This window comes from Aquarana catesbeiana, linkage group LG09 (genome assembly GCF_042186555.1).
Source record: "Aquarana catesbeiana isolate 2022-GZ linkage group LG09, ASM4218655v1, whole genome shotgun sequence".
Lineage (NCBI taxonomy): Eukaryota > Metazoa > Chordata > Amphibia > Anura > Ranidae > Aquarana > Aquarana catesbeiana.
The window spans coordinates 142,675,430-142,747,518 of NC_133332.1; positions in this window are offsets into that span (position 1 = coordinate 142,675,430).

Sequence of the window (72,089 nt, forward strand, 5' to 3'; positions counted from 1 at the left end):
TTCCTTCTCCTTGATACCACGAATACGAGGATCCTTCCGCAGGCTTTGCAGGATCAGGGAGGCCATGCAGCATAGGTTTGCTGAGGCATTCGGTCCGGAGTCCTCTGGGTCACTAAGAACGACATGATCCGCAGCCACCTTCTCCCAGCCACGTACAAGTCCATGTGTTTCTTGGGACTGTAAATGATCCCTTAAATACTGCTGCTGATGCTGATTGCCAGGCTCCACCTCCATACTGACACAAACCTCCTCCTCCTCCTCCTCCTCCTCGTCCTCTTCCTGTGTGATCGGCGGGCACGCAGGAACACTGTCTGAAAAAATGGGCCTTGAGAGCTAAGGAAGTCCTCCTCTTCCTGCCTCTGTTCTGCCTCAAGTGCCCTGTCCATTATTCCACACAGCGTGTGCTCCAACAGGTGGACAAGGGGGACAGTGTCACTGATGCATGCACTGTCACTGCTCACAATCCTCGTGGCCTCCTCAAATGGTGACAGGACAGTGCATGCATCCCTGATCATGGCCCACTGGCGTGGGGAAAAAAAAACAAGCTCCCCTGACCCTGTCCTGGTGCCAAAGTCGCACAGGTACTCATTGATGGCCCTCTGCTGCATGTGCAGCCACTGCAGCATGGCCAACGTTGAGTTCCAATTGGTGGGCATGTCACAGATTAGGTGGTTCTTGGGCAGGTTAAATTTCTTTTGGAGGTCTGCCAGCCGAGCACTGGCATTATATGACCGGCGGAAATGCACACAGACTTTCCTGGCCTGCCTCAGGACATCCTGTAAGCCCGGGTACCTGCCCAAGAACTGCTGCACCACCAAGTTAAGGATGTGAGCCAAACAGGGCACATGGGTCAGTTGTCCCTGTTGCAGGGCGGAGAGGAGGTTGGTGCCATTGTCACAAACCACCATTCCTGTCTTAAGTTGGCGTGGTGTCAACTACCTCTGACCCTGCCCCTGCAGAGCTGACAGAACCTCTGCCCCAGTGTGGCTCCTGTCCCCCAAGCACACCAGCTCAAGCACCGCATGGGATCTTTTGGCCTGCATACTTGCGTAGCCCCTTGAATGCCTACGGAGCACCGCTGGTTCTGAGGACAAAGCACAGGAAGAGGCCATGGAGTAAGAAGAAGAGGAGGGGGTGGAGGAAAGAGGTTGTGTCAGAATCACTAGTAGTGGCATTTTGGAGGCGTGGTGGCGGAATAACCTCCAACACTACTGAACCTTGTCCTGCATCCTTCCCAGCTGCCAGAAGAGTCACCCAATGTGCCGTGAAACTTAGGTAATGTCTCTGTCCATGCCTGCTGGACCATGAGTCAGCGGTAATATGCACCTTACGGCTGACCACCCTGTCCAGTGAGGCCAAGACATTGCCTTCCACATGCCGGTAGAGAGCAGGAATCGCCTTCCATGAGAAAAAGTTGCCTTTGGGAACCTGCCACTGAGGAACCGCACATTCTACAAACTCACGGACGGGGGCAGAGTCTACCAACTGAAAAGGTAGCAGTTGAAGTGCTAGAAATTTTTCCAAGCTAGCATTCAACCGCTGGGCATGTGGATGGCTGGGAGCGAACTTCTTTTTGTGGTGCAGAGGCTGGGGCAGGGAAATTTGCCTGGTACAATCTGATGTCGGTGTACCGATAGCAGATTGCCCGCAAGTACTTGGCTGTGACACACCTAATTCTAAACCTTCATTCCTCTCAGTGCAGGTCTCAGAGAGGACTGAAGGTATAGTGGGGTTGGAGATCCCAGCTGATGAGGAGTAAGGAGAGGTCCTCTTTGTTTTTTATTGTGGGTCTTTTAGGTACGCTTGCCAACGAACTGCATGACAGGTCAACATAAATCTGGTCAAGCATGTGGTGCCCAAGCAGGAGATGTTTTGGCTACGTGAGATACACTTGAGACATATGTTGCAAATAGCAGTGGTGTGATCTGATGCACTCGTCTCAAAAAAGGCCCACACCAAAGAACTTTTGGAATAACTCACAGAGACAGAAGCACCCTGCACATGCGGAGCTCTGAGGTGTGATGCAGTCAGTGTGCTGCCCTTAGGCTGGCTCCTGGAGGGTATCCTGCCTTATTGGTGATGTGCCTCCTCCTCCTCTCTCCTATTAGGCACCCACGTTGAGTCAGTGACCTAATCATCCCCTCCCTCCTCATCACTGGAGCAAACCTGGCAGTATGCTGCAGCAGGGGGGAACATGACTGCCAGATTGCTGTCCTTCTTGGGCACCACCTCTGTCCGTGCTCACATTACTGGCTTCATCTAGCTCAGTATCATCATCAGAGCCTTCTAAACGCTGGGCATCCTCCTGGAGCATGTACCCAACACTGTGGTCAAACAGTTCGAGGGATTCCTCAGGAGGACATGGTGGGGCTAGGGAATGAGTCACTGATGCCATTGAGTCGAGGGAAGAGGCCGCTTTGGCAGCTGCTTTGCCAGACAAAGTACCCTGAGCATGGGTGAGAGAGGATGAGGACGGCTTGGTCATCCACTCGACCAAGTCTTCCACATGTTGCGGCTCAACACGGCCAGCTGCCAAAAAAAAGGCCAAGCGTGTCCCACGGTCATGTGCTAATGAGGATGCACCGTGTCCATGACCAGCACTGTTGCCTCTAGACACAGAGCCTGCTTGCCCTCTTTTATTGGCTTGTGACTGTCTGCCTCTCCTTGTTAGCCTTCCAGACATACTAATGGCCTGCAGTGAGATGTAGCTGCACTAAGCTGGGATATATATATATATACACACACTGAAGCTAGCAAAATCAACTGCCTGCCTGTAGTATTATTAGTATGAGAACACCACCAAATCTACAGGTAGCTTTAGCTGAACACTGTGCTGAGGTCTCACTACACTAACTTGTAGTTTTAGCTGAACACTGTGCAGAGGTCGCACTACACTAACGTGTAAATAATGTAGCTGCCTGCGGTAGTGATAGGATCAGGAAAACAACACAAACCTTCTACAGGTAGCTTTAGCTGAACACTGTGCAGAGGTCGCACTACACTAACTTGTAGCTTTAGCTGAACACTGTGCAGAGGTCGCACTACACTAACTTGTAGTTTTAGCTGAACACTGTGCAGAGGTCGCACTACACTAACGTGTAAATAATGTAGCTGCCTGTGGTAGTGATAGGATCAGGAAAACACCACCAACCTTCTACAGGTAGCTTTAGCTGAACTCTGTGCAGAGGTCACACTACACCAATGTGTAAATAATGTAGATGCCTGTGGTAGTGATAGGATCAGGAAAACACCACCAACCTTTTACAGGTAGCTTTAGCTGAACACTGTGCAGGGGTTGCACTACACTAACGTGTAAATAATGTAGCTGCCTGCACTAGTGATAGGATCAGGAAAACAACACCAACCTTCTACAGGTAGCTAACACTGTGCAGAGGTCGCACTACAGTAACTTGTAGCTTTAGCTGAACACTGTGCAGAGGTCGCACTACAGTAACCTGTAGCTTTAGCTGAACACTGTGGAGAGGTCGCACTACAGTAACTTGTAGCTTTAGCTGAACACTGTGCAGAGGTCGCACTACACTAACTTGTAGCTTTAGCTGAACACTGTGCAGAGGTCGCACTACACTAACTTGTAGCTTTAGCTGAACACTGTGCAGAGGTCGCACTACACTAACTTGTAGCTTTAGCTGAACACTGTGCAGAGGTCGCACTGCACTAACTTGTAGCTTCAGTTGAATACTGTGCAGAGGTTGCACTACACTAACGTGTAAATAATGTAGCTGCCTGCGGTAGTGATAGGATCAGGAAAACAACACCAACCTTCTACAGGTAGCTTTAGCTGAACACTGTGCAGAGGTTGCACTACACTAACGTGTAAATAATGTTTTCCTGATCCTATCACTACCGCAGGCAGCTACATTATTTACACGTTAGTGTACTGCGACCTCTGCACAGTGTTCAGCTAAAGCTACCTGTAGAAGGTTGGTGTTGTTTTCCTGATCCTATCACTACCGCAGGCAGCTACAACACCAACCTTCTACAGGTAGCTTTAGCTGAACACTGTGCAGAGGTCGCACTATACTAACTTGTAGCTTTAGCTGAACACTGTACAGAGGTCGCACTACACTAACTTGTAGCTTTAGCTGAACACTGTGCAGAGGTCGCACTACACTAACTTGTAGCTTTAGCTGAACAATGTGCAGAGATCGCACTACACTAACTTGTAGCTTTAGCTGAACAATGTGCAGAGATCGCACTACACTAACTTGTAGCTTTAGCTGAACACTGTGCAGAGGTCGCACTACACTAACTTGTAGGTTTAGTTGAACACTGTGCAGAGGTTGCACTACACTAACTTGTAGGTTTAGTTGAACACTGTGCAGAGGTCGCACTACACTAACGTGTAAATAATGTAGCTGCCTGCGGTAGTGATAGGATCAGGAAAACAACACCAACCTTCTACAGGTAGCTTTAGCTGAACACTGTGCAGAGGTCGCACAACAGTAACTTGTAGCTTTAGCTGAACACTGTGCAGAGGTCGCACTACACTAACTTGTAGCTTTAGCTGAACACTGTGCAGAGGTCGCACTACACTAACGTGTAAATAATGTAGCTGCCTGCGGTAGTGATAGGATCAGGAAAACAACACCAACCTTCTACAGGTAGCTTTAGCTGAACACTGTGCAGAGGTTGCACTACACTAACTTGTAGCTTTAGCTGAACACTGTGAAGAGGTCGCACTACACTAACTTGTAGCTTTAGCTGAACACTGTGCAGAGGTCGCACTATACTAACTTGTAGCTTTAGCTGAACACTGTACAGAGGTCGCACTACACTAAATTGTAGCTTTAGCTGAACACTGTGCAGAGGTCACACTATACTAACTTGTAGCTTTAGCTGAACACTGTGCACAAGTCGCACTGCACTAACTTGTAGCTTTAGCTGAACACTGTGCAGAGGTCGCACTACTGTGCAGAGGTCGCACTACAGTAACTTGTAGCTTTAGCTGAACACTGTGCAGAGGTCTCACTACACTAACTTGGATCTTTAGCTGAACACTGTGCAGAGGTTGCACTACATCAAAAAATAATGTAGCTGCCTGCGGTAGTGATAGGATCAGAAAAACAACACCAATCTTCTACAAGTAGCTTTAGCTGAACACTGTGCAGAGGTCGCACTACACTAACTGTAAATACTGTAGCTAATAGGATAAATAGGATCAGAAGAACGCCAGCAATTTTCTTCAAATACTGTAACAACACCTGCCTGCCTGTCAGTAGGAAGATAATAACAGGAACGGATCTAGCTAAACTGAATACAGTGTATATGTGTATATATATATATATATATATATATATATATATATATATATATACACACACACACACACACACACAACACTTGGGATGCATATATATATATACACAATACACTGTAAGTGCAACTAACTGACTGACTGTCCTGCCTAATCTATCTAACTTAAATCAAATGACACTGTCTCTCTGTCTCTGAATGCCGGAACACACTACACAGGGCCGACGTGCAGGCGGCCTTATATAGTGTGGGGTGTGTACTAAACCCCCTGAGCCATAATTGCCCAAAGCCACCCTGGCTTTGGCCAGTTACAGCTCTCTGTACAGACAGCACTGTGGTTGGCCAAGCGTGCGGGTCATAGTGCATGCTTGGCCAATCATCAGCCAGCAATGCACTGCGATGCCGCAGTGAATTATGGGCTGTGACGCGCCACACGAATTTGGCGCAAACAGCCCATATCGTTCGCAATTCGGCGAACGGTCGAACAGAAGATGTTCGAGTCGAACATGGGTTCGACTCGAACACAAAGCTCATCCATACTGCCCTCCAAGATCCATCAAAATTCTTGTTTAATAGATGAACATCCCAAGTGTTAAAAACTGTTTAAATGGTAGATGCATTTCACAGACTAACAGGTGCGCTTATTCATTCATTCATTAGGTAATGAATAAGTGCACCTGTTATGCCCTGTACACACGATAGGATTTTCCGACGACAAAATCCATGTTTTTTTTTCCGACGGATGTTGGCTCAAACTTGTCTTGCATACACACAGTCACACAAAGTTGGTCGGAAATTCCAAACGTCAAAAACGCGGTGACATACAATACGTACGACGAGCCGAGAAAAATGAAGTTCAATAGCCAATGCTGCTCTTCTGCTTGATTCCGAGCAGGTGTGTAACTTTGTGCGATGGAATTGTGTACACATGATCGGAATTTACTACAATGGATTTTGTTGTTGGAAAATTTGAGAACCAGCTCTCAAATTTTGTGTGATGGAAATTCCGATGGAAAATGTCCGATGAATCCTACACACGGTCGGAATTTCCGACAACAAGCTCCTATCAAACATTTTCCATCGGAAAATCCTATCGTGTGTACGGGGCATTAGTTTGTGAAACACGTCTACCATTTAAACTGTTTGTAACGCTTGGGATGTTTGTCTATTAAGCAAGAATTTTGATGGATCTTGGAGTGCATCCATTTCTTCAGTGTTAACCACAGGCTATGTTACACCCTCCATCCTGCGTCTATTGTGTGTATGTTCTTAGAATAACAGGGAGGTGAAGCCTCCATCAATTGACATGTACTATCCCACTATGTGTTTAGCTGGTTAGTGGGTATGACGGAGGAGGAAGGGAGTGGCTTTCATTTACTACTGTGTATACGCCCATATGTGTGATTCTATATTGACACAAAAAAGAAAAAAGTGCACCAAAAATAAGCCACGTCCATAAATCATTGAGGATACAAAATAAGGTATTACTGAGTATTACCAGGGAGGCAGACTTTTTAGGCTAAGAAACAGTGGAGAAGATATAGCAGTATAAAAAATATATATTTATTGAACATTACAAATATCTAAAAAACATAATCACAATTGTAACATATATGCATCTATGATTATTGTGCAGTGAGCCCTTGTATGTCTACGCGTTTCACCGTTAGGCTTCCTCAGGACACGGCCAAGATTCACAGATGTACAGAGAAGGGAATAAGTCTCTCTATCTAAAATGAGATATAATGTCATTAGACACACACAACTAACACATAAGATTATATAGAAAATTGCGCCAACTCCTAAGAAAACTAAGTAGTGAAGCAGCCAACACAACAATCTGACTATTGTAAATGTATGAAGTGAAATAAGGTGTGGCGCTAATAAAGGAAATGATGTTGATCAAACAGCAGTGATATCTAAAGGGAAGGTACAAGGCCCTGGAATATGTGCCAAATAAACTAGTGATTGTCTAGTAGAGTGTGTAGAGGGATATCTCTCTAAAAAACACCACGAAACAAGTAAACAAAAGTAAAAAATTGAATAAAAAAATGTGGGAACAAATACATACGATTAGGAACATATCTGTATCCAATGTATCAATTGTGGATGGAATAACATATTTTAAGAATGGCTCAAAGATCGATCACAAAGGATATATAATGAAAAAAGCAACAATGTGATGTGCATTAACCCAAAAATGGCATGTTCATCAAGACAAGACCATGGTATGAAACCACGGGTCAATTAAAGTAGTGGATATGTGCAAATATTTAAAGTCCATCACTATGCAGTGGGGTAATCACAAATATCCCAGTGACACCCTGGGTGCATACAGTCCTCATATATGGTAAATGGGTACTATTGGAGGTGTCTCTGCATGTAGATGGATTCTTCTCTTGATATGGTGGTATTATCCCAAAGAAATAAGCATAAAGTGCCCTTACCAGATAAGGTGGACTCACAGGCCCTTGGCGGTGAGTCAAAAGAGCTTGTACCGTCAAATGGTGTAGTGCAGCGAATCGTATGATGATCTAGATCGGGATCCCATCAGAGATCAGATGGCGAGTCCCTGAAGAGGTTGGACCAGACTCAGGTGTCTTCAATGTTCAGCCTTCAATGTCTTCAATGTCTTCAGTTTATCAGCGACCATCCATATGGTTAGGCAAATAAAAGAGAAAACTTCCACATAGTGTGAATCCTTTTTAAAACGTTGTAACGTTTATTGGTATCAAAAATGTAAAGGATATTTTCCAATAAGTATATAAAAATATATGGGCAGTAAAAACTGGGCTCAAAAGATAAAAAGATAAAAAGATAAAAAGATAAAAAAGAGTAGCACAGTAGGTGATGGTGGGGGTAAAAACACAAGAACCCTAAAAACATAAACAAACTGTTAACGATAAAAATCATGCGCTAAGCAACTGCGAGCTCAGGAAAGAACACCGAGCCAGTACCTTAAATTGAGGTGCAAAATCATGCAAGTCACGGTAGGATGAGAAAGTTCAATCAGAAGTAAGTAAGCTGAAATTAGAGCAAATGCAACCAGCGTCAGCACCAGGAATATGTATTTAGGCAGAGAAAACGTTGTAGGTTTATTAAAGAATGAGACATACTATATTAGATATAGCCAAGTATCTCGGCAGGGGCGTGTAAACAATGTTCCTAATTATGGGAGCAGCCATTAAAGGGAAAAGGGCCAACATCGGATGTACCAATTAGATCCTGGATTTAGTGTTAGCATTGCTAAAGGCTCAATCCAATCCCATTGCTGCATCTATAAGCATACAATAGATTCAGCTAAATATAGAAACAGTGATAGCATGTTGCAATTTTAGTGCAGCAATGGTAATAGCATATAAAAGGTTTAGTGCAGCAAAGGCCAAATGATAGCATATAGCTCAGTACTTACATTCAGGATACAAATAATCCAGCGTGCCCCTGGGAGACAGCCTTACACTGCACACAGAACGAGCAGGAGCTGACAGATATTTATATCCTTGATCAGTCACAGCTGATCGTAAGACACAGCATCATGTGATACCAGGGAAGCAGGTTGGATTATGGGGATTGTAGGCCAGGGTAACAGAGATCTCTGCGCATATGCAGGAAGGTATACCGAAGAGGAAAACATCCTCTCTGTAAGGGGAGCTGAACGGGTACAGCGTCAAAGCGAGAAAACCTCGCGCATGCGCCGGCTCTCATAGTGCATTATGGGAATTGTAGGAACTAGTGTCTCTGTCCATTGCTAGACTCACGGTCTGTCCAGAAGCAAACCGACTGCCAGTGTTACAATGCCGCCGCTGTATAGAGAACGTTTAGTTCTACAAAACTCTACGTAATCACTGTTGTCTCCGCTATAATTAGCAAAGGTCATCAGGTGCTAAACGAAGAAAAATCTCTTTAAAAATACCGTGATAAGTCTGCTACCTCAAACAAGCATATCCGAGGAGCTGCATACTAGAAAGTGGATGAATAGCAGGCACTCAGCATCAGATATTCCATCGATATTGCTCACAGGTGTATAGCACACGATACATCATAAAAACAGAACAAAGATGCATATAACAGTATATGAGCAATATGATACATACATATATTAGATCAATCTGTAAATCATGCTTGATTTCTCCAAGACACATTCAATTTATGATTGATGCTCATTATGCATACAAAATATTATCTAGGTATATGTATCAATATCTCCATTTAGATCAAATACCAAATCTTACATATAATACAAATAAAAACTAGGTATGTTTACATATGTTGCCTTATCTAAAGGGACAGAAAGGGGAAAAGGGGATAAGGGAAACAACTGAGGAGGGATACAAAGGAGCTGCAAGTAAAGCACCTCGCATGCAGGATAACCGTATTAAAGGAAGGGTTTAAAACTGATCATATCGTTCATGCCTGGATAGATCATGGCTCGTTAATTATGTATCCATTGCGTTTCACGCTGGAGTACTTTTTTATCAAAATCACCCCCACGGGGTTGGCATAAACCATGTCGAGAGCTGCAAATTTAAACACCACAGGGTCATACATGTGCTTGAAGGCTATGTGATAACCCATTGTGGTGTTTAAAAGACCATTTGTAGCATAGTATACGTGGTCTTTAATTCTTCTCCAGAAGGGCCTGATAGTTTTGCCCACATAGAAAGCTCCACATGGACAAAAGATGATGTAGATAACTTCTTGGGTTTGACATGTGATGTGGTGCCGTAAGACGTGTGTATGACCATTTGGGTGAGGAACCGAAGGTCCTGTCAGTAGCAAATCACAAAAATCGCATTTGCAATATTTAAAGAGACCTACAAGGGATTCCTTTGCATTAGTGGTTTTACAATAGTGACTTCGTACTAGATGGTCTTTTATGGATCTAGCTCACTGAAAAGTAATCTCGGGACGGAAATCTATGTATTTACTGATGGTGGGATCAGTGGTTAGAATGTGCCAATGTTTTGGATAGTTGAGCGTATGGTTTGATGTTGGTCAGAATAGGTTGTGATAAACCTAACTACCTCTGAATTAGTTTGTTTCGGTTCCGGGAAAAGCAGGGCGTTTCTCGGTTTGGTTATAGCTTTTTTAAAAGCTTTTTTGAGAGTGGTTTTGGTGTAGCCTCTCGCTAGGAGACACTGATAAAGAAGATCTGCTTCATATTTGAAGTCAGCATCCATTGAGCAGTTGCGTTTTAAGCATATGTACTGACTAAACAGGATACTCTGGACTAGAGGGCGTGGGTGCGCACTCCGCGCATGTAGTATTGTGTTGCCTGTGGGTTTTCGAAACAGTGATGTATTGATTTGGCCCTCCTGGTTAATTTTGATAGTAATGTCTAGATATGTAATTGTAGTAGGGCTAAACTGCATGGTGAATTTCAGGTTGTAGTCATTCTGACTTAGGACGATCATAAATTCCTCTAGTGCTGCTGGTGGTCCCGCCCATAGTAACAAAATGTCATCTATGTAGTGGAACCACCGCAGCACATAGACAAAAAGACTTGAGTGTCTCTCATTGGCAAATAGGTCCTGCTCCCACCCCCCCAGGTACAGGTTCGCATATGAGGGTGCACAACATGTGCCCATAGCGACCCCCTGTACCTGGAGGAAGTGGGAGCCATCAAAAGAAAAGACATTTTTAGAAAGAATATGTGACAAAAGTCGCAAAACAAAGTCGTTGAGGTCCAAAAACATGGGTCCTCTTTCATTAAAAAATCTGGCACCTGTGTTTAGACCCAATTCATGTGGGAGAGATGAATACAAGGTTTCCACATCAATACTTACCAAAAGGCATCCGTAGGGAACAGTTAAACCCTCCAGATTTTTTAACAAATCTGGGGTATCTTTTATGTAGGAGGGTAAAGTAGTGACATAGGGCCGTAGGTATTGATGCTCATTCTTTCCGTTTTTGAGCCTATACTTGAGATGATTGGACGTCCGGGTGGTTTTGTAGGGTGTTTGTGGATTTTGGCCAGAGAGTAAAAAGTGGGTACTCTCGGATGAGCAACTTGAATATCTTTAAAAATCTCTTGTGTAATCAGGCTGTTGGCAAGGGCATATTGTAGAAGTTCATCATATTGCTGATCAAATTTGGTTAAGATACTGGCAGTAATTGGTTTGTACCAGAGCCTGTTTTTTAAGATGTCCCAACACATGTTTATGTATGCTAATGTATCCATTAGAACCACATTACCGCCCTTATCTGACAGCTTGATCACCACATCAGGATTGTTGCTTAAGTTAATTAGTGCTACTTGATGAGCCTCATTTAGATTGGGGTTTGATATCCTTCTTAATGGCATACATTCAATGTCTTTAATGGTTTGGACCAAGAACGTCCATATATTAGAGTTAATATGTAAAGACGGGAAATTGGTATATTTTTTCTTTATTGCCTCTCCTAATGACTTGATATCTTTTAAAAATAGAGTCGTTTGTATTCATTGGCCACGAATTACATCCGATTCAAGAGTATCTTGGGTGGTTGGAACAGATTCATTTTCCTCCAGGAGTAAGACCAAATTTTTTAGGGCTCTGAATTCAGCCACTGAGAAATCTTTCCAGATTTCCTGGTGGGCGATTTGCGCTTGTTTACCCCGTCTGTCACTGTCATACATACATTTTTGAGTCAACTTTCTTGCAAACAAATACAGGTCTTTAATGATGTCAAACTTATTTGGTAGTGAGTTGGGACAGAAACTGAGGCCAAGCTGCAAGAGCTCCCGTTCAGCAGTATTAAGGGGATATGATGATAAATTGATCACTTCTAATTTATCTTTCCTGGTAGGAAAATTCTGTTCAATTACTAAAGGTGTATTCGTTATAGGGTCAGAGGATGGTCTGTTGTCATAGTTAGTGCTTACCTGTTTGGTGGTAATCGGGAAAAATTGGTCTATGCGTCATTTTTTGTATCTTTCTGGATTGCTCCAGCTGTCGCAGTACTCGTTGGTCTGGATGCCATCAAGGTTTTGGTGCCGTCTATAATGTGTATTAGTCGAGTACTCTGTTCTCTATTAGAGGTTGGAAATGTAGTAATAGAAGAGACATCAGAGGAGACACCCAGTGCTTGATTCGGAAACATGGTTAACCCCGTATTTGCCACTAAAGTATCAGTCTTTACAGTGTTTTTATCGGTATTGGGGGGATTTCGTTCACCCAGTGCTCTTTTCTTATCTGTACCTGTTTGGTGCCCACCACCTGTTTGATTTCTCTTCCTTGAATTTCGGCCTCTCTGTCGTCCCCAGTTAGATGTCCTAGAGCCTTGTGATAGATAAGAGTTAGCAGAGGAATCAGAGTCATTTGCTTTTTCATTAGGTTTACGTCTATTTCTTTGTACATTGGGGAACTTACGGTTCCCTCGTTGGCCATTAGTTGGCCTGCCTGCTAAGGCTAGTTTGTCACGTGTGAGTTTGTCCTCTTTCTTGACCAACAAGTCTTCTGTGAACGTTTGGATGTGTTCTTTTAAGCGGGTATCAAAGGTTGAAAAGTTAGAGTTGTTTAATACAGTAGTATTTTCATCATAGATTTGTTTTATCTCTCCATCTACTAGTTTTAGTTCTTGCATGTAATAATCCTGGAGGTTCTGCTCCCATCGAGCCCTAAAGTCATGGTCAATGGCCCAAATATTGGGGAAGACCTGGACTCTCAGGCCTTTTGGGTTAAGATTCTCCCGAATATATTGTTCAAAATACTTAGTGTGCCAAAACATAATTTCTTTTTCGCTCAAAGACTTGTAATAGTTTGTGATAAACAATCTCCATTTCAACATTATTGTTGTTTAAAGAGGAACATGTTTGTTTAATGTCCAGCATAAAACCCTCCCAATTGCTTCCTGCCAGTTTCGCCATCCTGGTAAACACTAGCAAAAAATAACTGGGATAATAGGATTTGAGAAGGAGAGAAGAAAACAAGGCTAAATTCAAAAAAGAAAAAACAGCTATGTGCACTAATAGATTAAATGGTGTTTGCCACCTTCATATAGACACAAAAAAGAAAAAAGTGCACCAAAAATAAGCCACGTCCATGAATCATTGAGGATACAAAATAAGGTAGTACTGAGTATTACCAGGGAGGTGGACTTTTTAGGCTAAGAAACAGTGGAGAAGATATAGAAGTATAAAAAATATATATTTATTGAAAATTACAAATATCTAAAAAACATAATCACAATTGTAACATATATGCATCTATGATTATTGTTCAGTGATCCCTCGTATGTCTTCTATGACATTCTATATTCACATGGGCTGTTCAGATGTGATCAGGGAAGGAATACTCAGCGCAGAAGCATACTGAAAACTGAGCATGTGCACTTGCTGCCAACGTTGTGCTGAAGAATCCCCAGCTTCAGTAGGGTCATAGACCAGAGAGAAGGATAGAGAACAGCAGGTTCAACCAGGCAGGACACAAAAAATGAGTGAGTATGGTCAGCATGTAATACAACTTTTTTGCTAAGTATTAATAGTGTGGGGTTAATGACACTTTAAGCCTTTAGAACCACCTTAAACAGGTGTAACCACAACATTTGTCCCCATTGGATAATTTACCCTCGGATTGTGCTGTGGTGACTAGGTTTTGCCTTTACATACACTTTAGCTGCACTTGTCACCATTTATTTTAACTTCTCAGTGTCATTGTTCATTTCTACATTCTCCACAGTCCATTTGCTATTTAACAGTGTTCATTAAAAGCTGCTAATAATTTCTCTCAATTCTTTTCACTTTACAGTAGCTCCGAGTTGCTGACATTGGTGCTGTAATTCAAACACAGACTAGCAGGTATTGTGATTGTTTGGGACCAATGCTTAGAGTTAGTAAATTAAACTAAAAAATTAGGGACAGGGTTAGGTGTATAAGGATTTGTCCAATGTAAGGTTCAATAACCCTTAGCATAATTTATCATCCAAAAAAATATTTTCAAAAAAATTACACCACCAATACACAGCTTTATTTGCTGTTTTATTGGCCTAAGGATGTCATATGTTGTTATAATACGTGTTGTTGTTTTCTAGCATTCTAAAGGAAAGGCAAAGTGTTTTATCTCATATGTACATATTGTAATTTAACTTTGCGGTTGCAGTGAGAAAAATATTTTCTTTCAGTGTTACTCACACAAAACAATCTTTACTGTCTCAAACAAACCAACAAACACTCAGTCTCCCACACATACAGTGTCAAGTAGAATCTGAAAAGAAGACATTACATGCGCTTTATAAAATAACACCTATGCTGTGTTTTCAATTCTAACACAAGAGTTAAACAAAGAAGAAAAAAAAGGATCCTTGCTCATACATCATTGGATCATTGAAGAATGAACAGCTTTATCTCATTCCCTAAGCCATGGGCTCTTAATCTGGGGTCCATGGATGGATTTCAGGGGGTTCATGAGGGTCAGATAAAAAATAAGTTACATTCACTATACAGCCCTCCCCTTGTCCCAATCAATGGTTTCCCATTGAAAGCAATGAAAGAAAAAGCACCCTGCCACTGTTTATAGTGATGACTGTGCTACATTTCGGGGGACGGGTCCATAGCTTCTATCAGATTCTTAACTGGGTCTATGCCTCAAAGAAGGTTTAGAACCACTGCACTAAGGTAAGTGAAAGTTCACTTTGGCCCACAGCTTAGTGAACTAGGCCAGTGGTTCTCAACCATGTCCTTAAGTACCCCTAACAGGCCATGTTTTGGGAATTTCTCTTAGATAAAATAGCTGTCCAAAATACCAAGCCATTAACTCTGATTTAAAGCACCTGTGCAAGATAAAGGGAAACCTGCAAACATGGCCTGTTGGGGGTACTTTCTGGACAGGATTGAGAACCACTGAACTAGGCAAAACTGTGCTGACAATCATCCAATCCTATACTGTTTTTACTGTTTTTTTCCCACAGGAGTTGAATTATTTCTCAATTCCCCTTAATTTATGTAGGTGAAAATTAACTTTGCAATTTAAAATTGCTCTACTCCATTAGTAAACCAACTCAATATTTGTCAGGACCTCTGTTATTATTTGCTGGTGGCACTCTTGTTCCTGGTATCAAAGGGCGTAGTTCTGGTAGCCACCAGTGGGCGTCTCCTAGCAGCTGGACTGCACAAGTAATTAGGCTGCACCAGATGTTAACTGCTGGGGGCTATATAAGCCTGCCCTTGACTGGAATTCAATGCTTCAGTGTTCTTCCTGCAAGCCATGCCCCTGCCTGAGCCCGATCCTTGTTCTCTATCCTTGTTTCTGTACCTAACCCTGAGGCCTGTTCCTGTGACCTGCTGCCTGCTCCCCTTGTCTCCTGTCCCTGTCCTGACCTTGTCCGGCTCATGTGTGCTGCCTCCATTTTATATATATTTGTATGTAGATTATTATTTGGAGTTTTTGCACTGTCACATTTATTTGTCACTTACATTGTTTATGATTTACTAGGGTTGGTGTTGGAAGTGTACCATTTGTCTTAATAAACATATTTTATCCCTATTCAGTCTGGTTCATGATTCCTTAAAGTACAGCCAACTGATCTGATCATCCTTGCTGGATGCCCTGCATGTGGTATCCTGGCAATAATCTTTCAAATAAAGTTAATAAGTCTACAAACAAAGGAGTTCTGAAATAGCTTAAATTGATAAGAGAATCACTCATACTACAACAATCCAAAATGAAAATGCTCATATAAGAGTGGTATAGTGTTAACTGATTAAAAAAATGTGCTGTCCACACTGGTTTTGAAATCAGTACACTGAGGTTTACTATGTATATGTGACCCATATAGAATATTAAGTGTACTGTACATCTACAGTATTTAGCAGTAGTTTATATTTGGGAGTAGAGATGAGCCAGATGTTTGACTCAAACATTGGGTGGTCGCCGAACAGCGAACATTATGTGGGGTTCGTAGCAAAATCGATAAGCCACGGAACACCATTAAAGTCTATGGGACACTAACATGAAAAAACAAAAGTGCTAATTTTAAAGGCTTATATGCAAGTTATTGCCATAAAAAGTGTTTGGGGACCCGGGTTCTGCCCCAGGGGAAGCACAATGAATCTTGACCTCATCCGAGCATAACAGAGCTCTATGATTATGCCACATGACATCTACACTTTTGTAACTAAATTTAGAAGTGTGACAAGTTCAGTCCTGCTAGTGGATAATAGGGATGAGCCAAACACCCCAGTTAGCAACAGAACATGCCCAGCCCAGTTAGCAGCAGAACATGCGAACAGGCAAAAAAATTGTGCAAACATGCAAACACTGTTAAAGTCTATGGGACACGAACATGAAAAATCAAAAGTGCTCATTTTAAAGGCTTATATGCAAGTTATTGCTATAAAAAGTGTATGGGGACCCAGGTCCTGCCCCAGGGGACATGTATCAATGCAAAAAAAAATTATAAAAACTGCCATTTTTTCAAGGGCAGTGATTTTAATAATGCTTAAAGTGAAACAATAAAAATGAAATATTCCTTTAAATATCGTGCATGGGTCACCTTAGTCTGCCTGTAAAGTAGCACATCCTTCCCATGGTAATAACAGTCTTGCAGAAAATTGACATTTCTAATGGAAAAAATTTCATTTAAAATTGCTTGCACATTGCAGCAATATAGATAAAAAAAAATTTAAAAATTTAAAAAATGGAGTGTTTTCCCCCCAGTCCATTAACAGGCCCTTCAGGTCTGGTATGGATATTAAGGGGAACCCAGTGGCAAAATTTAAAAAAATGATATACGCTGAACTGCAGTATATACATTGGATATAAAAAATCTACACACCTCTGTTAAAATGAAAGGTTTCTGTGATGTAAAAAAATGAGACAAAGATAAATCGTTTCAGAAATTTTTTCACCTTTAATGTGACCGATAAACTGTACAACTCAGGGGAGAAAGTAAAAATAAAAATCTAAAATAATGTAGTTGCATAAGTGTTCAGAATTAAGCAATCCATACAAACTCATGGTAAATAGAAGTCAGTACATGGGTGGTACATAGTCAATGGGTGGCACAGTAGTGTAGTGGGTAGCACTTTCGCCTAGCAGTAAAAAGGGTCGCTGGTTCGAATCCCAACCACAACACTACCTGCCTGGAGTTTGCATGTTCTCCCTGTGCCTGCATGGGTTTCCCCCGAGTACTCCGATTTTCTCCCACACTCCAAAGACATGCTGGTAGGTTAATTGGCTTCTGTCCAAAATTGGCCCTAGTATATGAATGTGAGTTGGGGACCTTGGATTGTGGGCTCCTTGAGGGTAGGGATCATGAGTGTGCAATGTATGTGTGGAGCGATGCATAAATTGACAGCGCTATATGGGTACCTTAAATAAAAAATAGGGATAATTGTAGACACGCACACTCACTCAGGTTGAACTGGATGGACTGGTGTCTTTATTCAACCTTACTAACTATGTAACTATGTACACACCTGCCATTGTTTAAAGTGCCTCTGATTAACCCCAAATAAAGCTTAGCTGTTCTAGTAGGTCTTTCCTGACATTTTCTTAGTCGCATTCTACAGCAAAAGCCATGGTCCACAAAGAGCTTCCAAAGTATTAGAGAGATCTTATTGTTAAAAGGTATCAGTCAGGAGAAGGGTACAAAAGAATTTCCAAGGCATTAGATATACCATGGAACACAGTGAAACAGTCATCATCAAGTGGAGAAAATATGACACAGCAGGGACATTACCAAGAACTGGACGTTCCTCCAAAATTGATGAAAAGACGAGAAGAAAACTGGTCAGGGAGGCTGCCAAGAGGCTTACAGCAACATTAAAGGAGCTGCAGGAATATCTGGCAAGTACTGGCTGTGTTGTACATGTAACAACAATCTCCCATATTCTTCATATGTCTGGGCTGTGGGGTAAAGTGGCAAGACGGAAGCCTTTTCTTATTAAGAAAAACATACAAGCCTGGCTACCTAGTCAAAAAACGCCGCACCACCAAATTCAGTGTCCCTGTCAGAGGACGGAGAGAAGGTTGGTGCCATTGTCGCATACAACCATTCTTGGCTGAAGCTGGCGTGGCATCAACCACCTCTGAGCCTGCCCCTGCAAAGCTGACAGAATCTCTTCCCCAGTGTGGCTCATGTCCCCTAGGCAGACCAACTCAAACACTGCATGGCATCTTTTTGCCTGACTGCTTGCATAGCCCCTTGAGCGCTTAGGGATCACTGCTAGTTCAGAGGACAATTCTGCAGAAGAGGCCATAGAGGAAGAAGAAGAGGAGGGAGGGGAGCATACAGATGTTGTGGCAGAATCACCACCAGCTTTTTGGAGGCATGGTGGCAGAACAAGATCCAACACTGAACCCTGTCCTGCAACCTTCCCAGCTGCCAGCAGTTACCCAGTGTGCCATGAAGATAAGATAACGTCCCTGCCCATGCCTACTGGACCATGAGTCAGTGGTAATATGAACCTTACTGCTGACTGCCCTGTCCAACAAGGCTGGTAGAGAGCCTACCAGCTGAAAAGGCAGCAGTTGCAGTGCTAGCAATTTGGCCAAGTTAGAATTTAGCTGCTGAGCACGTGGATGGCTGGGACCAAATTTATTTTTACGGTTCAGCAACTGGGGTAGGGAAATTTGCCTGCTGGTACCAATTGGTGGTGTACTGCTAGCAGATTGGCTGCAAGTACTTGGGACACCTATTGCTATACCTTCATTTCTCTCAGTTCAGGTTTTTGAGAGGACTGGAGGTATAGAAGGGTTGGAGATCCCAGATAAGGAGCAAGGAGAACTCTGGCTTTTTCTCTGATGTGGGTCTTTCAAGTGGTGTTGCCAACGGACTGCATGGCAGATTGTCATATGTTTGGTCAAGCATGTGGTGCCCAAGCGGCTGCTGTTCTGGCCACACTTAATCCGTTTCAGACATAGGTTGCAAACAGCAATGGTGTGATCTGCTGCACACGTGTTGAAAAAGGCCACAAAAATAACCTTTTAAAAGTGGGGAGTCACAGCCCCCTGCACCTGCGGAGCTCTGCGGTGTGATGCAATAAGGTGGCTGCTCTTAAGCTGCCCCCTAGAGGACATCCTGCCTCATTGGAGTTGTGCCCCTTCCTCCTCACTTTCCTCCTCTCTTCTCTCAGGCACCCAACAGAGGATGTATACAAAAGATACGCTGTGCTAAGGTGAAAATGTCAATCTGGAGATCATTAATGCATATGAGGTATACTGGCAAGGCAGAAAGGATATATGTAGAAAAAAAAAAAAAAATTAAAGTGATTATAAGGTGCAATGTGTAAATAATATACTAGATGTATACCATTAGAATAAGCGTAGTAATGACTAAACTACTAACTGTATACAGTGTATCTTTTGTATACATTGTATTGCATGGCATATGAAACGTGTTCTGCACGGGCAGCTAGGTGAATTCCACATTTGAGGCAATATAGCATTGTGGCTCACAATATCCTCTTTTATCTACCCAATAGAGGATGACAGAGGATGAGGAGGATGAGGACAGCTTCGTTATCCACTCCACCCACTCCTCTGCATGTTGTGGCTCAATAACACGGTCAGCAGCAGAAAAAAAGGACAAGCGTGCCCCACGGCCACCAGCAGATGATGCACCATGTCCACGACCACCACTGTTGACTGTAGACATAGAGGCTGCTTGCCCTCTTTTAGTGGCCTGTGAGCATCTGCCTCTACTTGGTGGCCTTCCGGACATTATATTTTTTTTGTAACACCGGACTACACTGTATTATATACTGGGTACACTGCCTGAAGTGTATTAGAAACTGTACACCCTGTATTGTATACTGTGTACACCGCCTGCACTGTATTAGAAACTGTACAACAGCTGCACTGTATTATATACTGTGTACACCACTTAAAGTGTATTAGAAACTGTATATGAGCAGTATGGGGCGTTTGCGCCAAATTCGAGCGGTGTGTCAAACCCCATAATGCACTGTGACATCGCAGTGCATTGCTGTCTGATGATTGGCCAAGCATGCACTATGACCCACATGCTTTGGCAAACCTCTGCGCCGTCAGCAAAGAGAGCCATAATTGGCCAATTATGGCTCGGGGGTTAAGTCCACTCCCCACACTATATAAGGCCGCCTGCACGTCGGCCCTGTGTAGTGTGTTGCTGGCGTTGACCAGGAGAGAGTGTCATTTCATTTAAATTGAGCAGGCAGGCGATTCAGTTAGCTGCAGTGTATTTAATATATATATACAGTCAGTCATATATATATACACATATATATATATATATATATATATATATATATATATATATATATATATATATATATATCAACTGTGTCCAGTTTAGCTAGATCTGACTGCAGTCTGTTCCTGGTGTACTGTTTCTAATAACTTCAGGCAGGCAGGTGATTCAGCTAGCTACACAGTCTTGTGTATATATGCATCCACTGTATCCAGTGTAGCTAGATCTGATTGCAGGCTGTTGATGGTGTACTTTTTTGTCAGGCAGGCAGGTGATTCAGTGAGCTGCAGTGCATAAAATATGTATACAGTCTTCTACATATATATATATATATATATATATATATATATATATATATATATATATCCACTGCATTCTAGTCTAGCCAAGCCTATATCTGACTGCAGGCCATTCCTGGTGTACTTTTTCAAATATACTTTCAGGCAGGCAGGTGATTCAGTGAGCTGCAGTGCATAAAATATATATATAGTCTCCTACCTATATATCCACTGCATTCTAGTCTAGCCAAGCCTATATCTGACTGCAGGCTATTCCTGGTGTACATTTTCAAATACACTTTCAGGCAGGCAGGCAGGTGATTCAGTGATCTGCAGTACATAAAATATATATACAGTCTCCTACATATATATCCACTGCATTCTAGTCTAGCCAAGCCTATATCTGACTGCAGGCCATTCCTGGTGTACGTTTTCAAATATACTTTCAGGCAGGCAGGCAGGTGATTCAGTGAGCTGCAGTGCATAAAATATATATACAGTCTCCTACATATATATCCACTGCATTCTAGTCTAGCCAAGCCTATATCTGACTGCTGGCCATTCCTGGTGTACGTTTTCAAATATACTTTCAGGCAGGCAGGCAGGTGATTCAGTGAGCTGCAGTGCATAAAATATATATACAGTCTCCTACATATATATCGACTGCATTCTAGTCTAGCCAAGCCTATATCTGACTGCAGGCTATTCCTAGTGTATGTTTTCAAATACACTTTCAGGCAGGCAGGCAGGCAGGTGATTCAGTGATCTGCAGTGCATAATATATATATACAGTCTCCTACATATATATCCACTGCATTCTAGTCTAGCCAAGCCTATATCTGACTGCAGGCCATTCCTGGTGTATGTTTTCAAATACACTTTCAGGCAGACAGACAGGTGATTCAGTGATCTGCAGTGCATAAAATATATATACAGTCTCCAAATATATATATACACTGCATTCCTGTCTAGCCAAGCCTATATCTGACTGCAGGCCATTCCTGGTGTATGTTTTCAAATACATTTTCAGGCAGGCAGGCAGGTGATTCAGTGATCTGCAGTACATAAAATATATATACAGTCTACTACATATATATCCACTGCATTCCTGTCTAGCCCAGCCTATATCTGACTGCAGGCCATTCCTGGTGTATGTTTTCAAATACACTTTCAGGCAGGTGATTCAGTGATCTGCAGTGCATTAAATATATATACAGTCTCCTACATATATATCCACTGCATTCTAGTCTCTAGCCAAGCCTATATCTGACTGCAGGCCATTCCTGGTGTACGTTTTCAAATACACTTTCAGGCAGGCAGGCAGGTGATTCAGTGATCTGCAGTGCATAAAATATATATACAGTCTTCTACATATATATCCACTGCATTCTAGTCTAGCGAAGCCTATATCTGACTGCAGGCCATTCCTGGTGTACGTTTTCAAATACACTTTCAGGCAGGCAGGCAGGTGATTCAGTGATCTGCAGTGCATAAAATATATATACAGTCTCCTACATATATATCCACTGCATTCTAATTGTCAGGGACCCACAGTACAGAAAGGGCAAACACGTGTGCGCGCATGCGCATGCAACCCCCTGGCCGGATCTAACATCAGCACCTGTATTCTTGTGTGTGCCAGCGCGCGCATGCGCGGCGGGTGCACGTGTGCGAATGGGTGCACGTGCTTTCGCATTAGCGCTGTTTGGCGCCAAGGGGCCTTTAAAAGAAAAGCATGCAGTTGCTTTATTGATGCCACCTTTGCCAGCCAACAAAACATCCCTCTACAGAAGAAGACACATGGACTTTCTGTTTATCTGGCCGATGGTTCTCGCATAAGCTCAGGGCAAGTGACCCAGGAGACCTTTCCTCTGCCTGCCACCACTCTTTCCAAACATAAGGAACTACTAACCCTTAATGCCATCTCCTCTCCACTGTTTCTGGTGATCCTGAGCACACCCTGGCTCCAGGCTCACAACCCCCACATCAATTGGGTTACTGGAGAAGTAAAGTTCCTGTTCCCATACTGTTAAAAGCATTGCCTACCTGAATCCTCCAATCCTTCTACTACCCTACTGTTGGACACTGATCAGAACCTATTCCAGTCCGTGCCTGAACCATCTAATGAATTCCTCGATGTCTTCAGTAAACGGGGAGCAGACTCCCTTCCGCCTCATCGCCCCTATAATTGCCCAATCAAACTTCTTCTTGGGGTGAAGATTCCCTTTGGGCGTATCTTTCCCTTTCTCAGAAAAAGAGCAAGAGGCATTAAACACCTACATTAACGAGAACTTGGGCAAGGGGTTCATCCGCCCTTCAACCTCCCCAGCAGGTGTTGGAATATTCTTTGTCACCAAGAAAGATCAGACCCTTCGCCCATGTGTGGACTATCATGAGCTAAATAAAATAACAGTCAAGAACCGCTATCCTTTGCCCCTGATACCAGAACTCTTCCAGAAACCAAGATCTGCCGTTATCTTTACCAATCTAACTGGATTTGAGGGGGGCCTACAACCTGGTCCGCATTCGGGCTGGGGATGAATGGAAGATGGCTTTCTGGACCCGATTTGGCCACTATGAGTATTTGGTCATGTCCTTCGGCCTCTGCAACACCCCTGCCACCTTCCAGCATCTGGTCAATGATGTGTTTAGAGATTTTCTGGATATTTTTGTAATTGTCTACCTGGATGATATTTTAATTTTCTCTGGATCACCTGACCAGCACCAAGATTATATTTGTAAGGTCTTACACTGCCTTCGTCAGCACAGACTGTATACAAAGGCGGAGAAGTGCGAATTTGAGCAATGGAACATCCAGTTTCTGGGGTTGGTGATCTCTCCAACGGCATCAGTATGGATCCCCAAAAAGTGTCCGCTATACTAGACTGGCCTGTACCCTTGGAAAAGAAGGGGGTGCAACATTTTGTAGGCTTTGCAAACTTTTACAGAAAATTTATCAAAGGACTCTCTGCTATAATCACACCCCTCATGCAACTGACCAAGCAAAACTCACGCTTTCATTGGGGCCCAGAGGCTCAAGACGCCTTTGAGGTACTCAAGGGACTCTTCACTTCAGCCCCAATCCTCAGTCACCCTGATCCATCACTACCGTACATCCTGGAAGTAGAGGCTTCTAAAGTAGCTGTAGGAGCAGTCATCTCACAGCATCAAGGCAGTAAGGATCTGATGCACCCTGTGGGGTTCTTCTCTTGGAGACTCTCTCCTGCGGAGAGAAACTATGATGTTGGTGATCGGGAGTTACTTGCCATTAAAGTTGCCTTGGAAGAATGGAGATACCTGTTAGAGGGCGCTGTCCATCCAGTATTGATATACACTGACCACAAAAACTTAGAATATCTAAGATCTGCTAAGCAGCTGAAACCTCGGCAAGCTTGCAGGGCCCTATTTTTCTCACGCTTCTGTTTTCACATCACTTACCGGCCAGGATCAAAAAACATTAAACCAGACGCGCTTTTGCACATGTATGACAACCCCAAGGATCTGTCTGTTCCCGACACTATTCTGCCCGCAGGCAATTTTTTTGCTCCTACAGACTGACCTCCTCTCCCAGATCAAGGAAGCATCCACAGACTCTTCAAACCCCTCTGGAGTCACATTAATGCCCAGAGATGGTTTATTATGGAAGGGGAACCAAATCTTTGTCCCCGGAGACATCCGAGTCAGAGTATTAACACTACTCCATGATCACCCACTGGCAGGGCACTTTGGGGTCCGCAAGACCCTTGAACTTGTACAGCGCACGTTCTGGTGGTCTGGTCTGAAGGAGTTCTGCAAGAGATATATTAGTTCATGCCCTGTCTGCATCCAGAACAAAACAACAAGAAACCAGGCTTGGGGGCTACTAAAACCCCTACCCGTACCTGATAGACCATGGAAGATGGTCACTATGGACTTCATAGTTGAGCTTCCATGTTCTGAGGGATGTACAGCTATCTTTGTGGTCATAGACCGACTATCTAAATGGCCCATTTCTCGCCTTTATTCGGGACCCCTTCCGCTATGGAAACTGCCCATGTATTTATCAAGGAAATCGTTAGATTGCACGGGGTTCCTGGAAACATAGTGTTAGATAGGGGTGTGCAGTTCACTTCATGTTTTTGGAGGGCCCTGTGTGAAATTCTAAAAATTGAACTACCCCTGTCATTGGCCTATCACCCCCAAACTAACAGGCAAACAGAGAGGACTAATCAGACTCTAGAACAGTATATTAGATGTTTCACGTCCTTTGTTCAGGACGACTGGGTGTCCCTGTTGCCCCTAGCGGAATTTGCTTATAATAATGCTAGCCATTCAGCCACAGGACAATCCCCCTTTTTTGCCAATTATGGCTTGCATTTATCATTTTTACCTGACTTTCTTCCAGAGTCTCCAGTTCCAGCAGTTCAGGATACGGTGGATTTCCTCAGCTGCAATAACCAGGTGTTGCAGGAGGTGGTGTCCAAGGCCTAGGCAGACAACAAAAGAGCCTTAAACTGAAAAAGAAGAGGAGAATTGGACCTACAGTTAGGCGATCAGGTATGGCTTTCTACTAATAATCTTAGATTAACTTGTCCATCAAAGAAACTTGCACCAAAATTAATGGGACCTTTTCCAGTGAAAAGAAAAATTAATGAAGTTTCTTACGAGCTATCCCTGCCTGACTCTCTAAAGATTCACCCAGTGTTTCACGTATCGTTGTTAAAACCTGCAGTACCTGATCCCTTCCCTGATAGAGGTGCCAGACCACCTGAGCCTGATTTAGTTGATGGAAGTGAAGAATATGAGGTCGAGGCCATTCTTGTAGGAGACGGCGGGGGCAAATACAATTCCTAATCAAATGGAGGGGGTACGGTCCAGAGAACAACTCCTGGAAACCCGACAGCAACATCCACGCCAACAGGGTAATCCGTACTTTTTTTTCTACCCATCCTGAAAAGGAAGATTTGTTAGGCATCTGGAGGCTGCCCCTTGGGAGGGGGCAATGTCAGGGACCCACCGGCACAGAACAGGCTAACACACGTGCGCGCATGTGCACGCACCACCCTGGCCAGATTGAACATTGGTGCCTGTATTCTTGTGTGCGCCAGCGCACCTTGGGCATGCTCTCATGCGCGGCGGGTGCACGTGCATGAACAGGCACACGTGCATTCGCACTAGCGCTGTTTGGCGCCAAGGGGCCTTTAAAAGAATTGCAGCTGCACTCGTGCAGTGCTGTTTTGTTTGCAGCTCTGTGCCTTAGTTACCTGAAACCTGTTTGCTGATCTTCTGTACCAACCCGGCTGTGATTGACCTCTCTGCTCTCTCCTATCCCAATCCCAGCTTGCCTGACTCTGCCTAAGGACTTCTGCCTGTTACCCATTGCCAACTTCTGCCTGTTGTTTGACCCTGCTTAAGCCTGTGGAATTTGCCTGCCTGATTACCTACTTGACCCGGCTTGTCTGACCCCTCTACTGCCTGCTGCCTTGTTCTGTGTGTGCTGTGTCATCTGGCTTATCTCATCCAGACCCAGTTACTGCTGCTCCTGCATCCAAATGCTCATCAGGTCGCTGACCTACTACTGTCTCAGCTGTCATCTGCAGCTCCAGCCATCCCTGGAGGATCACCATCTTGCTACAGTACCAGCTGCTGCAACTTCCACAGGCACTCCTACCCCGCTGTGCTCATGAGACCACTGTTCCCATTCTGGTGGCACCTGAACCAGAGTTGTAAGAGAGGTCTCCTCCTACCAGTCAGGCTCTACTACCAGGTACCTAACACTAGTCTAGCCAAGCCTATATCTGACTGCAGGCCATTCCTGGTGTACGTTTTCAAATAGGATAGTGAATAGAGAGAATCTAGGAATGGGACTTTAGAGGCACAATAGTATTAAACTACAAAAAAGTAAATTTAATAGGGGTATTTTATTAGAAAAATATAAAGAGACAATGGACAAACATAAATTATTAAAAACAAATCAGGCTAGATATAAACCCTAATAATAATCCACCGTATGGATCCTATCCTGCGAGCTTATGTAGCATTAGGGAGATTATAAATGTGTAAACATATCACTCAGTCCATATAGAGGAGAAATACTTCCCCTGGGCATTGAGTAGTAATCAATCACATGGTTATAGCAAACAGGGTGCTGCAGGTTTGGTGATCCGTGGTGAGATGTTCTCTAGTTGCTCTACATGTTTCGCGTTACACAGAACGCTTCCTCAGGAGCTAGAGATTCTAAGTTAAAATACATAAAAAAAAACAACAAAGACAGAAAATCAAAAACATGAATATGCTAAGCACAGTGTACATATAAGTATCAATATTGAAGATATAGCCACTGCCAGGTATAATGACTCATGGGACAGGCCCTATACAAGATTATGGTCTCCAACCGACACACGGTAAAGCTTGATGGTCGGGGTCAGCAAAAACAGGGGAAGCAGAAAATACATACTGAATTGAAGGGTTTTGAAAGGTCTATATGTGTATATATTTTTAAAGGGGTTTTTTTTTTTTTTTTCCTTGGCTCTACGGTTTTAAACCCCTTTAAAAATATATACACATATAGACCTTTCAAAACCCTTCAATTCATCTCACCGCGGATCACCAAACCTGCAGCACCCTGTTTGCTATAACCATGTGATTGATTACTGCTCAATGCCCAGGGGAAGTATTTCTCCTCTATATGGACTGAGTGATATGTTTACACATTTATAATCTCCCTAATGCTACATAAGCTCGCAGGATAGAATCCATACGGTGGATTATTATTAGGGTTTATATCTAGCCTGATTTGTTTTTAATAATTTATGTTTGTCCATTGTCTCTTTATATTTTTCTAATAAAATACCCCTATTAAATTTACTTTTTTGTAGTTTAATACTATTGTGCCTCTAAAGTCCCATTCCTAGATTCTTTCTATTCACTATCCTAATCCTGGGGACGCTGGCACAAATTGTTACTGAGTACCTGCAGAGTCACCCTGCTTTTTGAGGTACTTTAGCACTAGGTCCTTCATTTGATACGTTTTCAAATATACTTTCAGGCAGGCAGGTGATTTAGTGATCTGCAGTGTATTAAATATATATATATATATATATATATATATATATATATATATATATATATATATATATATATATACAGTCTCCTACATATATATATCCACTGCATTCTAGTTTAGCCAAGCCTATATCAGACTTCAGGCCATTCCTGGTGTAAGTTTTCAAATACACTTTCAGGCAGGCAGGCAGGCAGATGATTCAGTGATCTGAAGTGCATAATATATTTATACAGTCTCCTACATATATATCCACTGCATTCTAGTCTAGCCAAGCCTATATCTGACTGCTCGCCATTCCTGGTGTACGTTTTTAAATATACTTTCAGGCAGGTGATTCAGTGATCTGCAGTGCATTAAATATATATACAGTCTCCTACATATATATCCACTGCATTCTAGTCTAGCCAAGCCTATATCCGACAGCAGGCCATTCCTGGTGTACGTTTTCAAATACACTTTCAGGCAGGCAGGTGATGCGGTGATCTGCAGTGCATTAAATATATATATATATATATATACAGTCTCCTACATATATATATCCACTGCATTCCAGTCTAGCCAAGCCTATATCTGAGTGCAGGCCATTCCTGGTGTATGTTTTCAAATATACTTTCAGGCAGGCAGGCAGGCAGGCGATTCAGTGATCTGCAGTGCATTAAATATATATACAGTCTCCTACATATATACCCACTGCATTCTAGTCTAGCCAAGCCTATATCTGACTGCAGGCCATTCCTGGTATATGTTTTTAAATACACTTTCAGGCAGGCAAGTGATTCGGTGATCTGCAGTGCATTAAATATGTATACAGTCACCTACAAATATATATCCACTGCATTCTAGTCTAGCCAAGCCTATATCTGACTGCAGGCCATTCCTGGTGTATGTTTTCAAATACACTATCAGGCAGGCAGGCAGATGATTCAGTGATCTGCAGTGCATTAAATATATATACAGTCTCCTACATATATATATCCACTGCATTCCAGTCTAGCCAAGCCTATATCTGAGTGCAGGCCATTCCTGGTGTATGTTTTCAAATATACTTTCAGGCAGGCAGGCAGGCAGGTGATTCAGTGATCTGCAGTGCATTAAATATATATACAGTCTCCTACATATATACCCACTGCATTCTAGTCTAGCCAAGCCTATATCTGACTGCAGGCCATTCCTGGTATACGTTTTCAAATACACTTTCAGGCAGGCAAGTGATTCGGTGATCTGCAGTGCATTAAATATGTATACAGTCTCCTACATATATATATCCACTGCATTCTAGTCTAGCCAAGCCTATATCTGACTGCAGGCCATTCCTGGTGTATGTTTTCAAATACACTTTCAGGCAGGCAGGTGATTCAGTAATCTGCAGTGCATTAAATATATATATATATACAGTCTCCTACATATATATATATATATATATATATATATATATATATATATATATATATATATATATATATCCACTGCATTCCAGTCCAGGCAGATGCTCTCAGGCAACTAAAAGAGGGCAAGCAGGCTCTGTGTCTACAGCCAACAGTGCTGGTCATGGACACGATGCATCCTCAGCACATGGCCGTGGGGCACGCTTGTCCTTTTTTTCAGCAGCTGGTCGTGTTGATCCACAACATGCAGAAGAGTTGGTAGAGTGGATAACTAAGCCGTCCTCATCCTCCTTATCCTATGTCACTGAGGCTCAGAGTAGCTTGCCTGCCAATGCAGCTGCCAAAGCGGCCTATCCCATCAGCTCAATGTCATCAGTCACTCCTTCCCTAGCCCCACCATCATGCACAGAGGAGAACTGTTTGACCACAGTGTTGAGTACATGCTGCAGGAGGATACGCAGCGTTTTGAAGGCTCCGATGATGGTACCCAGGTTGAGGAAGGCAGTTACATGAGCCCAGAGAGAGGGGGTGACCAAGAAGGACAAGAAACTGGCAGTCGTGTTCCCACAGCTGCAGCATACTGCCAGGTTTGCTCCAGTGATGAGGAGGGAGGGGATGATGAAGTCACTGACTCTACCTGGGTGCCTGATAGAAGAGAGGAGGAGGCACATCTCCAATGAGGCAGGATGCCCTCCAGGGGCCAGCTTAAGGTCAGGCACCCAACTGCATCACACCGCAGAGCTCCGCATGTGCAGGGTGCTACTGACTCCCCGCGTATTTTGAAAAGTTCTATGGTGTGGGCCTTTTTTGATACATGTGCAGCAGATCGCACCGTTGCTGTTTGCAACATATGTCTGAAGCGTATCAAGCGTGGCCAAAACAGCAGCCGCTTGGGCACCACGTGCTTGACCAGACATATGTTGACCTCCCTTGGCAACAGTACTTAAAAGACCCACACCAAAGAACAAGGTGGACCTCTCCTTGCTCCTCATCAGCTGGGATCTCCAACCCCACTATACCTTCAGTCCTCTCAGAAACCTGCACTGAGAGGAATGAAGGTGTAGAATTAGGTGTGCCAAGTACTTGCGGGCAATCTTCTATCGCTACACCAACATCCGATTGTAGCAGGCAAATTTCTCTACCCCAGTTGCTAAACCATCTAAAGAAATTTGGTCCCAGCCATTCACATGCTCAGCGGCTGAAAGCTAGCTTGGCTCAATTGCTAGCACTCCAACTGCTGCCTTTTCAGATGGTAGACTCTGCCTCTTTTTGTGGATTTGTGGAATGTGCGGTACCTCAGTGGCAGGTTCCCAAACTCCATTTCTTTTCACGGAAGGCCATTCCGGCTCTCTACCGCCACGTGGAAGCTAATGTCTTGGCCTCGTTGGACAGGGTGGTCAGCGGTAAGGTGCATATTTCCGCTGACTCATGATCCATCAGACATAAATTCATTTATTTTTTTATTTTTTGGATATTTACTATAGCAGAAAGTAAAAAATGTTGTTTTTCAATATTGTCGCTCTTTTTCTGCTTATAGCGCAAAAAATAAAAACCACAGAGGTGATCAAATACCACCAAAAGAAAGCTCTATTTGTGGCAAAAAAAGTACATCAATTTTATTTGGGTACAAAGTCACAAAACCATGCAATTCTCAGTTAAAGCGACGCAGTGCACTATCACAAAAAAATGGCCCAGTCATTAAGGGGATAAATCCTTCCGGGGCTGAAATGATTAAAGGAGCAGTGATTTTATTAATGCTTAAAGTGAAAACATAAAAATTCAAAATTCCTTTAAATATAGTGCCTGGGGGTCCCCTTAGTCTGCCTGCAAAGTGGTGCATCTGTACCATGTATATAACCGCCTGCAGCAAAACGATATTTAAAAAGAAAAAAAAGGCATATAAATTGATTTTCCCTGCAAGCTTTCTTTATTTTGTAAACAATGGCTTGGGGAGCAAGTCTGTATGATGTGGCCACAATTTAGTGCACTCAGAACAAGATTAGAGATTTTTTGGATACATTTTAGCCTCTTTGGCAGACTTTGGATGGAAATAACAAATTTCCTGACAGACTCCATGGCAGCATACGTGTGGGTTAATCCCACCTCCACTCCTCCCCTATAGGACCCCTCTCCCATAAATCTTTGCTCCAAGCCAGCGGCCGTGTTCCTTTTTTGTCCTCCTCCTAAGGACCAGTTTGGTTATTCATCTACCTGAATTTTTTTCCCTCCGTGATCAAGACCAGCCGGCTACGAGCACTAGGAAGACCGGTAGCGATGCTCCAATAAGCACTGGCTATTAGAAGGTAAGGATGAGCTCAGGCGTGTTCGCAAACCGCACGTGCAGAGCCCGCCAGGAAGTCGGCACTGCACAGCGCTAATCACAAGCAGTGAGACATTGTCCCAATGCGCGGCTGCAGAGATCTGGAAATTTCTCACTGCTTGTGTTTAGCGCTGTGCAGTGCCGACTTCCTGGTGGGCTCTGCATGTGCGGTTTGCGAACACGCCTGAGCTCATCCTTATTAGCAGGGTATAGAGTGAGCTAAACGGAAGATACTCCAATAAGCCTTGGCTGTAAGCAGGGTATGGAGTGGGCAAGCGAAGGAAGAGCTAAAGCCTGGCCATTGGCAGGCAAGCGACGCAGTGGCTAGATAGGGCCACCTGCTAAGAGCTGGACTATATGCCCCAAGCTCCATGTAATCAACCTACCTGGCCCGGTCTGATTGTGAAGCAGGACTGAAGTTGCCGTGTGCGGTGATGTATACTTTTATATTACATATTCCATGGCAGCAGCTTGTGTGTTTCTGTTTGTCTGTTTCTTCTCTGGCTCTAGTGTCTTCCAGTCTATGGCAGCTGGAGCGCATTTGCGCTCCAAGCCGCTGCTTCCTCTTCCAGAGGGGCGTCCCTGGGTTGCTCCTGCCCAAGGGCCCAGTGCATGCGGGCGGCGGTGGCATAATTTCAATCGGGAGTCAGTACTGTTGATGTAGGGATTTCTCTGTAGGCAGCTTGCAGCAGTCTCCCAAAGTGCTGTGTGCAATTACCACAGGGTATGCTCTGCAGTAACACCCTTGGATGCTGTCTCTGTGTGATTCTGCTATGATTTGATCACCTGTGCAGGTTGTCCGTTTTTCTGTGCAGTTTCACACAGTGGATGTATCACTGCCCCCCGTGTGGCCAGCCCTGGTGTAGCAGGTATGAGAGGGTGGGTTTAACAATTTCCTTTCCTTGCTGACCTTTTCCTTTCCTTGCTGACTTGGATACTCTTTTTGGGTTCTTTAACCATTTCCTTTCTATTCTATTTTGCTTTTGTGATTCTTTCTAGATCAGGTTGACAATACATGGCACAAGATGATAAAAACATCATTAGGTCACAACATTTTTCTTCAGATGTATTTTTCATAGGTCACCATCAAGGTCCAGCCTTCATAGCAGAAGCTCTGAATCCTCCTCTATGCACCCACCGCTATGTCAGCTGCTCCAAGGAGAGAGTCTGCTGGATATGCGGGACTCTGGTCCCGGAGGGCAAGTCTCTCTGTGAGCCATGCTAAGCCCGGGCGGTGGTGTTTTCCAGCAAATGGAATCCCTAGTGAGGCACATGGTGCAATAATCCCTTGAAGAGCGGTCACACACAAAGTCCAAGAGCCATTGCTTTGTGTTCTCCCACTAGGATGACCAGGAAGAACTGGAACTGTGTCAACCAAGGTAGAGTCTCCTGCAAATCAAGAGGAAGTTCTGTAAACACCTTTGGGCTCCATTTCCACTAGTGTGACTTTTCATGCAACTTTGGACACCTGGGGTCGCATGGCGGGTCACAGTCCATTGAGTTCAATGACACCTGTTCCAATTCATGCAGCTTAGAGTTGCAGCGACTTTGAGGGGTTCCTGCGCTACTTTGATAGGACTTTTGATGCAACTTTGATCCAGAGACTGTAAAGTTGTATCAGGGCTGCACTCATAGTCGGGTAGCACTCTGAATCGCACGACTTGGAGACATAGCTGTAGAGAGAGTTTTCTAAATTCTCATTCTTCACAGAACTAGGGGACATCATTTTGGATAAGTGGAGCAAGATCGTGAGACATCCCTCCCTTTTAAGCAAGATGGCCAAACTCTATCCATTCAGAGATAAGGATGTGAAGCATCTAAAGGCTGCCTCTCTAAATGACTGAGGCCTTGATGAGGTGAACAAGCATGTCGCTCTTCCTTGGAAGATGCAGCGAGTAGCCCGAAAGTCGGCCTGGGCTCTTGTGGCCATATTGAAAAGGATGGAAATGTGGATGTCTCTATCTCTGTAGTTCAGGAGTTCCTCAAAAATTGGACTTTAATGGACCATGAACAAAAATGATTCTTATAAAATTGAAAATGTAGTTACATAAATATAGATATTAAACAATATGTGATATATAATAAAAAATAAACACATGGTAACAATGAACAACATGGGACAAAAAACTGGAATAACCCAATTCCACTGTCAGAAGGATAGAGAAAATCCAGTGCATTTCAACAGAGTAGAAGTCTTCTTCGGGAATATGGGCTGAAGAATTCCAGATATGTGCGATTAATCTACAATAGTAATATAAGCATAATTACAAACAACATCAAACATGCTACAAAGTACATACATATATCATATTGAAAACTTTTACAGATATTAACATAGAACATAAAAGGCAATGACTAAACAAAGCTAAAAATACTGACCCATATGTTGTGTATTTCAGCCAAGAGAGATTAAAACTCAAAAAGTAAGAGGAGACTGGAGTGCCAGAACAGCACCGAGGAACCAGAACAGAATGAAGATGGAAAGTGTCCAGAGGTGACCCCATACTGGGATGTGCCCACCCAAAAGGGGGCCGGAGCAGTATGAGAGACCAAGACACAGAAAGTTCTAAATGGATAATAAGTTGATTGTGATATATAGAGCATAAGATATTGAGTAACAATCAATGCTCTATAGGGATGTTAGAATAAGCAGTATTCACCATACCTATGGGGGATATTTACAAAAGGCAAATCCACTTTGCACTACAAGTGCAAACTACAAGTGCAAAGTGCACTTGAAATTGCACTGAAAGTGCACTTGGAAGTGCAGTCGCTGTAAATCTGAGGGGTAGATCTGAATGAGGGGAAGCTCTGCTGATTTTATCATCCAATCATGTGCAAGCTAAAATGCTGTTTTTTATTTTCCTTGCATGTCCCCCTCGGATCTGCAACAACTGCACTTCCAAGTGCTCTTTCAGCGCAATTTCAAGTGCACTTTGCACTTGTAATTTGCACTTGTAGTGCAAAGTGGATTTGCCTTTTGTAAATAACCCCCTATGTCTCAAAAGTTTTAAGAACAAAGTTTATCCAGAGAGCCAATCCGGTCACAGGTGGTCACAAAAATTGGTCAAAAACTCCATCAATAGAATAGTCATCCAGAGATGCCAGGATACAAAGCTGATAAGCCAGTCTTTAGAACCTGGCTATATATATATATATATCCTCGTTTAATGACTTACCTGTTTAAGGCCGCTTGGGCTTATGATCAGCTCTCCCGCAGGACATCATGTCATCACTCTGCATCAGCCTCATTCTCACTCCCGATCTGCTGTTTTACAGGTATGTACTGTACTGTACTTGGTTCTCCTAAATGCCCCTTCCAGCATTCTTTATACTGTACTGTGTTATGTCTTTATGTACAGTAATGTAATGTACAGTAATGTAATGTGTGCTTGTACTGTACAGGCATTGTCCACACCATGTCAGAAAAAAAAGAAAAAGCATGCTTGCACCTGCAGAATGTGCTCAGAAAAAAGAAAAGCTATTGATCTTGATATGAAAATGAAGATCATTAAGGACTTTGAAGCTGGCAAGAAAGTTAAAGAAATAGCAAGTGTATTGGAACTTGCACAATCTACCATTTCAACAATACTAAAGGATAAGGATAGAGTGAAAGAGGCAGTAAAAGCATCAACAGGATATCAAGCCATAATAACTAGGCAGGGGAAAGGCCTCATTCATGAAATGGAGATATTGCTGGTGGTATGGATTGATGACTAAATAGAAAAAAGAATGCCAATGAGTCTTTTATTGATTCAAACCAAACCAAAAAGCATGCAGTATTTTTGAGTATTTGAAAGTGCACACAGGAGAAGAATCGACTAATATATTTACAGCAAGCCATGGATTGTTTCAAAGGTTTTGTGGGAGATTCAACCTCCATAATCAGAGTATCAGTGGGGAGGCTGCTAGTGCAGATGTGGAAGCAGCTGAAAAATTTGTGGTTGAACTTGATAAAATCATCGAAAAAAGTGACTACTGTCCAGAGCAGATATTTAAATGTGGATGAAACTGGACTTTTTTGGAAAAAAATGCCCAAAAGGTCCTACATACACAAAAAAGATAAAACAATGCCCAATTTTAAGGTTTTTAAAGACAGGATCACATTGTTGTTGGGAGGAAATGTTGCCGGGTTCAAGTTAAAGCCTCTCCTCATCTATCGTTCACAGAACCCACGTGCATTGAAGCAGGTTAGTAAGCACACATTGCCTGTTTATTATCATGCAAATAACAAAGCATAGATGACACAAGCTTTATTTGATGACTGGTTCATCAATTGTTTCATACTCTCGGTCAAGCATTATTGTCAGCAAAAGGGTGTTCCCTTTAAAATTATCCTCCTGCTTGATAATGCCCCAGGTCACCCCCAGCATCTTGATGACCTACATCCAGACATAAAGGTAGTGTATCTGCCCAAAAACACAACTGCTATCCTACAACCCATGGATAAGGGTGCAATAGCAACATTCAAAGCCTACTATTTTCACACCACCTTGTGTATGCAGGGTATATAAAAAAATGAGCGTTCTTGTCAACAATAGCCAAGGGTTTGATGAAACAAATGTTGAAGTTATAAATCAAAAAAGTGTGTAACTTGCTAACATGCTTGACTTAGATGTTGATATGACAGATATTAATGGGATTTGATGAGGGAGAGCTAAGTAATAAAGATTTAATAGAGTTGGATAGAGCAGCACTTAGAACAGGAATAGGAAGAAAAGGAGGAAACAATGGAAAAAGTGCAAAATAAGTTCACATTCGGGGGGTTCAGGTCTGGTATGGATTTTAAGAAGAACTTGGTGCCAAAATTTTTTAAAAAATGGCGTGGGGTTCCCCCAAAAATCCACACCAGACCCTTATCCGAACTCACAACCTGGCAGGCCGCAGGAAAAGAGGGGGGACGAGAAAGCACCCCCCTCCTGAACCGTACTAGGCCACATGCCCTCAATATGGGGAGGATGTCCCCATGTTGATGGGGACAAGGGCCTCATCCCCACAACACTTGCCAGGGGTTGTGGGGGTCTGCAGGCGGGGGGCTTATTGGAATCTGGAAGCCCCCTTTAACAAAGGAGACACCCAGATCCAGGCCCCCCCCATGTGAATTTGTAAGGGGTACATTGTACCCCTACCATTACACAAAAAGAAAGTGTCAAAATGTTAAAAAACCACAGGAGATGGCTTGGGACAAGTCCTTTATTAAAAATAAAAAAATAAAAAATAAAAAAGATATTCCAGCGATGTAATCCAATAAATCTATGCTCCTACTCCAGCGATGTAATCCAATTTTTGATCTCCAGCGATGGATGATCTCCAGCGACTCCAGCAAGGAACACACACAGGATCCTGCCTCCATCGGAGGCACCCAGCCAATGATGCAGCACTAGATTGACAGCTTTTATGTAGCTGAGGGTGGGGCCACCTGTCACGTGACCCCGTCCTCCTCTGACAAGTGGAAATGCGGGGGTTTCCCAGTGACATGTATGGGTGACCCCACCCCCCTCTGATGCAACGGGAATCCTGCAATGCATCAGAGGGGGCAGGGTCACCCGTACACATCACTGGGAAACCCCAGCGTTTCCCCTTGACAGAGGGGGACGGGGTCACGTGACATGTGGCCCAGCTGGAATCTCTTTTTTAAGCTAGCGCTGCGCCATTGGCTGGGTGCCTCCGGTGGAGGCAGGATCCTGTGCGTGTTCCTCGCTGGAGATCATCCATCGCTGGAAAATGAGAATTGGATTACATCGCTGGAGTAGGAGCATGGTCTGGTATGGATTTTTTGGGGGAACCCGCGCCATTTAAAAAAAAATTTTGGCTCGGAGTTCCCCTTAATATCCATACCAGACCTGAAGGGCCTGGTAATGGAATTTTGGGGGATCCCCACTCATTTTTTTGTCTGTTCACATGTTCTGGATGCGAACCGAACAAGGGGTGTTCGGCCCATCCCTATTGATTACTTGTGGCTCCTTGTCTGATGTTTAATGACCTGGTCACTAGAATGGAACCGAGTCATTAAGTGAGGAGTACCTGTATATATTGTATTATTATTATTTTTTTTTTTTACACACTTTTTTTATTTACAGCTTCATCTTCTGAGTGACTGATCACTGTGATAGCCAATCAGAGGCTATCACAGCGACCAGGTGACCCAGAAGCGGGAGTCCAAGTTCACGATCATCAGTGTGAAAGCCCAGTCTCATAAATGCACATGGCCTGTGGAAAGGAGTTAAACTAGTGTATACCTTGAAGATGAACATACACCAACAATTTACATAGGCCTTTTACATATTGCACAATCACATTAGTGCCTGCCTCCAAGGAGCTTACAATGGAATCCCTATCTCAGATGCATACGTACAAACACTAGGGCTAATTTAGACAGGATTTATTAAGCTACTAGTATGTCTTTGGAATGTGGGATGAAACCCACACAAGCACAGGGAGAACATGCAAAATCCTTGCAGATAGCGTCCTGGTTGGGATTCAAACAAAGGACCCTAGTGTTGCTAACCATTAAACCACTGTGATGCCCTATGTGCAAAGCCAACCCCTTTTTTTTATTTTTGGATAGAGTAAAGAGGTATCCTTGTTAATAGTTTTATTAATGTTTGGGGAGATACTGAGTGTAGTCACCACCCCACTTCTCATCTTGTCTAATCACAGAATGCCTTGTATTAATTGAAAAAAATACTTTGTTCTGTAAATGGTGGCAGTGTTGAATGAGTGACACCCTGTAGTTACTATGCAACAGGGTTGACACTCAGTACTGGACACAGAAGACTGCTGCTATCACTGTATTGCAGCTTCCACAATGATTGCTCAGGTATGGGTTTATGACATTCATAACTAGACTTCAGCTTTAAAAAATAGCTTTCCATAATTTCATAGTATATATGGTTAAAAAATCTTGAGACTCATTTTATTAAACATTTCAATGTATTAACAGACATCTAATATTTTGTCAGTTGCAGCTACCTGGTACAGGATAGGTCCCTTAATGAAACAAGGTAGCCTTATTACAGATTGACCACAGATTGCTTTGTCAGTCAGTGTTTAATGAATATGCCAGCTAATACTTAGAATGTGTTCTATGATGACTTTCAAAAGATAATTAAATCCCTTAGCATTTTCACCCAAGTTATAAATAGGTGACACAGAATAGATAAGTAACATTAAGGCTGGGTGAGACCAAATTTGTACAGTCAGTCATTGCTTGAATATTTCACCTTCCCCTTCAAACACCATAATTGGAAATCAGACACAAACCCTTTCCGTCACTTTCTGGGAGACTGTATCACCTGCATACGTTCATTTGAACGTGCAGAATGTACGCTTAAAAAATCAGACATGAATTATTAAGTTGCAAAGCATTAATGCATACTTTGTTCATGAATGATATATGTTTTAAAAAGCTTCACTAACCCACTTACAATTACAAGATTTAGTAAAGCCATTTTATTGGCAAATGGACAATGTATACCTTAGAAATGTTATGCTTTATTCATCTGTCTAGCATGCTATTTTATAGATCACAGTGTTAACGGAAACCTATCATGAGAAACATATTTAGGCTGCCAGTGCTGACTACCCCATCTAAACTTAGCTGCCTGGCTGTCATGCTAAAATGGTGTCAGTATTTTTTAAATCACTTGCTTGGAAGAAAAATACAGATTAGGAAACCCACCTTCCCTGACTCCTTACTTTTATGGTGTGTAACTAATATAGCTTTGTGTCTAGCATTTTCAGAATAACAGCAATGGCAGTCTATAATTTATTTGCCTCTCAGTACATACTTTCTTTAACCGCTTTCTGTCCGGCCATAGTACATGAACAGCTGGACAAAAGCAGGGCCGATACAGATGGATGTACCCGCTCGGCAGGGCATTGCCATACAGCAGCAGGATCTGTGACCCACTGAGTCCATCAGGCAAACCTGATCACTGATGTACTGGGCCACTGTGATTGGCCCTGGTACCAGGTGATTGCTGTGACCAATCGCAGAGCTTGCACAGTAGTAAACCATGACTAGCTGTGATTGGTCACAGCGATCATATGGTACCATGGCCAATCACAGTGGCTCAGTACAACGAATGGTGATCGGCTTTGTCCTATGGACTCAATGGATCACAGTTTCTTCTATTGCATGGCAATGCCCTGCCGAGCGGGTGATGTGGAAGGATGTACGGGTATGTCCATCTGTATTGGCACTGCTTCCGTTTGGCTGTTTATGTACCTTTACACGGTCTTTTACCAGTTGCTTATTACAATGATTACACTGTAATTAGCAATCGCAGTGTAAAATCACAGAGTAAAAAAAAAATCCTCATCAATCCACCATATAATAGAGAGGTGCTTTGTCCCTATGGAAATAGTTTGCAAGTGGATACAAAGTTACAGAGCTACAGAGCATAGGTTTTGAGAGGATAAAACTGCTCTGGCGGTTTTCTCCGGATTTTGCTATCTCCGGATGGAGCTCTGTAGTTTGGAGATCCCTAAGCGTCTTGGGTGGGATGGGATCTCCAACCCTGTTTCTGGGTCTTGTGGACAGCCAGCAGGGTGTGTGCCCAGGTGCAAACAGCCCATATAACGATTGGCTGGTGAGAGCAGTAGGAGGTGGAAGGTGGTGTGTGAGCAGCTTGCTGCTGTTGAAAGACAAACCTCTGTCAGGAAAACTATCTGCCCTGCGTGAGACTACATACCTGGTGAGGGGGGATTTCATGTCTGAAGGACTGGGAAGGTCGGGATGGCTACAAGGGCCTGGGAGACCAGAGGAGGGTCTGGGGGGCTGAGAGAGTCGAGGCAACTAGCAAGTCCAAGGGGGCTGAAGGAAGTCCTGAAGTCTGGGGGACAGTGACCAAACTCAGGGGGCTGGAAAATCCTGTTGCAGCCAGGAATGGGCCAGTTCAGCAGGGAACTGCAAGGCAAAGTAAGCCTAGGAGCCAGGAGGCTTGGCATTTTCAGTTGTTGAATTTACTGGAGAAGAACCCCTGTGTGGTAAATGCTGATTATAAACTTTTATTTTGTTCCTTTTAATAAAAATGGGCTGCCACGCCCTCAAACCTGACAACTGACTGCTGTGGACTCTTTGGAAAAATGCATCTCCCACTGAGCTAAACACCCCAATGTTAATATATATATATATATATATATATATATATATATATATTAACATTGGGGGTGTTTAGCTATATATATATACTGTATGCTTCACTTACTCTCACAAGTCAGTGTCCCTAATCACCACAACACCAGTTGCAGTGTTCCTGATCATTATTAGATGCAAAATGTTTCATTTTGGGCCTCGTATGTGGCTAGGCTGTAAAAAAAAAGTCTCACATGTGGTATCATCATACCCAGAAAGGGTAGCAGAATTTGTTTCGGGGTGTAATTCTAAGTATGTCTTTGCTGTGTGTTATTGTGTTATAGATATCTTATTAATTGACAACTTTGTGTAAAAAAAAAAAAAAAAAATACATTTTCATTTTCTTTCCTGCATATTCCAAAAAAAGGGTGGTAAAAAAATGATATTTTCAATAGACTCATTATGCTTTTCAGAAAATACCTTGGGAGTGTTTACTTCCTAAAATGTAGACATTTTGTGGGTGTTTCGGTCATCGGTAGTCTGGTAATTAGATGTGTAATTTGTGCGCCTAGAACACTTAAAGGTGCTCTTTGGATTGTGGCCCCATTTATGCAGCTAGGGAGAGAGAAAAAGTCTCACACAGATGGTATCTCCATACTTGGCAGGAGTGGTAGAATGTGTTTTGGGGTGTAATTATAAGTATGCCAATGCTGTGCGTGAGACATAACTTGTTCAAATTACAACTTTGTGAAAAAAACTCTTACTACTTTTTGGGGATTATTTGTACTGTTCTGGCATTTTAGGGCCTCAAGAAATAAGATAGGCGGTCAGTACATCAGGACCTATCAATTTTCAAATATATATACCATTCATTGTAAACGCTATAACTTTTACACAGACTAAACAATGTACACTGATTTGGGTTATTTTTACCCAAAAAATACAGCAGAATATATATTGGTCTATTTTTGAAAAAAATATCATTTATTTGAAAAATTTTATACCAGAAACTAAGAAAAACATTTTTTTTTAAATTTCAGTTTCATTTTTTGTTTATATAGCAAAAGATAAACAAACCCAGGTGTGATTAACCACTTCCCACCCAGCCTATTGTAAAATGATGGCAAAATTTCTATGGTTGGACATGGCACTGTGTACACATTAACGGGTTCTCACAACACCACCCATATTTTTATGTTTGTTATTCAATTTCAGGTGGAAGCACCTGTATCATATCAATATAATATTATAATATCAACAAGTAGGGTAGCAAGTAGGGTAGCAAGTCATTATAGGTGAGGTTGAAAAAAGACACAAGTCCATCAAGTCCAACCTATGTGTGTGATTATATGTCAGTATTACATTGTATATCCCTGTATGTTGCGGTCATTCAGGTGCTTATCTAATAGTTTCTTGAAACTATCAATGCCCCCCACTCCCTTCTGTGAAAAAGTTTTATCCCTATTGTGGGGTCACCAGTATGGTATTTGTATATTGAAATCATATCCCCTCTCAAGCGTCTCTTCTCCAGAGAGAATAAGTTCAGTGCTCGCAACCTTTCCTCATAACTAATAACTTTCAGATCCTTTATTAGCTTTGTTGCCATTCTTTGTACTTGCTCCATTTCCAGTACATCCTTCCTGAGGACTGGAGTTAATCCCGTTTTTAATGCATGCCAATATTCTGTTAGCTTTGTTAGCAGCAGCTTGGCATTGAATGCTATTTCTGAGCCTATCATCTACTAGGACCCCCAGGTCCTTTTCCATCCTAGATTCCCCTAGAGGTTCTCCCCCCAGTGTATAGATTGCATTCATATTTTTGCCACCCAAATGCATTATTTTACATTTTTCTACATTGAACCTCATTTGCCATGTAGTTGCCCACCCCATCTTTTTGCAAGGTTTCCACATCCTGCGGAGAAGTTATTGCCCTGCTTAGCTTAGTATTGTCCGCAAAAACAGAGATTGAACTGTTTACCCCATCCTCCAGGTCATTTATGAACAAATTAAATAGGATTGGTCCCAGCACAAAACCCTGGGGGACCCCACTACCTACCCCTGACCATTCCGAGTACTCCCTATTTATCACCACCCTCTGAACTTGCCCTTGTAGCTAGTTTTCAATCCATGTACTTGCCCTATGGTCCATGCCAAGGGACCTTTTTTTGTACAGTAAACGTTTATGGGGAACCGAGTCAAATGCTTTTGCAAAATCCAGATACACCACGTCTATGGGCCTTCCTTTATCTAGATAGCAACTCACCTCCTCATAGAAGGTTAATAGATTGGTTTGGCAAGAACAATTCTTCATGAATCCATGCTGACTACTGCTAATGAAACCGTTCTCATTACTAAAATCTTGTATATGGTCCCTTATCATTCCCTCCAAGAGTTTACATACTATTGATGTTAGGCTAACTGGTCTGTAATTCCCAAGGATGTATTTTGGGCCCCTTTTAAATATTGGTGCTACATTGGCTTTTCTCCAATCAGCTGGTACCATTCCAGTCAGTAGACTGTCAGTAAAAATTAGGAACAATGGTCTGGCAATTACTTGACTAAGTACCCTCGGGTGCAAGCCATCTGGTCTCTGTGATTTATTAATGTTAAGGTTCCCAAGTCTAATTTTAATTCTGTCCTCTGTTAACCATGGAGGTACTTCCTGTGATGTGTCATGAGGATAAACACTGCAGTTTTGGTTACTGAAGTCCCCTGATTCCCTTGTGAAGACTGAGGAGAAATTCAATACCTTTGCCATCTCTCCATCATTTGTAACCAGATGTCCTTCCTCATTCTTTATGGGGCCAATATGGTCTGTCCTCCCTTTTTTTAACTGTTTACACACTTAAAGAATTTCTTGGGATTTTTTTGCTCTCCTTCGCTATGCGTCTTTCATGTTCTATCTTAGCCGTCCTTATTGCACCCTTACATTTCTTGTTGCATTCTTTATAAAGTCTGAATGCTGATGATGATCCCTCAACCTTGTATTTTTTGAAGGCCTTCTTTGCTTTTATATGCATTTTTACATTGGAGTTAAGCCATCCAGGACTTTTGTTCGCTCTTTTAAACGTGTTACCCAATGGGATGCATTGGCTAATGCCCTTATTTAATATGCTCTTAAAGCAAACCCATCTTTCCTCTGTGTTCTTTGTTCCTAAGATTTTATCCCAATTTATGCCTTCTAGCAAGGTTCGTAGTTTAGGGAAGTTGACTCTTTTGAAATTTAGTGTCTTTGTATTCCCCTTATGTTTCCTATTTGTGTGATTTATACTGAAGCCAATTGACCTGTGATCGCTGTTACCTAAATTGCCCCGTCGTTATTTTAGTTATTTTGATAAGAAATTTGTAGGCACAGCTTGGAGTGGGCTTATATCATAAATTCAAATGTCTTGTATTTCCACAAACGAGGAAGGTGACAGCCTAAATCATTATTTTATTAAGCTCAAGCGTGTTTTTAGGAAAAATTATTACATTTTTTAATAATTAACAATATTAGTATTGGCACATTGAGTTTTTCCAAATGTATATACAAGAAAACATTAGTCCTCCTGATTTACGAATACAAATTTATCCCACCATTAAACACGTATCCCAAGAGTTTAAACCAACTTGGGAACAAACTTTAACTAAATACAGTGTCGTTTTGATGAATTTGCTATGATTTACAATAAAGGTTAGATTTTAACCGATTGGATCAGGAACTCATACAACCTAACACCCAATACCAGTCTGTTAAAATAACATCCTCAATATGAGAACAAATCGCAAGAACTCAAGGAATATCTGAATAAACTCAACAAATATATCATTTCAAAGAAACAGCCTAAATTCAATAAAGACCAATTAGTCTTTTCTGAGCGATTTGCTTATCATTGGTCCAATATGCAATACAATAGAGGTTTTAGTAGCAACTCCAGACAAGGTCCAAACTATAATGGAATATATAATGATCGAACTAAAGCCCCGTACACATGGGCCGAATGCCGGCTGACATCAATCGGTTCAATAAAAACTGTCCGATGTTTGGCCCGTGTGTATACCAGCCGATCCGACGGAAGCCGGCCGTTTGGAATACCAGCAATTGACCAGCTCCCAATCAGCACTCTCCATCAATGGCTGAGAGCGCTGATAAGAGTGTTCTGGAGAGGGGACCATCCAGACGAAGCATCCTGATGAAGCTACGCTATGACATCACAGACATGTAACGGACATTTGAAGCACTTTGCCCATTATGAAGGAGTATTGAGCACAGAGACAATTTCCAAAGCGATATCCTGCATACTGCACTGTATTGCAGAACCACAATAGGGTGCTGCATCAGTTTGTGTCAGCTGACTGAACACTTGACAAATTTGACATGAGGTTTAAGCCTCCAACAATTCAGCTATAAAACAATGTTGCAACACAGGCCAGCATTTATGAGTTGAAGGAGCCTTGTAGGAATTTTCGGGCTCCAAAGGTTTTAGATTGCCCCTTCACCACTACTACGACTAATGGACTGCTTACAGACTCCCACAGGAAAAGTCAGTCTACATCTGAAGGGTAAGATCACATCTCCCCTTAATTTTCACTCACCTATACCTCTGGAGAACTTTCTACCCTACATAGCAATGCTTCTGTCCATGAGTATGGACTCTGTACGGCTCTGAGCTTTTGCATCCTATTTGCTGACATTTCCATCCTTGGAAGGAGTATATATTTTTATGGGATCCCTGTCTTGATAATTTTTGGCATCCTGAAGATTTTTTTGTTTTGTTTACTGTTAGACAAACTCTGTCAAATCGATTACATTTAAATCAGCAGTTTACAGTAATGAGCAAGCCCTTCAATACCTGGATAGCCCGGGGCTTTGTGTGAACTGCAGGTGTCAGTGCTGCATTGATTATGAAGTATATCTCCCCATGAATATACATGCTGCATCCCTGTACTGACCAATGCAGCCCACACAGTGTTTCTAGTCCGGACATATGTTTCTGTGATTCTTTCTTTATTTTTAATTGTAATAGTTTTATCTTGATTTTGGATTTCTTCTTTGTTACACCGTATGGACTTACAAGGATATATTCCTTTTATTGATACTTATTAAACACAAGTTTTGTGCTTTCCAACAAGTCTTGTTGCTGCCCAATTAACCAATTTATGCCCTGGTTGGGAGCTCTACCCCTTTCCAAGTGCAAACCTTTTTTCTTTCAGAGGGGGCCGTCCCCTTGTCAGAACACAACCGCTCAGCGGGGGAGATTGCTGTACTAACCTTGGATTGTTAGTACAGTGATTTCAATCGGAGATGACAGTTTATTTTAGTTCAACCTGCTGCGTTGAATGGAAAATATGAATAATGCATACCAGGTTTAAGGCTGACTCATCTATATCTAATAAGCAATCTTAGCATAAAAACAAATCCTGATCACCACCTCAGACTGGTATAATGTCACTATGGTGACACTGTACTGTTTTAGTGACAGTACACTATGGTCCTAAATATTTTGGACTGTCTACTTTCCAAAAATGGGTTGTTTGTGGGTATTTGTTCCGTATTGGCATTTCAGGGCCCTCAAGAAACGAGATAGACAGTCAGTACTTATTAACCACTTAAGCCCCGGACCATTTGGCTGCCTAAAGACCAGAGGACTTTTTACAACTTGGCACTGCGCTGCTTTAACTGGTAATTGCGCTGTCACACAATGCTGTACCCAAACGAAATTTGCGTCCTTTTGTTCACACAAATAGAGCTTTCTTTTGATGGTATTTGATTGCCTCTGCGATTTTTATTTTTTGCGATATAAACAGAAAAAGACCAAAAATTTTGAAAAAAAAATGATATTTTCTATTATTTTCTATTATCTTTCTATTATTTTCTATTTTTTGTTATAAGAGAAATCCAGTAAACTCAATTTTAGTCATACATTTAGGTCAAAATGTATTCAGCCACATGTCTTTGGTAAAAAAAATGTCAATAAGCGTATATTTATTGGTTTGCGCAAAAGTTATAGCGTCTACAAACTAGGGTGCATTTTCTGCAATCTACATAGCTTTAATACCGCGTACACATGACTGGACTTTCCGGCAGAAAAGGTCCAACGGAATCATTCCGTCTGACATTCCGATCGTGTGTGGGCTTCATCGAACTTTTTCTTTCTAAAATTCTGACGGACCTAGAAATAGAACATGTTTCAAATCTTTCTGACAGAATCAGTTCCTATCGGGTAAACCACTCGTCTGTATGCTATTCCGACGGACCAAAAATGACGCAAGGGCAGCTATTGGCTACTGGCTATTGAACTTCCTATTTCTAGTCCCATCGTACGTCATCGCATTCTAAACGATTGGACTTTGGTGTGATTATGTGTAGGCAAGTCCGTTTTAGCGTAACTCCGTTGGAAAGACCGTCGGAGTCTATTCTGACGGACAGTCTGGTCGTTTGTACGCGGCATTAGTTTATGACTGCCTATCTGATTTCTTGAGGTGCTAAAATGGCAGGGCTGTACAACCCCCCCAAATTACCCCATTTTGGAAAGTAGGTATCCCAAGGAAATTGCTGAGAAGCATTCTGAGCCTAGCTGTGTACGGGGCCCTGAAACCAAGCACCGCCTTCAGGATTACTAAGGTCTTAAATTTTCTACCTATCAAAGTTTCGAAGGCCATAAAATGCCAAGATAGCACAAATCCCCCCAAATGACCCAATTTTGGAAAGTAGACACCGCAAGCTATTTGCTGAGAAGCATGGTGAGTATTTTGCAGCTCTCATTTGTTTTTGAAAATGAAGAAAGTAAAGAAAAATGTGTTTTTTTTTCTTTTTTCAATTTTCAAAACTTTGTGACAAAAAGCGAGGCCTGAAAAATACCCACCATACCTCTCAGCAAATAGCTTGGGGTGTCTACTTTCCAAAATGAGGTCATTTGGGGGGGTTGTGCCATCTTTGCATTCCATGGCCTCCAAAACTGTGATAGGCAGTGTGGAGTGAAGTAAAAAATTTACACCCTTTGAAAGCCTGAAGGCGGTGCTTAGTTTTTGGGGTCCTGTATGTGTCTAGGCTCCCAAAAAGTCTCACACATGTGGTATCCCCGTAATCAGGAGAAGCAACAGAATGTATTTTGGGGTGTAATTTCACATATTCCCATGGCATGTTTGAGCAATATATCATTTAGTGACAACTTCGTGCAAAAAAAAAAAAAACAATTGTCTTTTTCCCGCAACTTGTTTCAAAATATAAAATATTCCATGGACTCGAAATGCCCCTCAGAAAATAGCTTGGGGTGTCTACTTTCCAAAATGGGGTAATTTGGGGGGGTTGAACTGTCCTGGCATTTTATGCACAACATTTAGAAGCTTATGTCACACATCACCCACTCTTCTAACCACTTGAAGACAAAGTCCTTTCTGACACTTTTTGTTTACATGAAAAAATATTTTTTTGCAAGAAAATTACTTTTAACCCCCAAACATTATATATATTTTTAAAGCAAAGGCCCTACAGATTAAAATAGTTAGTGTTTCTTTTTTTTTTTCACACAGCATTTGCTCAGCGATTTTTCAAACACTTTTTTTGGAAAGAACACACTTTTTTGTAATTTTAATGCATTAAAACACACTATATTGCCCAAATGTTTGAATAAATAAAAAAGATGATCTTAGTACATGGATACCAAACACGACATGCTTTAAAATTGTACACAAACGTGCAGCGGTGACAAACTACATACATTTTTAAAAACCTTTAAAAGCCTTTACAGGTTACCACTTTATATTTACAGAGGAGGTCTACTTTTAAAATTACTGCCCTCAATCTGACCTTTGCGGTGATACCTCACATGCATGGTGCAATTGCTGTTTACATATGACACCAGACTGATGCGTTCGCCTTTGCGTGAGAGCAGGGGGGGACAGGGGTACTTTTTTTTTTTTTTTAATTATTTATTTTGCTTTTTTATATTATTTTTAAACTGTTCCTTTCAATTTTTTTTTTAGCATTTTTATTGTTATCTCAGGGAATGTAAATATCCCCTATGATAGCAATAGGTAGTGACAGGTACTCTTTTTTGAAAAAAAGACCCTAGATCTCTCCTCTGCCTTCAAAGCATCTGACCACACCAAGATCGGTGTGATAAAATGCTTTCCCAATTTCCCAATGGCGCTGTTTACATCTGGCAAAATCTAAGTCATGAAATGCCCGTAGTTTCTGGTTTCTTAGGCTATAGAGATGATTGGAGCCATTCTGGTCTCTGATCGGCTCTATGGTCAGCTGGCGGAACCAACGGCTGCATTCTCAGGTTCCCTGTTGGGACAGGAGAGCCAGAGAAAACCATGGAAGATGGTGGGAGGGGGGACATTCCCTCCCACTGCTTGAAAAAGCAGTCTAGAGGCTAATCAGCCACTAGGATTGCTTTTATATGAAAGCCGACCGCTGGCTGAAAAGAATGATACCAAGATGATACCTAAACCCACAGGCATCATTCTGGTATAACCACTCAAAGTCCCGCAACATACCAGTACATTGCTGGTCCTTGTTGGGCATATATTGTAATCTTTTTTTTTCATGCAGCCTGTGGGCTGAACAAAAAAAAGAAATTGATCAGTGGGTATGTCCACCATTAGAATACCTTCCTTCATCCACCCACTTCTAATGATGGGCATATATGCACCATTTTGTTTTTAACTGTGGTGGTGAAATCACCTCCTACAGTGCTGGAGTCACGGCTTTATGTATCGTGGGAGCAAACGCTGTTGCTGTCAAGATAAATAAATCAGTGCTGCAGCTGAATAGCCTAAAAAATATAGGCCGAAGCATGGGGACATCCGCCCCAAAAGTTGGGAGCAAATCGCTCCTCCACCCCTGCTGCCTCATGCTTTGGCATATATGCTCTTTTTTTTAACTGTGGTGGTGAAATCACCTCCTACAGTGCTGGAGTCACGGCTTTATGTATCGTGGGAGCAAACGCTGTTGCTGTCAAGATAAATAAATCCGCGCTGCAAGTGAATGGCTAACCTGAAAACAAAATAATGGTTAACAATATAAAACAGTAAACAGTAAAGTATAAAAAATTACATACCTGAAAAGCAAACATGATAAAACATAACAACAAAACATTGCAGAATAGAACACAATAAAGAGCAGAACAATAGAGAGAGAATAGAGAGAGAGAGAGAACAATAAAACAACAACTATTTTTTTTTTTTTATTTTATATATTTTTTTTTTTTTTTTTACACTTACACTTTTTTTTTACACGGCAGTAAGCCGACTTACTGCATTTGGATTGGGAAGGTGAGGTGGAGCACTGTCTGGAAACAGAAGGGCTGTGACAATCTCTTCCTGGAATTTAAGGAAGGACCCAGTCCGTCCTGAAGCTCTGTATAGCACATGAGCGTTCAGCAAAGCCAATTGAAATAAATAAACAGACACTTTTTTGTACCAGCGTCTGACCTTACGGGCAACTAGCTACGGTGCCAACAACTGGTCGTTGAGGTCCACTCCTCACATATTTTGGTTATATTCAAGGACACAGAGGGGTTTCTCCACAACACCAGTCACCATAGGAATTTGGACCGTCGTGTCTGCACGAAGGGAGGAAAGAAAGAAAACATTCTTATTATCCCTCCACTTCACAGTAAGCAAGTTATTAAACTTCAAGCAGGCTCTCTCCTCCAGCCTAAGACAGGAGTCTACAAGCCGCTGGGAAAAGCCCCGGCGATTAGATCGCACGGTGCCACATGCGCCAATCTGATGATCAAACAAGTGACTAAAAAGTGGCACGCTCGTGTAATAATTGTCCACATACAAATGGTACCCCTTTCCGAATAAGGGTGACACCAAGTTCCACACAATATTGCCAGCACTCCCTATGTAATCTGGGCAGTTTGGCAGCTATACGTGACTATCTCTTTCCACGTAAACCATAAAACTACATGTATAGCCTGTGGTCCTGTCACAGAGCTTATTAGACTTGTGCACAATGGAAAATGTTGTTTAGTTTCGGTTCGCTGTCATTCGTAAAATACATAATATTGTTCTGCTGTATTCGTTATGTTACGTTTATTCATTTTCGGATAATTCGTTATTTCTGTAGTGTCGATATTCATTATACTGAATCTTGACTCATGTCAAATTCATTCGTTATATTCGCTATAATTTCTTTCATATTATTTGAAATTCGATATTTATGTATCTATATATATTTGTGATAATGATTCGTAATTTGGAAAGTCGTTTCTTTATTGAATCTATTAACAAATACAATGACAATATCTCTTCTATGCTCAAATACAATACAACACCCTTCTCTCACTCAGTTCTCAGGAATGCACTTTGCTAGTAATCCAACCTCCAGCACAAAATGAATCAGCTGACTGTAAGATTTACTTTGAGTTGACCTTTTGTTTCATTAGATCTTTAACAAATCATGTTGAATTAATTCGTTATATTTGATATAATTTCTTTCGTATTAGTTGAAATTCGTTATTTTTTAAAATTTTGTAAAATTTGTCCAAACTTTAATTCGTTACGAAACGAATTGCACATGTCTAGAGCTTATACATCTTGACCCCATAACTGGCAGGCTTGCTGGGAAGATACTGTTTGAAAGACAAGCTGCCAGAAAACTTAATCAGGGACTCATCAACGCAGACAACTTGATGGGGAGTAAACAAGTATGCAAAACGTAGGTTGAAGTGGTTTACGAGGGGCCGAATTTTGTAGAGCCAATCGTATCCAGGGTCTCCAAGAGGATGAGTTCATTGTTGTTGAAATGCATGAACCGCAAGGTCTGCTCATATCATGCCCTGGTCATGGATACAGAGAACACGGGCATATGGTAAATTGGGTCAGTGGACCAATATGACCGCAACATACTCATTTTAGCTATGCCCATGTCGAGGGTTAGGCCCAGAAAGGTCTTAAATTCGGAAACCGTAATTAGTTTCCAATTTCTGGCAAGGAAGGACTAGGAATTAGCTGCGATGAATTGTCCAGCATACAAATTACTTTGGTCCACAATATATCTATAGAGATCTTCAGTGAAAAACAGCGAATAAAAATTAAGTGATGTAAAATCAATTGTTTCCACCTGAATTCCGGGTTGGCCAGTGAATGGGGGAAGTACTGGTGCTGCAGAAGTGGTGGGTTCCCAATTAGGATTGGCTAATGCAGCAGGAAGGGTACTATGGGCTCGACGGACCTGTCTTTGTCTTCTTGGTGGCAGCGGGACACCTCGCCAGCTTGAACTGCACTTATGGGACTCGCCACGTCACCACGTGTTACTGCAGTGCTGGTTTGACTATGACCAGGGTGTACTTGCCAGTTCACCAGAAGGATGAGCGGCACTAGTACTTCTCTGCTCCATACGAGAGCCCTGCGGTTCTTGCACCTCACCAACAGCAGAAGAAGATCGGGGTCTGGTACGCCTGACCTTGGCAGGGACCACAACTCCGTCGTCAGAGCCATCTGTCATGGAGCTGCTGTCGTCTACAGGATTGTATTCTGAGCCTGAATCTGACAGATGAGTGACTTCCTCTTCACTATCTGTCATGCTCAGAAACGTGTAGGCCTCTTCACTAGTGTACCTTCGATTTGCCATTTTGAGCTCTAAATTTACTGGTACACTAGTGAGTAGGGATGAGCCGAACACCCCCCTGTTCGGTTCACACCAGAACATGCGAACAGGCAAAAAATTTGTTTGAACACGCAAACACCATTAAAGTCTATGGGACTCGAACATGAATAATCAAAAGTGATAATTTTAAAGGCTTATATGCAAGTTATTGTCATAAAAAGTGTTTGGGGACCTGGGTCCTGCCCCAGGGGACATTGATCAATGCATAAAAAAGTTTTAAAAATGGCCGTTTTTTTGGGAGCAGTGATTTTAATAATGCTTAAAGTAAAACAATAAAAGTGTAATATTCCTTTAAATTTCGTACCTGGGGGGTGTCTATAGTATGCCTGTAAAGGGGCGCATGTTTCCCTTGTTTAGAACAGTCTGAGAGCAAAATGACATTTCAAAGGAAAAAAAATTTAAAACTACTCGCGGCTATTAATGAATTGTCGGTCCGACAATACACATAAAAGTTCATTGATAAAAACGGCATGGGAATTCCCCACAGGGGAACTCCGAACCAAAATTTAAAAAAAAAATGGCGTGGGGTCCCCCTAAATTCCATACCAAGCCCTTCAGGTTTGGTATGGACATTAAGGGGAACCCCGGCCAAAATGTTAAAAAAAAAATGGCATGGGGGTCCCCCTCAAAATCTATACCAGACTCTTATCTGAGCACGCAACCTGGCTGGCTGCAGGAAAAGAGGGGGGGACGAGAGAACAACCCCCCTCCTGAACTGTACCAGGCCACATGCCCTCAACATTGGGAGGGTGCTTTGGGGTAGCCCCCCAAAGCACCTTGTCCCCATGTTGATGGGAACAAGGGCCTCGTCCCCACAACCCTTGCCTGGTGGTTGTGGTGGTCTGCGGGCTGGAGGCTTATTGGAATCTGGAAGCCCCCTTTAACAAGGGGACCCCCAGATCCTGGCCCCCCCTATGTGAAATGGTAAGGGGATACAAAAGTACCCTTACCATTTCACAAAAAAACTGTCAAAAATGTTAAAAATGACAAGACAATTCCTTTATTTAAAGTCTTCTTTTTTCAATCTTCTTTCTTCTATCTTCTTTCTTCTATCTTCCTTCAGTTTCTTCCTCCATCTTCTTCTTCTTCTGGTTCTTCTTCCGGTGTTCTCGTCCTGCATCTTCCTCCGCAGTGTCTTCTTCCCTTCTTCTTCTCAGGCCGCTTCCTCTGCACGGGGACTTGACGGGGACATCCCTGTGGCATTCCCCATGATGTCAGAGGGGGGCGGGGTCACCCGTTACATTCTCGTCCGGCATCTTCCTCCGCGGCATCTTCTTCCCTTCTTCTTCTCGGGACCGCTCCGCATCCATGATGGGAGGCTCCTGCTGTGTGACTCTTCTCGTATTCTGATGGTTCTTAAATAACGGAGGGCAGAGCCAGCCGGTGACCCCGCCCCCTCTGATGTAACGGGGTATGCCACAGGATAGTCCCCGTCAAGTCCCGTGTGTCAGAGGGGGGCGGGGTCACTGGTTGGCCCCACCCTCCATTATTTAAGAACCATCAGAAGACGAGAAGCGTCACACAGCGGGAGCCTCCCATCATGGATGCGGAGCGGCCCGAGAAGTAGGAAAGAAGATGCTGTGGAGGAAGATGCCGGACGAGAACACTGGAGGAAGAACCAGAAGAAGAAAAAGATGGAGGAAGAAACCGAAGGAAGATAGAAGAAAGAAGATAGAAGAAAGAAGATGGAAAAAAGAAGACTTTAAATAAAGGAATTGTCAAAAACTGTCTCTTGTCATTTTTAACACTTTTGACAGTTTTTTGTGAAATGGTAGGGGTACAAGTACCCCCTTACCATTTCACATGGGGGGCAGGATCTGGGGGTCCCCTTGTTAAAGGGGGCTTCCAGATTCCAATAAGCCCCCCACCCACAGACCCCCACAAACACCGAGCAAGGGTTGTGGGGATGAGGCCCTTGTCCCCATCAACATGGGGACAAGGTGCTTTGGGGGCTACCCCAAAGCACCCTCCCAATGTTGAGGGCATGTGGCCTGGTACAGTTCAGGAGGGGGGCATTCTCTCGTCCCCCTCTTTTCCTGCAGCATGCCAGGTTGCGTGCTCGGATAAGGGTCTGGTATGGATTTTGGGGTGGACCCCACGCCATTTTTTTTATTTTGGCGCGGGGTTCCCCTTAAAATCCATACCAGACCTGCAGGGTCTGGTATAGATTTTGAGACCACCACACCATTTTTTTTAAATTTTGGCCGAGGTTCCCCTTAATATCCATACCAGACCTAAAGGGCCTGGTATGGAATTTAGGGGGACCGCCACGCCATTTTTTTTTAAATTTTGGTTTCGGGGGTTCCCCCGTGGGGAATTCCCATGCCATTTTTATCAATGAAATTTTATGTGTATTGTCGGACCGACAATTCATTAATAGCCCCTAGTAGTTTTAAATGACCTTCAGGTCTGGTATGGATTCTAAGGGGAACCCGCGCCAAAATAAAAAAATGGTGTGGGGGTCTCCCCAAAATCAATGTCAGACCCTTATCCGAGCATGCAACCTGGCAGGCCAAAGGAAAAGGGGGGACAAGAGAGTGCCCCCCCTTCTGAACCACACCAGGCCACATGACCTCAACATGGGGAGGGTGCTTTGGGGTCCCCCCAAAACACCTTGTCCCTATGTTTTTTTTTTAAATAAAGGAATTGTCAAAAGCTGTCTCCTGTCATTTTTACTTTATTTTACACTTTTTTGGTGAATGTGTAGGGGTACAATGTACCCGATACCCATTCACATGGGGGACGAATATGGGGCCACCTTGTTAAAGGGGGCTTCCAGATTCTGATAAGCCCCCCCGTCCACAGACCCTGACAACCACAGCCTAGGAGCTTAGGGTTGTCAGGAAGACCCTACCCCAAATCACCCTCCCCATGTTGAGGGCATGTGGCCTGGTACGGTTCAGGGGAGGATGCTCTCTCGCCCCCCCTTTTCCTGCAGAATGCCAGGTTGCGTGCTCGGATAAGAGTTTGATATGGATCTTGGGGGAACCTCCATGCCATTTTTTTTATTTTGGTACAGATTCCCCTTAATATCTATACCAGACCTGAAGGGCCTGGTATGGATTTGGGGAGGGGGCACACCATTTTTGTTTAAATTTTGGTGTGGATACCCCTTAATATTTATACCAGACTCAAAGGGCCTGGTAATGGACTGATGGGGGACCCACAATGTTTTTTTCAATGATTTTTATGTATATTGCCAGGATCCAACAATACTTTACAGCCGCGAGCAGTTTTAAAGTACATTTTTACCTTTAGAAATGTAATTTTGCTGTGTTGCTGTTATGAACATAGGAAAGATGAACTACTTTATAGGCAGACTAAGAAGATCCCCCCAGGCATGATATTTAAAGGAATATTTCATTCTTATTATTTCACTTTAAGCATTATATTAATCACTGCTCCTGAAAAAATGGCCGCTTTTAAAACTTTTTTTTGCATTGATACATGTCCCCTGGGACAGGACCCAGGTCCCCAAACACTTTTTATGGCAATGACTTCAATAAAAGCACTTTTTATTTTTCACATTCGTGTCCCATAGACTTTAACGGTGTTCGTACAAATTTTTTGCCTGTTCGCATATTCTGCTGAGAACCAAACCAGGGGGTGTTTGGCTCATCCCTAATGGTTATACTTCACAGTGAATCAGTCACTAAGGAAAAATTTGGACACTTAGTAACTCACTAATTAGAAAAAATTGCGACAATTCTACCGAATCTGTTGAGGTCAAGATTAATGTTTCAGTGCAAATAAAAAGCTCACTCTTCATGTAGTTATGATGAATAATTATCTGCAGTGTCCAGACACAGTGTTACAGGTTCCAACTCCATGCAGCTTGTATTCTGATTTCTAAAAAGTGTCAGAGGATTTAATAAAAGGAATCCAAATTGCAATGTTTCTACAGTTAATTTTATCATTTCACATTTTTGTAACACTCTGGCATTACCAAATGTTTTAAAGGCCAGCTCCAACCAGAACTATTTTTTTGGATAGGTCAGGGAAGGCATAGAAGCTTTGCAATCTGTATCCCCTTTGGGGAGATTTCTTCTCACTACCTTCTGGCTAGGAAGAGGTCACAAATATCTTCAAAAAGGACGGTGACTGCAACACATCAGTAAAATGGGGAAAGGTTAGAATGTGGGTTAGGTTATCAATACTCTTGGTGTATAGACAGGGCTAACTATGGGATAGAGATGCAAGGAAACAGACGACAACTTTAAGTATTTTTATATAATGATTAATCAGCAGCTACTCCTTCTCCAAAGATTAACTCTGTACAATAAGGCACTTAAGCCCATCAGTCACGAGGCAGCTCAATAATGCAAGGCTTACATACAGGAGATTGCTTGTGACATGCTTCATTAGCCGTGTTCCCATTAGACAGTAGTGACTTCCCCAAAAAGGGTGTGGTCCTTGCCAGTGCAGTGCACAGAATTGCACCAAACCAGAAGATTGGAAGTGCTCTTATGCTGCGTACACAGGGTCAGACTTTTCAGCTACAAAAGTCCGACAGCCCGTCTGACAGACTTTCGACAGATTTTCGATGGACTTTTGGCGGACTTTCAACAGACTTTCTAACGACCGGTCTTGCCTACACACAATCACACCAAAGTCCGACGGATTTGTATGTGATGACGTACACCGGACTAAAATAAGGAAATTGATAGCAAGTAGCCAATAGCTGCCCTAGCGTGGGTTTTTGTCCGTCGGACTAGCATACAGACGAGCTGATTTCTGACTCCGGTGGAGTTATGACGTGAAGATTTGAAGATTTCGGCCTTTTGGCTAAGATCAAGTGTAATCTCGACTGCCTGATTCTTGGTCAGAAGGTGCCTGGGGTACCCGAGGGTCGGCCTTGGGGGGAGCGTCCCTTTTCGGAGGGCCCCCCCTTGCTGCTATTGGCCTAAGGCTTAGTCCCCAGGCAATGAGGAGGGATCCCTTTCTACTCACCTTTCCTTCGTGGAATGTGGGGTAGATTGTAGGACAAGATGGTGTTAGCACCTGATGCGCCTAATACAGTTCGGCTGTCTATTTCAGAAGAGAGAAGGGTGGATGTTGGTCTGCATTTTGTGCAGAAGCAAGTAATCGAGTAATTATTGGGCATGGCTCGAGAGACTATTTTCTGCGTTCAGTGCTTTCCTTCCACTGGTGTTTATGATGTCAGGCTGACATGTTGGTTATGGCAGGTGGAGAAAATAGACGATCCACTTCTTGAGGGCGTTACTTTTTATTGCACCGAGAGCAAGCAGCGCTTGCCGGTTGTGGTCCACATGTACAACCCTTTTGTGAAGGATGAAGAGATTAGGGCCTTTTTATCACTCTATGGTGAGTTTGTTTCTGCGGGCTCAAAACAGACCAATATTTTTGGGACCTTCAATGGTCACAGAAAGTTTTGGGTTCAGCAGAAGCGGGATCCTGAGGGTATTGGAGGAGTAAGGCATCCGCCTCAAACCTTTTCTATTGGGTCCAATCGTGGGTACCTGTGGTACCCGGGGCAGCCTACTTTTTGTCGCCACTGCTATTCTTTTGGGCATACTAAGGAGGAGTGCGAGATTGGGCAAGTATGTCGCAACTGTTTTAAGGCTGGCCATAGGACCGCAGATTGCGACGAAGGAAGAAAGTGCCACTTTTGCGGTAGCAGTAGTCACGTGGCAAGGAACTGTCCGAAGGTATCCCGGGGGGGCCAGTCAACCCCACAGGATCAGAAGTCTGATGGTGGACACAGGAGCTTGGAGAGTGTGGGAGCTAAAGTCTCCTATGCTGAGGCCGTAAGAGGTGGTAAAGCCATTGATGCTCCCCCTGTTGGAGAACCAGTTCCTGCTGAGGATCTTTCTAGCGAGCCTCTTGATGCTGCTGTGGGGGACATGCATTCCCATGCGGCTGAGTGTGTGCCCGAGGTCCTGGCAGCGGAGGGTGAGCAGGAAAGGGAGGTGATGGAAGCTGATGGGGATGGTGCAGGTCCAAGTGTCGAAGTGCATGTGCAGGAGGAGATGGATCAGAGTCAGGATTCCTTAAAGCGGAAAATGGAAGGGCCTTTGTCTCCATCACAGGTCATTGAGGATTATCCCAGCGAAATGGATTAGATGAAGGAGGAGATAGCTGGTGATTCAGATGAGTCCGGACAGTCCTACATAAGCGCTGATAAAGTAGAGAGCTTGCAGGATGTGACGGGATACTGTAGGCCGCAAAAAGCAAAGAAAAGACAGTGGCACAAAAATCGGGGGCTCGGAGTGGAACAAGAGGTAGATCCAGATCAAGTTATAAACGGTGATTTTTGTGTCATGTATCTGGTTGTATGTACCTTATAAGCCTGCTTGAATGATAAAACTAAGGGTCTCATCGCTCAATGTCTGCAGTATTAAGTCTGTGTATAGGAGGGCGGCTATGTTTAAGCTTTTTGCTGCACTGCCCTGTGACATTCTGTGTTTGCAGGAGTGCAATTTGAGCGAGGAGCCCAAGGTCGCTGGTTGGACCCAGGGGCCAGCTATTTGGTCTTTAAACAACAAAAAAAGTGGGGGGGGTATGTGTGCTCTTCAGAAATAATAGTTTCAAAATTAAGAGGGTTGTACATGTGGATCGGGGCCAGTGTGTGTTGATTTTTTTTTAATTTGGGGGTGTGGTTTTTCATATTTTTTGTATTTATGGGGATGCTGACAAGCATGACAGACTTGTCTTGTTTGAAAAATTAAAACTTTTTTTGGGGAGGAGGGAGCCTACCTTTTTGATAGGTGATTTTAATTGTATTATTAGGGATGGGGATAGGGTGGGTAGTGGAGGGGTTGGTGGTAGTGGTAGTAAGATGGATAGTTCAGGGAAGGAACTTGGGGATATTGTTAAACTGTTCAATTTAGTGGATGCTGGGTGTGATGGGGGACCAACTTTTTTTAGTTCCAGTGGGAAAGTATCTTCACGTATTGATTTTTGTTTTATATCTAGGAATTTGAAGAAAGAATCCTGTTCAGTACAGAGGATACCTTTCACGGATCATGGTAGAATTGACTGTGGTGTAAGTATATGTGATGGAGGTTTGTATGGGAAGGGGGTGTGGAAATTGAATGTGTGTTTGTTGGAGGATGTGAGAATAAAAGAAGAGTATGTTAGGTTTTTTTGTAAATTGAAAAGGAGAAGGAAAGATTTTGGGAGTATGGTTGAGTGGTGGGAATGGGTGAAATTCAGGACGAAAGAGTTTTTTGTAAGAAAGGGATGTGAGAAGGCGCGGAATGAGAGATTCATGTATGAGATGTGGCAAAAGAGATTTGAATATTTGGAAGAGATGAGGGATCTTGGAGAGGATGTGTCAGTGGAGATTGGGGAAGCAAGAGAAAAGTTGAATGAATTTTTGGAGGCAAAAGGGAGGAAGATTGTGTCACAGGCTAAAATGGAAATTAAGGAGAAAGATGAGAAATGTACAAAATTTTTCTTTAGGAAAGTTTTTGGTGGGAGGATGGAAATGAAGAATGTGTTGGATGAGGGTAGGAAGGAAGTGGATGGAAATAAGAGCATTAAGGAGGTGGTGAGGAAATTTTATTCTGAATTATACACGCCAGGAAAGGGTGATTTGAATGTAGAGAAAGAAGTTTTGGGTGAGATTGAGGAGTGTTTGAATATGGAGGATAAAGTTGCATTGGGGGCAGATGTTACAAAAGAGGAGGTTGAGAAGTGTGTGAAGAGTATAAAAAAAGGGAAATCACCAGGAAGTGATGGGCTGCCGGTGGATTTTTATTGTGTTTTTTGGGAAGTAATAGGTGAGCGTGTTTTTGAGGTATGTAAGGAAGTGTTGGTGGGTGGAAGGTTATCAAAGTCACTGTGTGACGGCGACTCCTCGTCTGACGGTTCTTAAATAATGGGGGACGGGGCCACCCGGTGACCCTGCCCCCTCTGACGCACGGTGACTTGACGGGACTTCCCTGTGACGTCATGGGGAATGCCACAGGGAATGTCCCGTCATGTCCCGTGCGTCAGAGGGGGCGGGGTCACCGGGTGGCCCCGCCCCACCATTATTTAAGAACCGTCAGACTAGGAGACACTGTCACACAGCGGGAGCCTCCCTCCATGCCAGCATGGGTGCGGAGCGGCCCGGAGAAGAAAATGAATAAGAGAAGAAGAGAAGAAGGAAGAAGAGAAGAGGATGAAGAAGAAGATGAAGAGAAGAGCGGGAGCCTCCCCCCATGCCATGGGTGCGGAGCGGTCCGAGGAGAAGAAGATAGAAGATGCCGCGGAGGAGATGCTGGACGAGAATGCCGGAGGAAGAACCAGAAGAGCCAGAAGAACCCTCCCAATGTTGAGGGCATGTGGCCTGGTACGGTTCAGGAGGGGGGGCGCACTCTCGTCCCCCCCTCTTTTCCTGCGGCCTGCCAGGTTGCGTGCTCGGATAAGGGTCTGGTATGGATTCTTGGGGGGACCCCACGCTGTTTTTTTTTTTTTTTTCTGGCGCGGGGTTCCCCTTAAAATCCATACCAGACCTGAAGGGTCTGGTATGGAATTTAGGGGGAACCCCACATCATTTTTTTTTTTTAATTTTGGCCTGGGTTCCCCTTAATAACCATACCAGACCTGAAGGGCCTGGTATTGAATTTAGGGGGACCCCCCACGTCATTTTTTTTTTTAAATTTTGGTTCGGGGTTTCCCTGTGGGGAATTCCCATGCCGTTTTTATCAATGAATTTCTATGTGTATTGTCGGCAATGCAATAGCCGCGGGTAGTTTTAAATGTTTTTTTTCCTTCGAAATGTCATTTTGCTGTCAGACTGTTCTAAACACGGGAAACATGCGCCCCTTTACAGACATACTATAGACACCCCCCAGGTACGAAATTTAAAGGGATATTACACTTTTATTGTTTAACTTTAAGCATTATTAAAATCACTGCTCCTGAAAAAACGGCCGTTTTTAAAACTTTTTTTTTGCATTGATCCATGTCCCCTGGGGCAGGACCCGGGTCCCCAAACACTTTTTATGACAATAACTTGCATATAAGCCTTTAAAATTAGCACTTTTGATTTCTCCCATAGACTTTTAAAGGGTGTTCTGCGGCATCCGAATTTGCCGCGAACATCCCAAATTGTTCGCTGTTCGGCGAACTTGCGAACAGCCAATGTTCGAGTCGAACATGAGTTCGACTCGAACTCAAAGCTCATCCCTACTGATAGGATAAGAGAGGTGATTGGGAAAATGGTGTGTGAAGAACAGGTGTGTGCTGTTCCTGGGAGAAAGATTGCGGAAGGTTTGGTGAGTCTAAGGGATGCGTTGTGGTGGTGTAAGAGTAGGGGGCAGGGGGTGGCTGTGTTAGCAATTGATTTTGAGAAGGCATATGATCGGGTTGTGCATGATTTTATGTTTAAAGTATTGGGTAAGATGGGTATACCTGAGAGGATGATTGGATGGATTAGAGGTTTGTACAGGGGGATGGTTAGTAGAGTGCTTGTGAACGGATAGTTAACAGGGGAGGTGCATATTAGAGCAGATGTGAGGCAGGGGTGTCCATTGTCTCCTGTGTTGTTTGTTTGTGTGATAGAGCCGTTGTTGCGTATGTTGAAAAAAGATAAAATAGTGAGGGGTGTGGAGGTGCCTGGAGGGAATGGTAAGTGTTTGAGTGTAATTGGTTATATGGATGATGTTACTGTTTTGTGTAGGAGTGCGGTGGGTTTGAGAAGAGTGAAATTGTTAGTGGATGTGTTTTGTATGGCGAGTGGTTTTAGGTCGAATATGGGTAAAAGTGAATGTAAAGTGTTTGGCGTGGTAAGTGATATGATGTCCTGTGGATGGAAGGTATGTGTTGGAGGTTTGAGGGTGCTTGGAGTAAAGTTTGATTGTGACTTGTATGGTAGGGAGAGCTGGGAAGATGTGAGGGGGAAGTTGGAGAAAAAAATTCAATTTTGGTCTTTGAGATCATTGTCTTTAAAGGGTAAGGCCTTAATTATAAAATCAGTTTTTTTGCCTATTTTATTGTTTTTGTATTATGTTTTTCCTGCAGCGGATAGGATTTTTAAAAAAATTGTAAAGCTATGTTTTACCTTTTTTTGGTCATCCAAAATGGAGAAGCTTAAGAGAGAAAAAGTAGTGAAAGGTAAGTTAAATGGGGGGAAAGGTGTGGTGTGGATTGAAAGATTTTTGGTTTTTAGATACATAAGTATGTGTGTGAAGCTTAGCAAAATGGAGAGTCTGTCCGGGTGTTTTCTGAGATATGTGGGAGGGGGAGTGTTGAGGAAATATAAATTGTTGGAGTATGATTTGAGGAAGCCTGTTTGTTTTAATCCGCCGTGGTTTTATGTGAGAATTGAGAGAGGAATAAGGAGGTTTGGGTTGGAGAGTGTAAGTAAGGAGCTTTGGTGTGAATGTAAAAAAGTATTAAGGATGGTGGACGGGAAGGAAGAATTGGAAATAATAGGGGGTTTGAGTGAGGGTGAGAGTGAGGAGGTATGGAGGAATGTATGCGTTAAGGACCTGACAAATAGACAAAAGGATGTGGCTTGGATGATTGTACATGGGTGTTTGCCAACAAGGGTGTTTCAATGTAGAAGGAGGTTGGTGGATAGTGAAGTGTGCCCGAGGGAAGGGTGTAGAGGGTATGAGGATGTTGTTCATTTATTGTGGAAGTGTGAGTTTGCAATGAAGGTTTGGAGGAGGATGAGAGGTTTGATTAGAGGTTTGACTGGGGTGGAAGGGATAACATATGAAATGGTGGTGTATGGGTTATGTAATTTAGGAGAAACAAAGAGGAGAGTATTGTGGCTATTGGTTAATTGTGTGAAAGAGTGCTTATGGGATGTAAGGAATATTGTAGTCTTTAAGAATGAAAAGGTAAGTGTGAAGGAGTGTGCAGCCATGATCCGTGGGAGGTTATACTTCTATGGACTGTGTGATATTAACAATTTTGGGTCTGTTAAAGCACAGGAAATTTGGTGCTTTAGACATTGGAAATATTGGGTATAAATAAATGATGTGTTTATGGTAAATTACTTTTTTTCCTTTTTCTTTTTGAAAAGAAATATGATGTTGGTGGAGGGCTAGCATGAAGGAGAGCGATAGAAGAAATTGTGTTGTTTATAGGGATAGGGTTGAGGAAGTTCCTTTTTTTTTAATAAATTGTGGGTGGTTTGGTTGTTTTATGTAAATATATGGTGTTGTGGAGGTGGGTGGGTTGAGTTGGTTGGGAGGGTAAGGGTGGGGTTTTGTGATGATATGTAAATATTGTTGTTTTATTTTTTGTCTTTTCTTTGCCGTTTTGAAGTGTATGTAAAAAACGACAAATGTGAATGTTTATTTGACTATGTTATTCTTGCATTATTTTTAATAAAAGAAAATTTTAAAAAAATGTTCCAAATCTAAAGTCCGTCAGATTTGCGACTGGAAAAGTCTGCTGAAGGTCCGGTGAAGCCCACACACGATCGGATTGTCCGCCGGATTTGGTCCGTTGGCGTCCGTTGGACAAGTCCGGTCGAAAAGTATGACCGTGTGTACGCGGCATTAGTGTCCCAGTATGTCCAAGAGCATCCTTAAACTATTCCTACCAAAACCTGTTCCTAATTAGGGTTGCCACCTTTTCTTCAAGTCAAACCCAAACACTTTAGCGGCACACGCCAATTTTTTTTTATAGTATAAACTATACATATATTTTGCTATTAAATAACATTTCTAATCATATGAAGTTAATAACAAGAGTCCCCCATTACCTCAGAGTCCACAGAGTTCACCTTTTACATCTGAACTAGCAGAGTTAACTTTCACTGTAAGTAAGGGGAGACTCTGCAGACTCTGATGTAAGGGAGAACTCTGGGGCCTCTAACATAAGGGATCCTCTGGGAACCCTGATTTAAGGGGGAACACTGAGAACTCTGATATACGGAGAAGACTCTGATATAAGGGGAAACACTCTGGCCTATGGTGTAAAGGGGAAATCTGATGTAAGGGGTGCTCTGAGAACCCTGATTTGCCTTAGTGTACTTACTCAGAGGCATGAGAGAGAAGGGGGGGACTTCAGTCACTGACAGGGATGGATGGTGAGCTCACTCACCACTTGGCAGTCAGCACCTCTCATCCAGATGTATCTGAGGCTGCTGGATTCAAATTTCTGGCCCCAACTTTTCTTTTCTGAGGCACAGCGCTGGGGATTGGAGTGTGGGGTAGGGGTGGGGGGAAGAGGTGCAGATCGAGCCCTCTCTCCTCTTCCGTCTGTGTGTGTGTTTGGGGGGGTTGTTAGTGCTGGCTTTGGGCAGTGTGAAGGAGTCTAACAGACACTCTCAGCTTAGACAACTGCAGCCAGCAATCTGAAACACGGACGCATGATTCCAAACCCGAACTGTCCAGGTGAATCCTGGACAGGTGGCAACCCTATTCCTAATGCTTTGCCTAAATCTTCTTCACAATTGGCTTTTTATCCCTATCTGAAAGTTCTCACATTGTGGGCACCCCAAAATTACACAGCAGGCTGCCAGATCTTGAGAAAACACTGTGTTCAGTCAGAAATATGCTCTCCTAAGATGGAATTTGGGGTCCATGGTAGACACTGGGCACACTGATCAATGCCTGACTTTCCCTAAAATTTAATCAAGGAACTAAGGACAGGTAGTGACACTTGGTGGTAGAAAGTTAGAACTACCCCAAAATCTTACTAGACAGAGAAAATGGGAGACGGAGTCTATTAGGGGTTAGCACTATTACCTTTTAGCATTCGGGTCCTTGGTTCAAATCCCAACTGGAATATATACTGAATGGATTTTGCAGGTTCTCCCTTTGCTTGCATGGGTTTCCTTCAACACTCCAATAACATGCTTGGTAGGGTAATTGGCTCCTATCTAAGTTGAGCCTTTTGTATGCTTTTGAGAGAGGGACCTTACATTCAAAGCTCCTTAAAATCGTTGTAAAGGCTCAAGGTTTTTTACCTGCATGCATTCTATCCATGAAGGTTAACCCTTCTGTTTGCAGCAGCCCTTCTAATACTTACATGAGCCTCATCATGATCCAGTGATGTGCACGACAGCAGCTGTTATCACAGGTCTCTTCCTCCTCATTGGCTGAGACAGCAGTGGGAGCAATCGGCTCCCACTACTATCAATCACAACCAGTAAGTCAATGAGGAGAGAGTATGGGTGGGTCTGAGATGTGCTCCATGTGTGAATGGACACAAAGAGCAGTAGCTCAGTAGCATGCTTGCTCGGGTGTTCACATAGCAAACTGATTGCTATGGGGGCACCTGACAGGAGGGAGGGGTCAGGAGTGCCAGTGGGGGCCCAAGAAGAGGAGGATCGGGCTGTCCTGTGCAAAACCACTGCACAGAGCAGGTAAGTATGATATTTTTTTTGTTTGTTAAATCTGCCTCAATTATCACTTTAAGTGTAGAGACTCATATAAATGTACAGTATGTAAAGCACTGCCTTAATTTTCAGTGCTATATAAATACCGGTAATAAATACATTGGGATCTTCCCCTCTGTAGCCAATGTCTGATGTGGCCAATCAACAGATGTGAAGTGAATCTACATGCCTCATGTGTTGTCAAGAGGCAGAAGGATGAAAAAAGGTAGTGGCTATTGTTACCTATGAACTTTCTGCAATCCAACATCAGGATCAGTTAAGAAAGTGGGAGAATGCTGCTTTGATGGTGTGCTCTTAGTGGCACATGCCAATGATATTCTTATACTTACATCTAGCTGCCAGTGCAACAGGACCATATTGCGAACAGAGGAGAATGCATTGCTAACCGCGGTGAATGAAGACAACTTTGTATCAAACTGGGGTTCACTTTGAAGACCCCTTAATCAAACTGACAGACTGTGGTTTTTGTCACTAGGAAATACAGTACATTTTAAAACATTTTTACTACAATTTTCATTCTGTGACCCACACTAGTCACACAAAAGCTTGAACAATGGGAGATTGTAAGACAGCAAACATTTTGTGGTAAATGTTTCTGTATTGTGGTATGTTTTAACAGCAAAGCAAGGCCTGCAAACAGGACACCAAATTTGATAGCAGGGCAAAGTGCAGCATCAAGAATATCATCTTCCCTGTTTTTTCGACAGGGTTATAACTCACTAGCTTCATGCAGAGGGAAACTGAAAGAAGGTATGACTTTCCTTCCTGTTGCTGTCAAGAGTTAGTAGAAGGAAGAAGCACAGGAGATCAGGGCCCTCTTTAAGGCAGGTCAAAAGGGGCAGCTGCCCTGGACCCCATCATTGTTGTGGGGCCCAAAGCAGCTGCCTCATACTTGCCAACTAGCCCAGTTTAAATTCTCTTGTCTCTTGAAATTTTAGTCCCATGCGGTGTCCCGATATCTCAGTGTGAAGTTCTGTTACTAATTCTGCCCAGCTTTGCCCTATTGCTGTGTACAGATGACTCACCTGCAGGCCCTGTGTTTACATGTAAATAACCTTTAGTGATATGTAAATAGCGGCAGCATTACCACTTGCCGACCGCCTAACGCAGATATACTGCGGCAGAATGGCACGGGCAGGCAAAATCAGGTATGTGGTACATTATTTGCCTCCCGCGGGTGTCCGAGGTAGTCGGCTTCGTTCCAGGAGCGATCCGTGCTGAGGGGGAGGCCATTGATTCATGGCCACCCCCTCACGATACAGTCGCTAACACTCAGGAGCTTTTTTACCTGTGAGTCTCACTACTGTACCACTAAATTTAGAGCCCAAAATGGCAAATCGAAGGTACAGTAGTGAAGAGGCCTACACGTTTCTGAGCATGACAGATAGTGAAGAGGAAGTCACTCATCTGTCAGATTCAGGCTCAGAATACGATCCTGTATACTACAGTGGCTCCATGACAGATAGATATGATGATGAAGTAGTGGTTCCTGCCAAGGTCAGGCGTACTTGACCCCAATCTTCTTCTGCTGTTGTTGAGGTGCAAGAACCACAGGTCCCTCATATGGAGTTCTGGTGAACTGGCAAGCACCAGCGGCCTAGTACACCCTGGTCATAGTCAAACCAGCACTGCAGTATCACGTGGTGACGTGGCGAGTCCCATAAGTGCAGTTTAAGCTGGTGAGGTGCCAAGCACAAGTAGTGTCCCGCTGCCACCAGGAAGATGACAAACACAGGCCCGTTGTGCCCATAGTGCCCTTCCTGCTGCATTCCCCAATCCTAATTGGGAACCTACCACTTCTGCAGCACCCGTACTTCCCCCATTCACTGGCCAACCCAGCATTCAGGTGGAAACAGTTGATTTTATGTCACTTGATTTTTATTTGCTGTTTTTCACCAAAGATCTCTATAGATCTATTGTGGACCAAAGCAATTTGTACGCTGGTCAACACATCGCCACTATTCCCCAGTCCTCCCTTGCCAGAGATTGGAGACCAATTACGCTTTCTGAATTTAAGCTCTTTCTGGGCCTATCCCTCAACATGGGCATAACTAAAAAGAGTGATTTGCGGTCATATTGGTCCACTGACTGAATTCACCATAAGCCCTTGTTCTCTGCCTCCATGACCAGGGCACAATATGAGCAGATCTTGTGGTTCATGCATTTCAACAACAGTGAACTTTGTCGTCCTCGTGGAGACCCTGGATACGATCGGCTCTACAAAATTCGGCCCCTCGTAAACCAGCCAACGTTTTGCAGACTTGTTTACTCCCCATCAAGTTGTCTGCGTTGATGAGTCCCTAATTACGTTTTATGGCCGCTTGTCATTCAAACAGTACCTTCCCTGCAAGCGTGCCAGATATGGGGTCAAGATGCATAAGCTCTGTGACAGGGCCTCAGGCTATACATGTAGTTTTATGGTTTACAAGGTCAAAGATGCCCTGACTACATAGGAAGTGCTGGCAAGATTGTGTGGGACTTGGTGTCACCCTTATTCGGAAAGGGGTACTACTTGTTCATGGACAATTATTACACAAGCGTGCCACTTTTTAGTCACTTGTTTGATCATCAGATTGGAGCATGTGGCACCGTGCGATCTAATCGCCGGGGCTTTCCCCAGCGGCTTGTAGATTCCCATCTTAGGCTGGGGGAGAGAGCCTGCTTGAAGTGTAATAACTTGCTCGCTATGAAGTGGAGGGATAATAAGAATGTTTTCGTTCTTACCTCCCTTCATGCAGACACTACGGTGACTATTGTTGTGGAGAAACCCCTCTGTGTCCACAAATATAACCTTAATATGGGAGGGGTGGACCTCAACGACCAGTTGTTGGCGCCGTACCTAGTTGCCCGTAAAGCCAGACTCTGGTACAAGAAAGTGTCTGTTTATTTATTTCAATTGGCTTTGCTGAATGCTCAAGTACTATACAGAGCTTCAGGACGGACTGGATCCTTCCTTAAATTCCAGGAAGAGATCGTCAGAGCCCTTATGTTTCCAGACGGTGCTCCACCTCACCATCCCCAACCAAATGCGGCAAGCCGGCTGCATGAGAGGCATTTTCTTTATGTCCTCCAGAGTACCCCTACCCAATGAGCCCCCCAAAAAAGATGTCGTGTCTACAGCAAGCGTGGATATAGGCGTGACACCCGCTATTATTGTCCCTTCTGTCCTGACAATCCTGGTCTTTACATTGGTGAATATTTTGAACGCTACCATACACTAGTTGAGTATTAGCGTAGGGTACAGCATTGCACAGACTAGGCACACTTTCACAGGGTCTCCCAAAATGCCATCGCATTTTGAGATATCCGAACCTGGAACCGTTACAGTTACAAAAGTTACAGTTATAAAAAAAGTGTAAAAAAAAAGTAAAAAAAACACAAAAAAAATATAAAATAAAAAAAACAAAAATAGTTGTCCTTTTATTGTTCTCTCTCTCTCTCTATTCTCTCTCTATTGTTCTGCTCTTTTTTACTGTATTCTATTCTGCAATGTTTTATTGTTATTATGTTTTATCAAGTTTGCTTTTCAGGTATGCAATTTTTTTATACTTTACTGTTTACTGTGTTTTATTGTTAACCATTTTTTTGTTTTCAGGTATGCCATTCAGCTGCAGCGCGGATTTATTTATCTTGACAGCAACAGCATTTGCTCCCACGATACATAAAGCCATGACTCCAGCGCTGTCGGAGGTGATTTCACCACCACAGTTAAAAAAAAGAGCATATATGCCGAAGCATGGGGGCAGCAGGGGTGGAGGAACGATTTTCTCCTACCTTTTGTGGGTGGATGCCCCCATGCTTCGGCAAATATATAGATATATCTTTTAGGCACAGGTTGCGTTAAAAAAATGTTTTATTTTTTACTATGTTTTTTTTGTATTTGCTTTGCAGGTATGGTATGTTTTACTGTTATACTGTAATGTTACCTTGTTTTATTGTTAACCATCATTTGCTTAGCAGGTACGCCATTCATTTGCAGCGCATATTTATTAATTGTGACAGAAACAGCGTTTGCTCCCACGATACATAAAGCCATGACTCCAGCGCTGATGGAGGTGATTTCACCACCACAGTTAAAAAAAAGAGTATATATGCTGAAGCATGGGGGCAGCAGGGGTGGAGGAGCGATTTGCTCCTAACTTTTGGGGTGGATGCCCCCATGCTTCGGCATATATAAATGGTGCATGTATGCCCATCATTAGAAGTGGGTGGATGAAGGGAGGTATTCTAATTGGTGGGCATACCCACAGATCAATCTCTTTTTTTCGTTCATCCCACAGGCTGCATGAAAAAAAGATTACAATATATGTCCAACAAGGACCAGCAACGTACTGGTATGTTGCTGGACTTTGAGTGGTTATACCAGAATGATGCCTGCAGGTTTAGGTATCATCTTGGCATCATTCTTTTCAGCTAGTGGTCAGCTTTTGTCATGTACCAGATAAGACCAGAACTGTGTGGACTGCAACAGAGGAAACCCAGACGTGTATAAGTAAAATATAAATGATTTATTAAAGATAAATGAATAAATATAACACAACCACCTCCAATATCACTCAGTGCACCACAACCAATACAAAACAGAACCCTACAAATAATAATAATAACAGAACAAATATATACAAGTAAGGGAAATACCGAGATCATAAACAGAGCCAGGCCAGGGTCGTCAACGGGAGGTCAGCAGCTGGGGAAGGGAAAAACAGGACAAAAGAGGATGGATGGATCACAGGAGGGACGGGTCAGTTACAACCTCAGGGTCCAGAGCAAGGAAACAGACACAACAGGAATCAGGTCTCAGGAACAGGAATCAGGTTTCAGGAATCAGGTAAACAGGATGCAGGCTGCAGGTCAGGGCTCAAGGAAAATACCAGGGCAAGATGAGTGTGTGCTTGCCAGGTATTTATACTGCAGCTGCTAATTAAGGTCAGGTGACACCTGTCTGCAGAGGGGATTACCTGCTCCATACTGCCAGGATTCCTCCGCTGGTGGACACCAGTACTGCAGCCCAAAGGTGACAGAATACCAGCAGGAAAAAGATCTTCTGACAGCTCTGAACTGCCAGGAGACACCTGCTGGTGGACCTCAGTACTGCACGCCAAATGATCGATATTACCAGCAGAGGAGACCTTTCCTGACAGTACCCCCCCTCGAAGGAGCGACCTCCGGACGCTCCAGCTAGCCGTTGCTGGGGAAAGTCCATGATGTCCAGCCAGGCAGCGGGCACCTCAAGCTTGGCAGCGGGCAGTGGCACATCAGGCTGGATAGCAGACAATAATACATCGGTTTGGGCAATGGACAGGAACACATCAGGCTGGGCAGTGGACAGGAACACACCAAGCTGGGCAGCGGACAGGAACACACCAGGCTGGGCAGCGGACAGGAACACACCAAGCTGGGCAGCGGACAGGAACACATCAGGCTGACCAGCAGACAGGAACACATCAGGCTGAGCAGCGGACAGGAACACATCAAGCTGGGCAGCTAACAGGAACACATCAGGCTGGGCAGCTAACAGGAACACATCAGGCTGGGCAGCAGGCACGGGCACTTCAAGCTGGGCAGCAGGCACGGGAACTTCAAGCTGGGCAGCAGGCACATCAAGTGGGGCAGCAGGCACAGGCACTTCAAGCTGGGCAGCAGGCACGGGCACTTCAAGCTGGGCAGCAGGCACATCAGACTGGGCAGCAGGCACAGGCACTTCAAGCTGGGCAGCAGGCACGGGCACTTCAAGCTGGGCAGCAGGCACATTAAGTGGGGCAGCAGGCACATCAGGCTGGGCAGCAGGCACAGGCACTTCAAGCTGGGCAGCAGGCACATCAAGTGGGGCAGCAGGCACATCAGGCTGGGCAGCAGGCATGGGCACTTCAAGCTGGGCAGCAGGCACATCAAGTGGGGCAGCAGGCACATCAGGCTGGGCAGCAGGCATGGGCTCTAGAAGCTGGGCAGCAGGCACATCAAGTGGGGCAGCAGGCACATCAGGCTGGGCAGCAGGCATGGGCTCTTGAAGCTGGGCAGCAGGCACTTCAAGCTGGGCAGCAGGCACATCAGGCTGGGCAGCAGGCATGGTCACTTCAAGCTGGGCAGCAGGCAAGGGCACTTCAATCTGGGCAGCAGGCATGGGCACTTCAAGCTGGGAAGCAGGCACGGGCACTTCAAGCTGGGAAGCAGGCACGGGCACTTCAAGCTGGGCAGCAGGCATGGGCACTTCAAGCTGGGCAGCAGGCACGGGCACTTCAAGCTGGGCAGCAGGCATGGGCACTTCAAGCTGGGCAGCAGGCACATCAGGCTGGGCAGCAGGCATGGGCACTTCAAGCTGGGCAGCAGGCATGGGCACTTCAAGCTGGGCAGCAGGCATGGGCACCTCAAGCCGGGCAGCAGGCACGTCAGGCTGGGCAGCAGGCATGGGCACTTCAAGCTGGGCAGCAGGCATGGGCACTTCAATCTGGGCAGCAGGCTCATCAGACTGGAAAGTGGGCACAACAGGCTAGAGAGCGGGCACATCAGGCTGGAGAGCGGGCACATCAGGTTGGAGAGCGGGCACATCAGGCTGGAAGGCGGGCACATCAGGCTGGAAGGCGGGCACATCAGGTTGGAAAGCAGGCACATCAGGTTGGAAAGCGGGCTCATCAGGATGGAGAG